We start from the raw sequence: 72,089 nt of genomic DNA on the forward strand, positions 1-72,089 counted from the left end.
GCACATTGTCTGCTTCCGTCTAGTCGCGACTGTTCTGATGCCGTCTTGTCGCACATTGTCTGCTTCCGTCTAGTCGCGACTGTTCTGTTGCCGTCTTGTCAAACTGCTTCTGCTTCCGTCTAGTCACACCTGTTCTGATGCCGTCTTGTCGCACATTGTCTACTTCCGTTTAGTCGCGACTGTTCTGATGCCGTCTTGTCGCACATTGTCTACTTCCGTCTAGTCACACCTGTTCCAATGCCGTCTTGTCGTACATTTTCTACTTCCGCCTCGTCGCACCTGTTCTTTTGCCGTCTTGTCGCACATTTTCTGCTAACGTCTACTCGCACCTGTTCTGATGCCGTCTTGTCGCACATCTTCTGCTTCCGTCTAGTCGCACCTGTTCTTTTGCCGTCTTGTCGCAGATTTTCTGCTAACATCTACTCGCACCTGTTCTTTTGCCGTCTTGTCGCACATTTTCTGCTTCCGTCTAGTTGCACCTGTTCTGTTGCCGTCTTGTCAAACTTCTGCTTCCGTCTTGTCACACCTGTTCTGTTGCGGTCTAATCGCACCTGTTCTGTTGCCGTCTTGTCGCACCTGACCTGATTCCGTTTTGTTGCACCTGTTCTTTTGCCGTCTTGTTGCACCTGACCTGATTCCGTCTAGTCTCAACTGAAGCAGTGGCTACGCCAAGTGAATTTGCTACTCAACTACTCGGGGAATCTCAATTTCAGTGATCACGTCGGTCGACACGCGACATTCGCGTGTCAAGATACTCGCCAAGGCGGCCAAACGACAACCAATTTACGTGTTTTTAGACTGAAGGAGGATCGTTCTTCATATGAAAGTGTAGTTTGTTGCTAGTTGACCCATATACTGAATCGAAATATAACCTCCGAATGAATGCGTATGCAAAGAACGAGTAAAAACAACGGTAAACACGAAATGACGGAAGAATTAAAGTGAGGTAATTTTTAAGATCATTGCACTCTTAATATGTGGCTGCGTGTAATAGTCCAGACCTATGCTGATTTCATAGAGCTAGCCTATTGAGAAACCATGCCGCATTTTAACATGAATGTCCCACTCAGACAAATTATACTAACTCCGAGACGACTAGTCTTTTGTTAAAACCATTAACGTCGAGAGCCATGCAAGATCAACAACAAGTACCATCTTCTAACGTCTTTTGGTATGACGCGGCCAGGGGATCGAATCCCCGACCTTCAGCTCTCCGGGCAGACGCTCTACCCACTAGACCACGTTGGCGGTCAGGAAGAATTAAGGTGAGATGAGGTGAGATGAAATGGTGTTTGACGTCGCTTTCCAGACTATTGCACATATTTTGTGTGGCTGCTTGTACTATTCCGGACTAATGTCCCTTTTATAGCCCACTGAGATACCAAGCCCCGGTTTAACATAGATATCCAGCACAGATACAGTAAACTACGGTTATAACGAACACGCTTATAACGAACTGACGGATATAACGAACTTCCTTTTTGGTCCCGACTACTTGCTGTAGTCATGCTGTATATGTACTTATAACGAACTACGGTTATAACGAACTAAAATGAGTAGTCCCTTTGAGTTCGTTATAACCGTAGTTTACTGTATATCATACTAACTCCGAGTCGACCAGTCCTTGCTACAACCCCTTAATGTAGACTCTGGAAAAATGGGCTTACCAAATAGTCAAGATTACTGTTTATATACACGTCACTGACTTCGGGGAAAATGCGAGTCCAACTGGTTTTATACCATGGTTCGACTCCGAATATAGTTGAAAATAGAGCATCCTAATGCCTTTTGATATACAGTAAACTACGGTTATAACGAACTCAAAGGGACTACTAATGTTAGTTCGTTATAACCGTAGTTCGTTATAAGTACATATACAGCATGACTACAGCCAGTAGTCGGGGCCAAAAAGTAAGTTCGTTATATCCGTCAGTTCGTTAGAAGCGTGTTCGTTATAACCGTAGTCTACTGTATAATGGCTACCAACAGCTTAAACTCACCTACCCAATGCTGATGTACTTGTCACATGGCCGGCGAATCCAAGAAGTGCAAAGAAAATGTTTTACAAAAGAATTACAATTGAGGTTTAAGTTAGAGCAGACTGCAATTGAGACTACAAGATTGCAGGATTTATCACTTAGACTGTGATGGAATGAGATTGGGTACCGCATTAGGTTGTCGGCATTTGACTGAAGGTGAACCGATCTGGTTCTTTGCTTGAGGAACGACACTTGTGTTTGTTGGAGTGAGTGAGTGAGTTGGGTTTAACGCCGCTTTTAACATTATTCCAGTCATATCGCGGCGTGTCAGCTTAATGTGGGAGGAAAGCCCGAAGTGATGCAGCTTTTAGACGTTTACCACTTCGGTGAAACCAACAAGCACGGGTCTGGTGCTGACAAACCTAGAAACATAATCGGGGCGAACCGGGATTCGAACCCACAAGATAGATTCTGGCATGCGCAAGGGACGCAACTCTGCACAGCGAATCGCGGCGCTTAAGACGACTGGGCCACCCGTGCCCCCTTGTGTTTGTTGGAAACACTTGTATCTAACATAAGATTAAATACGCCGAACTTTAAACAAGACAAATCAAGGTAATGGTGTGATTGTCCAATGTAGAGCCTCTGTACCAATATACAGTAAACTACGGTTATAACGAACTGACGGATATAACGAACTTCCTTTTTGGTCCCGACTACTTGCTGTAGTCATGTTGTATATGTACTTATATCGAACTACGGTTATAACGAACTAAAATTAGTATTCCCTTTGAGTTCGTTATAACCGTAGTTTACTGTACAGTAAACTACGGTTATAACGAACTGACGGATATATCGAACTTCCTTTTTGGTCCCGACTACTTGCTGTAGTCATGCTGTATATGTACTTATAACGAACTACGGTTATAACGAACTAACATTAGTAGTCCCTTTGAGTTCGTGATAACCGTAGTTTAATGTAGTCGTCATGTGCTGAGTGAGTAAGGGAGTTGGGGTCCAACGCCACCATTTACATTGTCGGTTATCCACATTCACCATGTTAGTGAGTGAGTGAGTTTGGTTTAACGCCGCTTTTAACAGTATTCCAGTTATATCACGGCGTGTCAGCTTAATGTGGGAGGAAAGCCCGAAATGATGCAGGTCTCAGACGTTTACCACTTCGGTGAAACCCACGAGCACGGGTATGGTGCTGACAAACCTAGAAACATAATTTGGGCGAACCGGGATTCGAACCCACAAACATAGGTTTCTGGCGTGCCCGAGGGACGCAACTCTGCACAGCGAATCGCGGCGCCTTAGACGACTGGGCCACCCGTGCCCCCTCACCATGTTAGTGTTTGGGTGAGGTGAAGTGAAACGGGACTAACGTCGCGTTGAAGATTAATATTGCATTAATGTACAGTAAACTACGGTTATAACAAACACGCTTATAACGAACTGACGGATATAACGAACTTCTTTTTTGGTCCCGACTACTTGCTGTAGTCATGCTGTATATGTACTTATAACGAACTACGGTTATAACGAACTAAAATTGGTAGTCCCTTTGAGTTCGTTATAACCGTAGTTTACTGTAGTGGCGTGCGCGCGTGCGTGAGCGTGTGTGTGCGCTGTTGTACTAGACTAATGCCAGTGTTATAGTACTATCCCTCTGAGATGCCATGCTGAAGTCTACAATGGGTACCCACTCAGACACTCAGCATAGTGACTTCGAGGCGACCAGTCCTTGTTTTATCCCCTCCCTGTATGCCGAGAATCAGGCAGGTTAACAACAAGTACTACCTTTTAACGTCTTTTGGTCTGACGCGGCCGGGGATCGAGCCCCGGACCTTCCGCTCTCCGGACGCTCTACCACTAGACAACGAAGGCGTTCTATTCTACCTCGGATCCCAATCTTTCCGAACTTACCTTTTCTACAGCCACTGATCCATCGTCATAGGGCTGGAATAAAAACAGTGGAGTAACTAGGCTCAATAAAAGTACATCCTTTCATATGATGATTGACGTAATAGCTTCTCAATAACATTGTTAATTGGACTCGAAATCGTGTCTTTCTTACAACCATTAATTTCAATTTAGAATTATTTAAATAGCAGTTCCTATCCAAAATAATCATTACTGATTTTTCCCTACTGACAGGGTAATATAATTTGTCATGTTGCTTTATAGAGCAAAAATGATACCACGAAAGCCCAGAAAGAAGATATTGGGCACATTTTAGCTAAAGACGGCCATTTGTTGTGTTTTTTAATTAATCAACCATTCTTATTGATGAAGTACTTGTGGGAGCAAAGATATAATGGAGTGTCAAACAGGCGATATTTGTACCCACTTGTCATGTTTGTGGAACTTACGTTTCCCCTGGCAATACTCGTTAACATAATAATTTGGTTTAATCACTCTTAGGCATGGTAAAGTGTTTTTAACCGCTGTGCCATCATATCTACCGGTGATTTATGCCTGGCAGACACGCGCATTGTATACCACAGCTGCCGCTGGTAACGTCATGCTGTTTCTCGTGCCGCACGTGTTGCACGTGCTTCCTCATATTTCACAAAAGGCGTTGCGAGTGTGCCGCCATTGACGCAATCACGCGCTAAAAAAACTACTTCCGGTCATAAGACCCCTCAACGTATTGTTGAAGAAAATAGCCCATTCTGCGAATACACCGCCAATGTGAGGGTCGCACGCCATCTGTCGGGCGTTTAAATTACGAGATATTCTCTCTTCTACTATGAACAAGATATCAGGGAAGACGTGGATAATGGAACGACTGTTGAGCACGTGTGGATAGGGGTATTTTTTGCTATTCCCTCAGGAATTTTAATTAGTAAATCGATCCCGCGTGTAGGTTACGTCATAATGTGGCTGCAACGCATCATCAGAAAATGTACATTCATCGTAGCCTCTAGATATTGAACGCATGAATGACGAGCACATGAAAACTCCATGTCTGGCAAAGTACTGGTTGTGATAGAAACTACCAAATCCACGATTTTAACATTTTTAACATCTGCACAGCCGATAAATCATATATAACATATAAACTGACGGGAAAAAGAAAGTATACACCCATTTTTGACGGTGGCTAAAGCTGAAACAAACAGACGATGGTCATGTTGTTTGTTTGTTGTTTAACGCCGCACTCAGCATTATTCCAGCTATATGACGGTGCTCTTTAAATAATCGAGTATGGACCAGACAATCCAGTGATTGATATCATGAGCATCGATCTACGCAACTGGCACACAATAACATGCGTGAACCAAGTCTGCGAGCCTGACCACCCGATCCTGTTAGTTACCTCTTATGACAAGCGTGGTTTGATGAAGATCAATTCTAACCCGGTGGTTTAAGGGTTTTATTTCGTTGATAGAGTGACATATGTACAGTGAAACAAATCGATATTGTTATGTTTATTTACAGGCCGCTGTCATATAGCTGGAATATTGCTGAGTGCGGCATTAAACAACAAACAAATTATCAATAACAAAATCAGTTGTTTCGTGGGAAAATAGCTACAGGATACGATTTAAGAAATGAGATTAAATATATAAAAAACATATAGTGGTACTGAGTTATTTCCAAGTCTACAAGAACTAGGGTCGCTTGTCTGTCATACAGACCCTGATACAAATATATCCAATACAGCTCATGCAAGTCTATAATGTTTGGCAAGTCTAGATTACTTCAGTATCAGGTAACTGAAAATGAAGAGAGTCTCTGGGCTCCTTTTTATTATATTTTTATTAGGATAATTTAACAACTGTTTTTTTCTGTAAGATATGTTCATTTCAGAGACTAGATGTCAGTCTATATGGTCGCGTGAGGACTGCGCGTGTCTCCTAATCACACCAGTGACGTGGTCCCAAGTTCTTCCATCTACCTGTGTATTTAGAGGCGAGCTCGTTGGTTGTCAACACCTCAAACCAGGTGAGATAAGTGGATTGAACCACCAACAAGCATCTGCACTAGTGGTAAACATTCTGAGGTTTGCATCATATAAAGAAAGACTCATCCCATAAATAATCTGATTAGCGTGCGTGACCCGAGCTAGACTTAGCTTGCGGAAATGTTAAAGGTATATATATGGAAAGGTAAGACTGATCCGCAGGGATGCAAGTTCTATATACTCCTGGATATTGACTTGCGTGTGGGGTTCGCAAGTCCAACTGGACGCTTGATTGCGATTGAGAGTCTCTTGATGTGCGTGTGTTTCCCGGCGGTGTTTAAAGTCGCTGCACGCCATGATGGCTGCGCATCTACAAAGCACGTGTATGCATTTAGATAAGACGTCATTTCACGCGTAATAAAGGTTCGACGAAGCACATACGTTGTTCACGGAACTCGTTACATACACCCGAGTGCAGTAAGGTATTACACGTTGGCTTTATCTTCCGTAATAACTTGAAACATGCCTTGAAGTTTGTTACCTGTGTTTATAGGCGTAACCAATGTGAAAATGGTGGAGCTATGTGTTTCAAATGTTGCTAAAAAGAATTTAGGGACATGTGCGTTGGAACGGTTCGTCCAGAATAACACTTGTAAAAGGTGGCCCACAAACCACTATTCAAGTTGGTTTCTTCTCGGGTTCGAATCTCTGAATCAGTCGTGTGGGTTTTACAAAGGTGGTTATGGGTGAAACCAGCGTCACATCTGTTTGTCGTCACCTCCCCCGTTCTCGTGGGTTTCACCATAGTGGTTAACGTCAGAGGTCTACATCACTTTCCTCCCAAAGTAAGCTGACACGCCCTGATATAACTGAAATTTTGCTCAAAATGGCGTTAAACCAAACTCACTCACTCACTCACTGAGACTTACATCACTTATAACTATGATATAACTGACAATACTGTTCCAAGAGGCATTAATCCAAACTTACTGACTCACACATCAGAGGTATACCTGACCCGTGAAGATCCGGGGTAGAAGAGGTCTTCAGCAACCCATACTTGCCGTAAAAGGCGACTATGCATGTCGTAAGAATCGACTAACGGGATCGGGTGGTCAAGCTCGCTGACTTGGTTGATGCATGTCATGGCATCCGAATTGCGTGGATCGATTCTTATGGTGTCAATTACTGGATTGTCTGGTCAAGACTTATTTACAGACCGCCGTCATATAGCTAGAATATTGCTGAATGCGGCGTTAAACAAAAAACAAACAGGTATATCTCCCCCTCCCGATGTCCTTGGGACTACAGTCTCTTTTCACCCAGGAGTCAATGGGTACCCGATAGAAAGTGACTGTTTAACCTTTCTGTGCCTAACAGGCTTCCATTGACTGGTTTCGCGGTTTAACGCTTTGAGCATCTGGCGCATTATGTATATACGTTTTATTGTATTAAAATCCTGTCATAAACATGATATATGAAAACTAGCCAAACGACAAAAAAACTACATAAAACACTAAGGCACGTGATTCATTATGCACACACTATGGCCACTTAGAGTATATCTGAGAACTGTCTATGGCGCCGTATTTTGCTATGCAGAGTTGTGTCCCTTGACCACGCCAGAAACCTATGATCGTGGGTTCGAATTCTAGTGCCCCCCGATTATGTTTCTCAGTTGCCAGCACCTTACCCGTTCTGGGCGCACGGGTGGCCCAGTCGTATAAGGCGCCGCAATTCGCTGTGCATAGTTGCGTCCCTTGGGCGAGCCAGAAACCTATGATTGTGGGTTCGAATCCCGGTTCGCCCCGATTATGTTTCTAGGTTTGTCAGCACCATACCCATGCTCGTGGGTTTCACAGAAGTGGTAAATGTCTGAGACCTACATCACTTCGGGCTTTCCTCCCACATTAAGCTGACACGCCGCGATATAACTGGAATAATGTTAAAAGCGGCGTTAAACACAACTCACTCACTTACCCGTTCTTGTGGGTTTCACCAAAATGGCAAACGCCAGAAGCCTACATCACTTCGGTCTTTATTCCCACAGTAAGCTGACTCTGTTCAAAGCGGCACTAAAACCAACTCACTCACTCATCTCAGAATTGTTAAATGTTCATTGCTAAAAGGGAGATTTACACCAGTCTAGTGTGTCCCAGATGATTAGCGTTTTATAGGGTGTACAGGAAAGTGGACTGGGTACTCGCTGCCGACTGCTACCAACACCACAAGAATCAGATAGCACATCTGTTTCATTATGACGCGCTTTATCTGCACTAAATAGCTTATCAATGATTTAAAGTCAATCACAGGGCCCAACCAGAACCATCCAGCAATATAGCTTAATGTCATGGAATGAGGGCGCATGAAATCGATTCGTGACGTCACTGCACGTGCTATGACGTCGATATCGATGTAAATCAAAGTTGAAATCTAAACCAGGCTGCAGATTGATTGATCGGTGCCAAGAGATGGCTCGCTTAATAGTACACTGCGAGGTGATCAAAAATGTTCAATAATGTTTCGGCGTATGATAGGTGATCGAGAATCTTAATCTATAATCAGTTATTAGGAGGAATAGCTATTGTGTTAATACACTCATGTTTATGGCACGTTTTTCGCGCCAGTTAATGAAGTTTTCTAGACTTTATGCCTCAAAGTGGCTAACTTGCTAGCTCAGAGGAATCTCAAATATGAATGATGGGACACGAGCCAGAAGGCCATCACGCAGATCCTCGCGGAATCTCGTTTTAACGAGACTTGCTGTCATTTCAGACTTAGCTGACATTGGAGTCGGTGATTGTATGTTGATCGGCAAAACAGATAAAGGAAATTACGGTCCCTTCCTTTTTGCTGTTGATTAATATCTGGATACCGGCCGATGATCGAAGGAAGACTTCTTGGAAAATGATTCCATGCCAAGTTTATGTCAAAATTCTTTCACGAGCGTCACCCATGCGTAAAACTCATGTGATGAAGTCCATTATACGCTTCCATACTATTTTATCCCCGAATTTAGTTTTCAACAAAGATTACAGATGCTATTTTCCTAAAGTGAATAAAATGTCATCGCATGCCTAATGCGTGATTGAGGAGGCTTTTCAAATCATTATGGATTATTCAAGATACGGGCACAAATTTCCCGCACCGAAATGAAGACAAATATTCAAGAATCGGAAAACAATATTTTTCTTGCGTTCAATGAATATTACAGTTTAAGACTTTCTCTTCAGCACATACACCCCGCTGAAGCCAATGATGTTATTAATAGAGACATGATCGGAGAATTTAAATAGCGTGTCTATGTTTAAACGGTTTGTTCAGCGCCTCAAGTTTCAAAGCCATTACTCGATATGACCGGTAGTTTAAATGGGATACATTCATTCCCAATTTACAAAACAGGTTTTACAAAGCATTTTTTCTAAACTAATCAGGACCATAATTTCAGCTTCATAGCACAGTATTTCGACCGTGTTCAAGACAAGCGTATCCGTTTAAGCCTCTATGCGACATGGGGTGAGTTTAAATTTGAAATATAGGAGGATGATTTAGCAATTATTTCACCAACCCACCAAAGAATTCACCAAAGAGCTGCAGAGCTTGGCCTTACACACCCCCTGGATCTATAGACCCCGGTAAGCATTGATTACCGCTGGGGTTAATGCTTTTACGGGATTCTATAACCGTCGTGATCAACAATGATTTGACCAAGAGAAAATATAATTGACCATTTGGCCTGACTGGCCTGTAGTAGTGGTATGACAAGTGATAGTGCGGTGACGGTAGTGTTGATGACGATGTGGCCGGTGGAAAGCAGTCTGTCACCATACAAAGGCGGAGATAACGAGACCAAGCACGCGGGGAGCACATTACATGTTGCCTTAATACCTGGCTAAACTGATGCTCTGGGGATGGGATTATACGGTTGGATTACAGTTTCCGCTTGTTGTCTTTATATCCCAACAATCACAATAGCGAGATCTCGCCAGTTTCTGCGAGAATCGGTAATGAAAGTCGGCTTTTAAGTCTGTCGATGTCAAGTGCTGTAAAATTTGAAATTCAAGCTCAAATTGAATTTCCGATGATTTGCATCAGACGCTATTCCTAACAGCCATTTAGCGACACTTCTTGAAATGTGGGTGAAAATAACAAATTTACATTCCAGTTTTGCATAAACACTACAATAAAAATGTCATTCCTTACAAACAGAGGCTAATGGATAACCGACGGTCGGGATTTTTATGGCGTATATGAAATAAACCATGTGGCTCTCAGCAAACTCTTCTGTTTTTAAAACATCCCAGCAAGATCTGATGTCAAACACGAGACGCTATTAACTACTGACAGGGTTTTATGGATAAAACGTCTTTATTACACTTGTAGCCACTTCTTGGTACATTTCCTAGTGCAGTTGTCAATTAAGTGATAAACTCAGAGCACGGGAGTCTGTTAGTACTGTTATGCGACCCTCGAAACTTAAAAAAAATGTCTAATCCACCAAAATGAAATTAAATTCTCAACCCTCTCAATGTCTTTTCCGTAATATGCCGCGGTGCTGATATATCAGATTTCACCTCAACGCACGCGCAAAGCTAGCGCATGCGTAAAAAAACACCTGTTCGATCGTGACAAGGGCGACAACTGTGGAAGTGCAAGTCGATTGATGTCTCGAGTTACAGTTGACATTGTCGTTGCTTATGTGGTGTGGAAGTAGTGTTTACAGACGTTCATGTTGGCATTCTCAGATACAAAACAAATTTCCTTGGTAATATCCTCTGCCTCCCTGAAAGAGTAACACTATACCGCTGCTAACACAGCAATTTCCTCCAGCTCCTAGAGAAAGCCTGGCCATCATAGAGCGAAAACAGAAACACTCTCTATTTCAACAGAGGAGGCCGAGCTGGGTACTATTATTGGCGAATAAAAATAGCATCCATTGAAATTCCAATATTGCTGGGTTTTTGTATCTAATTAATTTGATTTAGTTTTTAAACGAAACTGAAACTAATAAATCCGTCGACTAGATGTGTACACAGATTTAATCGAAGTCTTGGGACGATTGGTGGTATTTGAAAAACTGCCAAAAACGTGTTTCTGGCGTGAACGGTTCAACAGAGGTTCTTTTGGCACAAATATACAATTTCCTTGTAATATAACGAACTTTTTCAAAGACAGTTTATTGATGTTCCGACGAGAATATTAAGGTGAGCTATAGCGATTTCCACATGTTAGCTGGGATGAATGAAACGCTGATTTACAGAGGGCGGGTTCATTCAAGTGTATGGGGGTAAGGTGGTAAATCTTTACAGGCCAATAAATCATTAATCAATTAAGCATAGCCGTTTTCTAAAGAAAGCGCTACGACCTTTTCTACCCCATCCGCTCAAATCGGCCTCCCCACTGTCAGAATGCATATATCACACGCCAATGTGAACGCGCGTGCACTGCACGTGTAATTTGCGACGCCATTTAACTGAGTCAAATCAGCCACGCTAAAGATATCAGTTTGAATTATCCAGGCACGTGCATCCCCTTAGCAAGAGTTCAGATTGTCTGCATGAGATGTGTATATGTGCTGCATCTTTTAAACCAAGAACACTTGGCATGGTTCATTGAGCGTAACATATCATTCGGAATCAGCCATGTGATGTGTTTACTGATGACGTCAGAGAATCGTGTTGCAATGGGGCCTAGTTCGGGGGACGTGCCGCGAGGAACGAATGTAACACACTCTCAGAAAACACGACTTTGTTGATTGTTCTATATATAAATGTCACAATACTCCTGCGTGACCGATGCATAAAGCTTAAGGATAAGACGTCTTTTGAGTGTTCGGTTTCTGTACAATCAGGGGTGGATAACTCTCAACATATCACAATGGCATACCGATAAGTATGCATACGACACGCTCATCGTTGAATTACTTTTACAGTCAAACGATTGGGCATTAAGACGTCGCGTCTTCATCGTTATCATCATCGCGTCGAGCATCTTAAATTAACATTATGATGATAGTTATACATTTCGATTCCCGACATGGGTACAATGTGTACAATGTGTGAAGCCCATTTGTGGTGTCCCCCGCCGTGATATTGCTGGAATATTGCTAAAAGCGGCGTAAAACCATACTCACTCACTCACTCATATTAGTCCAAATAGTATAAACTCCAATTCAGTCAGTTGGCTATTTGTAACACGCAGGACACACGTGGAAGAAAAGCATAAAGAACGCACATGAAACACCTGCAGGATACACGTGCAGGCCGAGCAGTATACGCAGGATGCACGTGCAGGACATGCCGAAAACATGTGCAGGATGAGCAGGCTACATGTGTAGGAGACGCAGGAAACACGTGCAGGACACTCAACTATCAACTATCAATCTTTATTGTATGAAAGGCCATTGGCCCATATACACATACAGATAAACAATATCATTTACAGCTGTACAGCGCATTATATAATTATTGGATAACTAATATGATGCTTGACATGTAATAGAGGTATTGTAATAACAGTGGTAATAACCACAGTGGCAGTAGTAGTATAAAATACAAAAGGAATGGAATAGCATAGCACGACGTTCAATACAAAAGAATCTATCAGTAATATACTCATCATGTCATGACAATTTGACAATTTAAATGTATATGCATTTCTAGCAGAAACAAACAGACAAAAATGAAATGTAGATACTCCTGATCTAGATGCGAAAGTTTCAAAACAACTACTTTTTTCTGGACATATCGGATTCACTAAGTAATTTACTAAGCGCTCAGGAATGCTTGTCGTAAAAGGCGACTTACGGGATCGGGTGGTCAGGCTCGCTGACTTGGTTGAAACATGTCATCGATCCTAATTGCGTGGATCGATGCTCATGATATTAATCACTGGATTGTCTGGTCCAGACTCGATTATTTACAGACCGCCGTCATATAGCTGGAATATTGCTGAGTGCGGCGTAAAACAACAAACCAACCAACCAACACTCAGGAAACACGTGCAGGACACGCAGGAAACACGTGCAGGAAACGCGCACAGGACACGCAGGAAACACGTGTAGAACACGCAGGATGCACGTGCAGGACAAATCATGCAGGATTTGTACTTAATACGTACCTCAGGTTTCTCAAACGGATATTGAAGTTGAAAATAAAGAATTATGTAAGACATCGGTTTTTGCTTTTATTTTTTCAGTAACTATACATACGCCAGTTGTCGGGGATTGAATCTCGTGTAAACATGTTAACTATTCGCGGGGAGCGGGGAGGGGTCAACGAACGAGACCTCCCAATACACCCTGTAGGACGACCGCTCGTTCTCGCCCAGCCCTCGGGAAATAACGTTATTTCCCATAATACACAGCGAACGGAAGCCACACATCTGGTTAAGACTGGTCCGCACGAACAGCATGAAACACTAGAAGCGCTAGGTTAGCCATCAACAGACGTCAGGAACGGCTTTTAGGTAATAATCCATAACTAATCATAATTTCATTTGTTAGGATTCCCTGGAGATGAGTGTTACGATTAGAGTATTTCTGTTTCTATCAGGAGGACATTCCTCTACAGATAGCATGGCTTCCGCGCCGATACTCGACCACCGCGCATGCTCGTACAGTTTGACCTTCCTGTATGGCTTATCAAACGTTAAATGTCATTCCATAATACCCTTTAAATTCACTTAGCTCATCATCTCAAAACACGTAATGGCAGAGTTATATCTGTAAAATAATTGGATTCGTTGTCAGATTAAGAAAAGTGTAAAACGTTTAATTCAGTTAGTGGTTACTGTTCCGAGTAGTTGAACTTGCAACTTGATACGATATTTAACTCACGAGACCACACGCGACGCGATATTTAACTCACGATACCACACGCGACGCGATATTTAACTCACGATATCACGCGTGACTATATTTAACTTTCGTGAGTTAAATATCATGACGTGTGATATCATGAGTTAAATAACGTGACATGGCATGATATTCAACTCACGATACCACACGTCATGATATTTAACTCACGATAACACGTGTCATGGTATTTAACTCACGATACCACATGTCATGATATTTAACTCACGATAACACACGTCATGATATTTAACTCACGATAACACACGTCATGGTATTTAACTCGCGATAACACACGTCATGATATTTAACTCACGATACCACACGTCACGATATTTAAGTCACGATAACACACGTCATGATATTTAACTCACGATAACACACGTCATGATATTTAACTCACGATAACACACGTCATGGTATTTAACTCACGATAACACACGTCATGGTATTTAACTCGCGATAACACACGTCATGATATTTAACTCACGACACCACACGTGACTATATTTAACTCACAATACCACGCGTGACACGGTATTATCGAATAACACTATCGTCTAATGACGCTGCAATTCCCTGTCCCTTCAGCGTACAAGAACCCATGATCGTAGGTTCAAATCCCGATTACATTTCTGCTATACACGTGGTCATGGGTCTCACAAAAGAGGATAAACGTGTAAGACCCGCACCGCTTTGGGCTCACCTCCTACAAGTACATACGTCGTGTATATAAATGAAATACTGTTAAAAGTGCCGTTAATTCCGACTCTAGGATAGAGCAAGCAGTAATGCAGCTTCAACGCAAATTGTGGTGAGATGATATTGTGCAATAAGTCGAAGTTTAAATAATCCCATCCATCTAATATTAAAGTCGATTATGTTTTTAATATTTCAAATAATGCCATTCTGTAACCAAAGCTGATTCACATCCGGGTCATTTCGTGCGGAGCTCTGGGACCAGCGTTCACAGCCTCACCTGGCGAGGAATTGGCAAGATAATTTCTTTTTATTTTATTCGGTTAGAGAGTAATTTAATGCATACATGCATAAACTGTTGCACTTGATTGTATAATTAGTGAAATGCACGAGCTCACACAGCCTAAGGAAACATGTGATTGTGCATAATATCATCTTCCCGAGGCAAGGGAGTTAACTGACTATAAAAGTGCAGTTTCCACCCTTGCCAAACTAGGCTGGTATTTTCGAGTTACATTTAGGCTGGACGAACGAGTCTATGAATATTCCAATCAAAATCGCGCACCGAAATCGAAATCCGGTTCGTAGACTGTCGTGCAGATTTCGGTCGACTGCAGGATTTGCAAATCATGTGCACCGCTAACTCGTTGTCAACAGGTATTTTCCAAATCTTTTCATGTTTTTAATCAAGGTGCTCACGTGATTTGATGCATTTCGCGATGTAAGACTAGTTTTATCACAATACAGATTCTTGATTATCGATATCGCCTTGACTGGGCGCCGCCGGTTTTTTTAAGCAAATGCAAGTGGTACGAGAGGTGGAATCTGATTGGTCCACAGGAGAGGTATAGAAGGGACATAACTCGTAATGGCCACTGTGCTACGATCGAGCCCAGGAATTCGAGCCTAGTTCGGCAAGGGTGGAAAATGGACTTATAAAGTCAGTTAACTCTTATGCCTCGTGAAGATGGCAAAATATGGACACAGTCTTAAAAAAGACAATTTCGTTAAAAAGGTCACGATATCCGTAATATAAAACGTATATACATTAAGGGTATTCATATTGGTTTCTCAGTCGGTGACATGGACAGGCCAGTCGTTTAAGGCACCGCAATGCGCTGTGCAGAGTTGCCTCCCTTAGTCGTGAGTTCGAATCTCAAATTCGCCCTGGACATGTTTCTAGGTTTGTCAACATCATTCCCGTGCTCGTGGCTTTTACCAAAGTGGTAAACGTCCGAGACCTGCATCACTTTGAGCTTACCTCCCACACCAAGGGACGCCTTGATACAACTGGAATACTGTTCAAGGCGGCGTTAAACAAACTCACTCCTTCATCTCCCCGTCACAGGGTATGAACCAGCATCTACACAGATTTGAAAGAACGAACTGAAGACCCCACATTCACGAATAACTGTTAAGTTGACGACAACGGGTGTTCAAGATAAGCCTGCCAGATATCGCCAGTTCCACCAGTACCCAATGTCAAGGTCACGGTGCTGTTGGCGCTGAAAACATTTTTGATCGCCTACACATGGCTTTATCAGTATAGATAGATTCAATTATATTTTTGTTATTTTTTGTAAATTAAATTTAAATTTAAAATCTGATGGTTAGTTGAGTACAGAGCCGCTGCCGGCACAGGCATAAGTATTGAAAGACGAAAACACGAACACAGAAACGTGCTTCCAGCTTGTAGTTTATTTGGCAGTACGGTTCATTTGAAGTATATTTGCTTCTAAAGCCAAGAGAAAGATAAGGCGCGCGAGAAAATAACAATTTGTCTCAAATTTACACCCAATTACTCTCAAGTTTTCTTCGGGATGGGTTTCCAACTTTCGCTGGCATATTCTCCAATCTGTCCGCGCCGGTGAGTTGGCACTGCTTCCACATGTAGTTACGGAGAGAACCCAAGCCAGAGAGCCGACAGCTGATGACGAGGGGAGAGACGCGTTCCTTGTAACCGTACGTGAAGCCGTTTGTGTTGCAGCCGACGCCGCGGTCAGACATTGACGGACGACTCTGCATGTCATCACGTGGGACCACGCCCTGTCACGTGACCATGTGCGCTGTTTATTTTTGCAATTTATCTCCCTTGCGGGTTTGCCGGTTCATGCTTGATACATATGTTTTGTCATGTTTTCGTTCTTCTGGATGTTCTCATGTTGAGAGACGGGATGCTCTTGAGATGTATTCCCATGTTGAGAGATACCGATGTTCGTTAGATGTATTTTCCTGTTGAGAGACATGATTATTCTACAGAATGATGTATTCTCATGACGAGAGGCTTCTGTGTTCTTGTGGGCAATCTATGTTGTATTGAGAGACGGGGGCAGTTCTTAGGACATGTTATCACACTAACAGATGATGTTATAACAATTGTAAAGTTGTACGTTCATGTCGACAGACAGAGCAAATTAAATATGCTCCCGTGTTAGGAGACAGTTCTGAAGGAGTATTCTAATGATTGATAATGTGACTGTAAACCTTTCAGCGCAGCTTGGGTTGTATCCTCCCCGGGGAGCTGAGAATGAAAGTCGAGTGCAGCCTGATCCATTGACCGGGGAAATGATAATGTAGCGCTGTGAGCATGCATCACAAGGTGAATTCGGCGTATAGCGAATGAGTGAGTGAGTGAGTTGGGTTTAACGCCGCTTTTAACAGTATGCCAGTTATATCACGGCGTGTCAGCTTAATGTGGGAGGAAAGCCCGAAGTGATGCAGGTCTAAGACGTTTACTACTTCGGTGAAACCCACGAGCACGGTTATGGTGCTGACAAACCTAGAAACATAATCGGGGCGAACCGGGATTCGAACCCACAATCATAGGTTTCTGGCGTGCCCAAGGGACGCAACTCTGCACAGCGAATCGCGGCGCCTCAGACGACTGGGCCTCCCGTGCCCCCTGTATAACGAATGATCATTGTTATTATAACAGTAAAACTCTAGGGAAACGCATGCTGGAATTTGGGAAATCATTTTCAAGCGAAATGATAAAACTCAACGAAATTACTACTACAGTAGTAGTAGTAGTAGTAGTAGTAGTAGTAGTAGTAGTAGTAGTAGTAGTAGTAGTAGTAGTAGTAGTAGTGGTGGTGGTGGTGGTAGTAGTAGTAGTATTTGGTCACACATTTTCTTGAGTCTTCTTGATATCAGTTGAGAGACGTCGAGAAGCAGGAAACGTTCTTCAGACTATTTCTTTGTTTTGTTTTGTTTATGAAACAAAGAACGGAGAAACGTTGACCCGAAGCAGCCTGAAAGACGGAACCTAGTCAATGAACATACAATCGCTAACGAAATCAGACAGAACCAGCAACATAACAAAAACAGCTTGTAATAATGAAAAGAAAATACGCATCGAAGCCGTAAATCCACTTTTGTTTATTTTCTACAAAGTTCCCACAACCCAACCCTTCCGCTTGTGCCATACCCTACCTTCGACACAGTGGTTACCGTCGGGCCTGGAACGTTGCCAAACGCATAACACTGATCGTACACAAATATAATTAATTATTCTGTTTGATATTCTCTGACGTAAGTATTTAACGGACGCACACAGGTTCCTATCCCGTATAGAAAACGGCATGAGTAAAACCTCCTGCTCTGGCACGTGCCTCGGTAGCATCCTCTCTATTAGTCTTGATGACGTAAAACAAGACGAAAATAACGCTATTCTACAGCATCAGGTTTCCCGCCACAGTTGAAATACACGAAACCGTTCTATAAGGAACGCTACAGCGATCGTTTGGGATGTGAGAACGACTTTTAAACAGACTGTTTACAACCTCCATCAGTAGATCTTCCTTTCATCTTTTTCATACTTCTTCTACGCTCTTAGTTATATATAACAGCAATGGAGGAACATGTTTTAGTGTGTTTTGTCAGAAAAAACAGCGTTTACTTTATAGCTTCTTTTCGTCTGACACATTTTTGTTTTTAGTTGCGTTGATAGGGATGAACATCACCCTTAAATCTCCAGCGCGGATAGATAATCGATTCCATTACATGCTTATCTATTGCCCTTTAAATATTAAGGCTGATTAACACCCCTCGTCTACAAATAAACTGGTTTTGTGAGCGATGTGCGTAATTGGACCGCGGTCATGTTTTATGTACACCACCTTTACACAGAGACCACCAAAATTCTTGAGGCAATTTATTTTTTTTCAATGGTGCAAAAGGTTTAAACAGATTTCTAAAGTAACTGACTTGATTCCTTAGGTTTGGGATTTTTACAGATTAGAAAAGCGATGACCTCAGAGTATTTACTCACTCTAAAACTAAATTAGGCTCAATTCAGATTTCTTGATGCAATTTTAAAGGACAACTATCACCAGCCTTCTGGTGATATTCTCGTCTTCGGGGAACACAGCATCTTTAGAATCTGGAAAATCGAAAAGGTGATCGCAGTTTTTCCCCGTCAACCTGTGCGACTTAATTTATGACATGACATCGTGACGTCATCGGTGTGTGTGTGTGAATTAATCCACAGTTGTTAGTATAGGATAGCCATTGGAGGAGTGAGTGAGGGCAATATTTTAGCAATATCACAGGGACACCACAAATGGGCTTCACGCATTTTATCCATGTTGCTAAACAAAAAACGTGACTGATTATTAATATTTTGGTGAATATTTTATTAAATTGTTTGTTCAATCTTCCCTTCCAAAAAATATTCCCCCAAATATTCATTATCCCTATTGTTTCTGTTTGGTATAGAATAGAACATTGCCATTATCTTATCCTACCAGCAATATTGTAAGTCTATGTTAAACTATGGGAAATATGACAGTCGAAACGTTAAACTCGCTTTGTAAAACCGGGTCATGGTCAGCTAACCCCATGGTTGGTGAAATACATTTATCAAAACGCAAAATGTTCTCATCTCTTCTAATTCTGGCCAATCACGCTATCACATTTTCTGCAATTCGGACCGTGGAGATTATATTTACTAAAAAAACAATATGAAAGCAAAAAGCATCTCGTTCAGCTGGCGTCGGTCCCACGGGCCGGTCCAATATGGACTCTAACAAGGAGAACTGCTCTTAACGCTATTATGGCAGCCATTATGACCTATTTTTAATTTTTTTTTTATGAAATACAAACATTGTCTAACAGCGTAATAGACATTTTTTCAAAAATAAATATTGGATCCTCTGAGTTCAGGAAAATGACGTACCGTATTAAGATGTTTACAAAAACACATCCTAAATCGTATTTCAAATCTATTTCCTCATCAAAAGTAAATGTTCAAAATTAATTCAAACTGTAATCAATAAAAAGTAAATTGAATGCTGGTAGATTAGCATTTTACCTGGTAGTATATTAAACCGAATTTGTATTCTGACGCATGGTCTCGGGGTCGCCTCTTCGTTACGGGGGCCTATTCACCAGGCCCGGCGCATCTAACAACACTGCTGGCCAAACGAGCGGTAATTATGGGGAAAGTTTAGTTTTTAGATTTTAAAAAACCGAATTGATTTTATTGGCCAGCGGGACTGGGCTCCTTAGCGTCACGATAAACGACGCGCATTTTGTAACAGAAAACGTGACGCCTGCTCACGGGCTAAAGACGCGCTGGAAGAAATGTGACAAAAATGAAAACTCGCTGCTCTTAGCAAGGTGCGCGGTCAATTACTATATCATTAGTGGTGTCATCATTAGCAAGTAAATCTCGCCAGATTCATCGATTGGGGTCGGTATTGGCCCTTTTGTGGGCCATGTGTCACTTTAGACATTAATCAAGCAGTAAATTCTTGAAAAAGGGTTGTAGCCAATGTGTAAGTTCGATAACAGCGCTGGATTTACAATAGCCAAATGGTGTTCATAGAGGCGAGAGAAGTCGGCGTTGAACCGAGCTCTGCAGTAGACCTGTGCAGCAGTGACTGGCATGCCAGTCTCATTGGAACATGACATAATGCTGGAAACTGCCATTAAGGTACTCGCAGATGCCAACAAGCACGGCCACTGCGTTCTTAGGACAGCCTATAGGGGGCGCTGTGCAAGCACGTGGAGACCGCTCAGCACTCTCAATCACTTGCTGGAGAGCTCTGTTGTGGAGGAGTTTACCCATAAACGTCAGCCCCAGTTGTGATTTCGGACGCGCTGTTCACTTAGCTGTGTTCCATGTTCTCGCCAATAGCTATCATTCTCATGACGTCATAATGTGGAAATTGTTCGAATTTTTTTCCATATTAGTTCCATTTCTAATTTTTACAGCTCTACGTTGAACGATTTAAATTACGTTCTTCGTTTTTGTTGTAAAGGATTGCCCCTCTGTGAAGGGCTGATGTGTTGGACAACGCGGCAGATAGAAGTGGTTAGCAAGGAGAAGGAAGATGTCGTAGGTGGCGTAGTGTAGTAGTTGTGACGTTAATGGCGTTGCTGCGATGGTTGCATCACTGGTAGCGTTTATTGTGCAGGTCGTTGGGTTTGTGGTGATTAGATCTTGAGGTCGTCTTAAACTGGCCATATTAACGTGTCGTTGCCGAGGTCGTTGGTTTAGAGGTTGTAGCAGTAGGAGAAGGAGTAAATGGGGAAGGGAAGGAGGGGTGGTAGTAGTCGTAGATGTAGTATATATGACATAAGTAGTAGTAGTAGTACTTGAAGTAGTGTGTTTGTTGTTTAACGCCGCACTCGGCGGTCTCTAAATAAAATCGTCTAGACCAGAAAATCCAGGGATAGACAAATAATCGAGTCTAGATGAGACAATCCCGTTATTAACATCATGAGCATCAATGTACGCATTTGGGATACGACGACATGCATCAACAAAGTCAGTGAGCCTGACCATCTGATCCCGTTAATCGCCTCTTACGACAAGCATGGGTTGCTGACGACCAATTCTAACCCGGATCTTCACGTAGTAGTAGTAGTAGTAGTAGTAGTAGTAGTAGTAACTGTGGTAGAAAGAGTAGTTGTAGAAGTATCAGATGTAGCGTCATTAGTAGCACTATTAGTAGCCGCAGTAGAATAGAAGTAGTAGCAGAGATAGAAACTATCGTAGTAGTAATAGGGTAGCTGTAGTAGAAGTAGACGCTATAGCCGTAGCAGACGCAGAAGATATAGTAGTGTTTGCCGCTACAGTGATGACTGAAGTAGAAGCATTAATAGAATTAGTAGTAGCAGCTGTTGCAGCCATGAAAGACGTAGCAACAACGTTAAGGAGTGATACCAACAATACGTTGTAGTAACGGTAATAGTTTAAGTGTTTCTAACGGAACATAGTAGCAGCGATAGGGGCTCCCGTTATATTCAAGGATACTGTAATTGTTGTGATGTTAGAGGTCGACACTTTCCATACGAATCCCATCACGTGACCCTCTCAGAATCAGCATGTACGTGACCTTCATGTTGTTGTTTTTTTTACCCTAAAACGTTATAGTAGCATACATGGCTGCCTACTCTTGTTCCAAGTCGAGTTTTTAATTCAGTGATTGATATCTGCGAGCGCGTGTGCTGGCTTGAATGCATCTGGAATATTAACACAGCAAAACCAGCATGGGAGGCTGTCGCGTCATTTCCTTGAGCGTTTTAATGCCCGATCATTTGTGACATCGGCGACGATAGGGACACGAAGCAAATTGCCGCTATGAAAGTGGCCGGTGCAAGCTTAGACAATTAAACAGATAAAGTTTTCCCCAACGCGCTCATGGAGCAAATGTTCCACAAAATACTGAGAGAACTCGACACAAATCTGTGATTTATCCTCCCATCTCGCGCGATTTGCACGCGGGTTGAGCTAAACAACAATTACCGGTCGGTCGGCGACATTACTCGCCTCCCGTCAGGCCTAGTTCCCTCATCAATACCATCCACTTCTCCCTATCACGGCTAGGCAACACGGCTTGTAACAATGCCATTTCGTGGCTGTGTCGCACAGATTTCAAATTTTATTGTTGAAGTTTTTAAAACACTACGCGTGTGTTGTATTTCTCACTGTCAGCCTGACAACGTGGAACTGAAAGTGCCCCACAAAAGCACATCCGGGAACTGAAAGCTCATCACTGACAGGGCTAATCATGTGGTGGTCTTAGAGATGTGCTCGGGGAGAAACATGCCGCTGTTACAGACGTCCCCGAGAGACACGAGTTCTGGTTACTAGAGGATGAAGACTCGGAGTACCCGCTGCTGATGAGATGGCGTCCGGGATCTTTTTATGTTCTGCTTGTTGCAGGTTCTAACGTTTCTTGGCAGCTGAGGTCATACATTGTATATTTCACACTTTGACTATGTCATACATTGTATATTTCACACCTTGACTATGTCATGCTTTGTATATTTCACACGTTGGCTATGTCATACATAATTGTATATTTCACACCTTGACTATGTCATACATTGTATATTTCACACATTGGCTATGTCATACATTGTATATTTCACACGTTGGCTAAATTCTACTTAAATGGTTTGGGGAGGCCACAATAGCTTGCATAGCTAACACTATGACGTCATTGTACCTCGATGCTCACATTATTAACCACCAATTGTCTCCAGGCCCAATCACTCGCTCTTGCACTGCCGCTGTGTAAAGTTCCTTACTAGAGATCAAATCAGCAACACATCCTCTGTGAAGATCCGGTTAGATCGTAACAGGCGACTGTGATTGTCGTCAGAGGCGACTAACGGGATCGTGTGGTCAGGCTCGCTGACTTGGTTGACGCATGTCATCGTATCCCATCTGCGTATATCGTCAAAGATCGATGCTCATGATGTCAATAACTGGTTTGTCTCGTCAAGTCTCGATTATTAACAGACCGCCGTCAAATAGATAGAATATGTAGTCCGGTGTTAAAAAAACAAACAAAACAGTTTGACACATTCTCTCTTCAGGTAAATACAGTCTTTGGTCTTACTGTCTTACTTAGACCTGCATCACTGCGGACTTTCCTCTCAAATAAAGCTTAAATTCCATGATACAACTGAAAAACTGTTAAAACCGGCGTAAAAAAAACACACTCAGGTCCCGCTAGACACTTTTAAGATGTAAACGTTAGCGGAGTGTATCTAGAGTTAAGATTTATAGACATTTAGTGTATCAAATTAAAAGTCAAATGGCGGAGTATACGCCCCCAGTGAAAGTCATTCTCCAGGGCCTATCTTTTCCAAGAGATATACATTATAGAGCCATCTGATTAACTCACGCAGATAGCTCTCGCCCCCAAATATCTCACTTCTCTGTAAACTGCTTACCGTTATACGGCGTCTGCTTAATAGCACCCCTGCACTATGATGTTAATATTTCTAGAAGAATAAAAGCGGGATCTTGTTTTGATCGTCGGAGGGAACGAGTTGTTTAACTGGTCCTGGACACGAACATCCTCATCTTGAGTCTCGCTTCACCAGCCTCCGTTATCAAACACAAGATACGGCCATTGGAACACTATTCTGTCTTTGATTGCCATAGCGTAACAGCTGAAACCGTCAAAGAGAAATATGCGATTTCTTCATCGTCTACAGACGCTATTAAGACACCAACACCCATGGCAGTAATACCTATGTATTGGGTTATCGGCGAGGCCCCTCAAGGCTAGGTGGTCATCCATTACCGACCTGTAGCCAGTGAAACGTTTACTGTGCGCTACTCTGTTACTAAAACACATTTCCATCGCCTCAGATTACACAGAACGCAGACCAGCGTTGAATCTACTCTATTTCTCAACAGTGCGTGCTTCTTGTATATCTCAGGCGGTTATTTTAATGCTTAGTTTACAGGTCCGACGACCATGCATTCACTAACGTATAATGTTGGGAATAGTCTTCTTCACAAGTTGGGGATGATATTAATAGGAACATAACTCTGAGTCTCGCCCACCCAAAACGACTTTTGGGGGGATTTTATACTACTGATTCTTTATGTGGTGGGTCAGTTTAAACAAAATGTCAAAATTATATTTTTGTTTTTAAGTGTTAACTCACACAAGCAAGATGCCTCATTTTTTTTGCTGAAGTTTTTTTTTAAATACATGTAGGTCAGACTTATTAAGGTCAAAGCATCGAAATCAAATGTACCAATGCTGGATTAATCGAAATTATATTGATTTTTGCATATCTTTATGCTTGAGTGAGTGAGTGTTTATTCTTCGCTTTTGCCAGTACTGTGGGGACACCAAGGATAGTCTTCACACTTTGTACTCATGTAAGGATTCGAACTCGGGACTCCTACGTAAAAAGTAAACCAATTTTTTTAAATGTGAAATTCAACATGCGTCATACAGGGATCATATCGATTCTGCACATTGTTATCAATATACGTTACAACCATACCAATATACGTCAAAATCGTATCAATTTACGTCAATATCTCATCCAACTACGTCAATATCATGTCAATATACATCACAACCATATCCAAACACGTCACAACCACATCAATATACATCAGAATCATTATGTCAGTGATGTCAATATACGTTGGTATGTTATCAATATACGTCACAACCATATTAATATACGTAAATGCCATATCAATATACATCAAAATTGTACCAATTTACACAATGTCACGTCAAACTACGTCAATATGTCAATATACGTCACAACCATATCAAACTACGTCAATATCATATCAATATACGTCACGACCATATAAATATACGTCAGAATCAAATCAGTATATCAATGATGTCAATATACGTAGGTATGTTATCAATATATACGTCACAACCATATCAATATACGTCAGAATCAAATCAGTATGTCAGTGATATACGTAGGTATGTTATCAATATACGTCAGAATCAAATCAGTATGTCAGTGATATACGTAGGTATGTTATCAATATACGTCAGAATCATATCGATGTACATCCCTTAGTAGTTCCAGGTGCACTGATACTGGGTTCGAATCCCAGACTCGGCCCGATGATCAACCGTTGTTGGTTGTTGGGTAGATGCAGGTTTTCTTTGAATGAGCATTTTGTAAATGAAATATCAGATAGATTTTGCAGAAGGCGCTGGTGGATTTAGTAGTATTTTAAGTGATATTAGATGCATAGTTAAGGTGGATGATGATGTTAGTTCCAGTTTCAGATCTTTGTAGAGGGGCATTGCAACAGGAGGTGTACCTCATCTTCTATTGGTACATGCATATTCTTTCTGCTGATGGAGTGTTTGAGTATCTTCATCTCTCAATTTTGAGGTCGTGAGCACTGAGTCTTAGCCTTGTTCTAGTTCTAATGCGGTGGTTACTTTCAGATATGGTTTGATTTCGAATTTGTCTCCTATTCCCCCGCTGTGGTGGGGTAGCCAAGTGGTTAAAGTGTTGGCTCGTCACGCCCGAAGACCGGATTCGATTCCCCACATGGGTACAATGTGTGAAGCCTATTTCCCGGTGTCCCCCGCCGTGATATTGCTGGAATATTGCTAAAAGCGGCGAAAAACCAAACTCACCCATGCTATTTTCCCAAGGTGTCTGAGTTTATGCGGTGTAGAGACCCATGACCTCCGTGACCTTGAACCAAAAATAGCTCTCATAGACACAGTCTCGGTGTTGTGTTTATGATACAGACAACCGATAAACAACCCCGTACCAAACATCTCTCTTCAACAATGAAACCGACGAAAAACAAGCACGTTCGGGATTACTCGGCGGAAGATAAAGCGCTTGGAATGACGGATGTTTTCAAATGATTAAATATCTGTTGATTATTTCCACCTGCTGGTGCAAGTGTATCTTGCATTGATCTGACGAATGACATACGGGAAAATGGAGAAATATTGTATGTGAAATGAACTAAGAAATACACATTCGATCAATCAACCAGATCATAATGGTTATCCTGGAAAAATATGCAGCTAATACGATTGTGTATCGACATTTTGGTAACGAGAGAATAAATGTTGTAGTATATACAATTCAGCGCTGAGGAGCTCCCCGTCGCTCACGTTGCGGGTAACCACTCCACGTAACAAGACGTCGTTATGTCTTGATCAATGCTATAATGAGGCAGTAACCTTTGTTTCCCTCCACACTTGGTTAACGTAAGAAGATATATTCTCATCATCGACCCCCTCAGATGCCATAAGAAGCAATCAAATGATAAAAATGCTTCTTAAAAACTGTAATGCACGTTGAGCTCTGACGTCATCTGTGACGTCAAGTCTCGGAGTCACGCCCGTGTCGATGAAGGAATAGCTTGTATTGTTTTAGTCTACAGCATTAAATAATCAATGTTAGCACAATGAGAATGGGGCAATCGTATATTAAACATGGAGGGGGTGAACGGAGGGGGTAAATTGTATGGACATTTGCGTGGTCAAACGTTGAATCTAAAACCTTGACGAATAAAAACAATAAATGGATGTCAAATCGGTTCAAAGCGGTTCTGTTATTAATTACATAACGGTTGTGTAGTAGCAACAACAAATCCCCAATTGATTATGTGAATCAGAAATTTGTAGCATACGGATTTCGAAGTTGCTAGTTAAACAGGCGTACCAATTCGCTATGCAGAGTTACGTCCCTTATGTATGCTCGGATCCGATGATCACGCGATCCTCCCAGATTTATGATCTTTGGATTGCTTTGCTCTTACATTGAGCCGGACCCGTGAAGATCCGGGGTAGAATAGGTCTTCAGCTTGTCGTAAAAGGCGACTAACGGGATCGGGTGGTCAGGCTCGCTGACTTGGTTGATGCATGTCATCGACCCCAATTGCGTGGATTGATGTTCATGATGTAAATCACTGGATTGTCTGGTCCAGACTCGATTATTTACAGACCGCCGTCATATAGCTGGAATAATGCCGAGTGCGGCGTTAAACAACAAACCAACCAACCAACCAACATTAAGCCGACACACTGTGACATAAGTTATTTTCAAGCACGTTAAACCAGACCCAGTGGATACTAGGCTTTGATATAGGCTAGTGGACACCCTTGCCTCGGGGGGATGACCCGTGGGTGGCACCAAGGTCGTAAATGTCTAAGACCTGCATCACTACGGGCTTTCCTCCCACATCAAGCTTACACGCTATGGACCGCCTCCGTGGTCTAGTGATAGAGCGTCCGCCCGGAGAGCGGAAGGTCCGGGGTTCGATCCCCAGCCGCGTCATACCAAAAGACGTTAAAAGACTAGTTGTTACCCTGTCTGGCGCTCGGCATTAAGGGGCTAAAACAAGGACTGGTCGGCTCGGAGTCTCAGTGTGGTATCTCAGTGTGCTAGCACTATAAATCGGCATCAGTCCGGACTGGTACAATTAGCCACAAACACATACATACACGTGCATGCACGTCGCTATATAAGTGCAATAATCTTATTACGCGACGTTAAACCCCATTTCAATTCACCTTACCCGCTATGATATAACAGGAATACTGTTCAAACCGGCGTCACTCACTCACAATACGACGCTCCAGGCAAGACGAGAGCGGTGCACCGACAGTGAATCATCACATCTAGATATTTACTTGCAGGGAAATGTCAGTTTTTAGGACGAGCAAGTGTTCATTCAGATTTATTTTACTCAGAATTATGCATTTTTTGTAACCATAGCACCCACTGGCGTCTTCGACTGTATGTTCGTGCCGTCTGGGAGAAGTAATCTTTTCTTCATAAAAAAGATCTTCAACCTCTTTTAAATTTCATACAGCGTAGATACGATTCTATGGGATCGTCTTGGTGTCTAGTGCCACCATACGTGAAACTGCACTCCGACTTCAAAATATCTTAAATGATCAAAGAGTAATATTACAACGAGGGCTTTGAGCAGATCTTCCCAGATCAATGTTCCCGAAGTTGACTTTATGAAAGACCATTAATAGCTGTTAGGTAAATCCCCTCTCTCCCATCGACGTCGTCTGATGCCTCATCGTCTGTTGTTTATATGAGATCGCAACGTCAGTCTATTTACTTCAACAGCGCAATAACAAAACAAAAGATAATTACCCCCTCGTTTATGGCGGGAATGGGCGTTGTATGAGTTCGCGCCATTCTTACTCAATACTGCTAAGGTTTATGGCTGTTCGTCGCTAACGTCTTCAAACCATCTCGTTATACACTTTGCCTATGCAATCTGGCCGCAAAGAGACCGGTTCTGTATTTTCCTCTCATACGTTCACCTCGATGGGGCACTGACTATCCTAATTTCACGTAAAATTCTCGTGAGAACGAGATCCATCGTTCGCTGTGACGAGAATGACGGATAGCGATTGAGCGTCGCCATCCAATTGGCAAACGAGGTAAACAGGGGAGATTACTGCGGTAGGTAATGATGACGACCGCTATTTAATAGCTGCCATGAAACAAGACAGCTGCAATTATCGTTTTTAATCCTTTTCATTTCGATAAAACTGCCTCTTGGAGAAGGAAGAGGGTATTTGAGTTTATGCATCTCAATGTGAAAGGCTTTATAAACATGATTATTACCGCGTGGTAGAGTCACGGGTTAATGCTGGTGCACACAGTGAATGAGTGAATGCTATTTTACGGCGAATGTTCCAGCTGTATAAAGGGGATCTAATTAATGAGGGCCGGGTATAGGAGAGGTTGATAGCATGACTGACGGTCTGCCGCCGCCGGGGACTGAGCTGCCATCCAAAAGAAAGCGTATACACACGTGTACCATGGCTATTCAATGGTGATGTATTTGGTGAGGATATCATAGTTGTGTTTTGGACCTTAAATTTGTGTTTAGGCGACTGTTTTGCGCCTAGTAACGTTTTGGAAAAGTTTGTAATTTTTTGGTCAAATTAAATGTTCAAGTGTATACTTTCTTTTGCCCGACGGTTTATGTGAAACAATCATCTAGGTCACCCTGCTGTAACCACCCATCCCGATTTAATCTGTTCTCACTAACAGGGGGCGGTCGGGTAGCCTAGTGGTTAAAGCGTTCGCTCGTAACGCCGAAGACACGGGTTCGATTCCCGACATGGGTACAATGTGTGAAGCCGTTTTCTGATGTCCCCCGCCGTGACATTGCTGGAATATTGCTAAAAGTGGCGTAAAACCATACTCACTCACTCTCACTAACAGACATGGGCGCGGGGTACTTATTCGGCCCTGGAATCATCACGCGTTACGTCCGATATCAAAACCCTAAATTTACCAGTTCTGTTCGCAAGAACACTGTGGTGACGTCATCGGATATACTCTGGCAGTTATATGTGTTGTTTCATAAAAAAACACACTTTACATATAAATTTAAATCTTACTTTCACACCAGGTAATGTGTAACGTGACACCTCCATTTGAAGCTAGTTTGCCTGGCCGTTTATTATATATATTATTCATTCACATTTAATTGGTCCAACAAATGTATATTAAAGTTTCTTGGGGTAAAACATTACCAAAAAAAATGTTTATTCTCCAATTCCCACGCAAAACTATGATACCCGTATCAAATACATTACCATAGAATAACCATTTCTTCTTCTTTTTTATTTTAGCCAAATATGAACGCATACTTCCTCTTCCTCGGCAGTTTATTAATACAAGAATTCCATTTAAGTCACATATTGGAATCACCATTTTCTACCAAAATATTGACGACCACCAGTACAAAATTCGTAATCATACGGTTGACCACAGAATAATTAGCATTCGGCCCGAGGCACTGACCTTCATTAGTTGAATGTCCAGTGTGTTTAATTAGCAGTGATGGCGAGGACTCCAAGCTTTGTCCGCACAGCCGAGTCGGTGAGTATTGGGTTGGTGCGTTACTGATGACAGCACAGCCTCCCTTCAAGACACACAGAACGGTGAATGGATATTGAGGATTTCAGCTAAAGCTAGAGATTTCAGTTGATGTGTTCCTGATTGAAATTGTAATTTACTAAGCTCGGATCATGTACCGACCACGCTCCGAACACTGCAGCGAGCACTGGCGACCAAACCTGCCTTCAGCACCATTAAGGTTAAAGGGTTAAGTACATTGCCCACAAGCTGTCAATCACATGTTTCTAAAGCGTTATTGTTAAGCTCGTCCATCCAAAATATTTAACTCTTTAATGCATTTCTGGATGGTGGGGAATAATAGAAACCCATTTTATTAATATCTGTATGATCTGCGCTCCATTAGCACTCCCAGCTGGGCGAAGTATTACCGTTATTTTGCGTTACATAAAGCTCAATCTCCCTGGCCTAATGTTTGTACAGCCACGGCATCCTCGCGTGTCCCTCTTGGGGATATGTCGTCTTCTGTGGTTTTTATATTATTGGAATGTACAAGTACAGCCTTGTCTTCATTAGGTCATGTATGTTTGTGATGGCAATGGCAGGTCAGAAAGCCCCCAGTTACCCATGTTGGGGGCTTCCTGGGCGCACTTGGACCAGTGTGCTTTTATACAGGGATCTTCGTCGGAAACTACGAGTGGATTGCTTACATTCCTGGGTGCCGTTGTACAAAGCGATCTTAGCGCTAAGGTGATCGTAACCCCCATACCTTAACATAGACTTGCGACAGTCGTAGCGCTAAGGATGTTTTGTACAACAGTACCCTGGAATCCTAGGGACCAGTCTACATCGGCAGCCATCCGCTGGTTCCTTACGGTTTGGGCCGAATCTATACCGGAAGGACACGCAGGTTCCTTACTACAAACATGGGGTTCTTGGGCCGAATCTATACCGGAAGGACACGCAGGTTCCTTACGGCAAACATGGGGTTCTTGGGCCGAATCTGTACCGGAAGGACACGCAGGTTCCTTACGGCAAACATGGGGTTCTTGGGCCGAATCTATACCGGAAGGACACGCAGGTTCCTTACGGCAAACATGGGGTTCTTGGGCCGAATCTATACCGGAAGGAGACGCAGGTTCCTTACGACAAACATGGGGTTCTTGGGCCGAATCTATACCGGAAGGAGACGCAGGTTCCTTACGGCAAACATGGGGTTCTTAGGCCGAATCTATACCGGAAGGACACGCAGGTTCCTTACGGCAAAACATGGGGTTCTTGGGCCGAATCTGTCCTGGAAGGACACGCAGGTTCCTTATGAACAGACATAGAGTAATGCAAACGAAATTAAGATGGTGACACCTTTATTTGTGTTTTCGGCTATGTCCACCATCTAAAAACACGTGCCACGTATCCATCCGGGATACACAGTCACTGGTCTGCTGTTCTTCCTGTGGGGATTCCGGGAAAGATAATGATGTCAATCACTGGACTGTCTGGTCCAGATTGGATTATTTACAGACCGCCTTCATACAGCTTGAATATTGCTGGGTGCGGCGTTAAATAACACACAACAACTGAATTTTACTAAAAAACACCTTTATCACAAATGCCTCGGTCAAATCAAACTATACAATTTTGTCGAAATAAGTGTATAAAGTTCAGAGTAACAACTTTATCGCCAATTTGATCAGAAAATTACATGACTCTGTGGCTGACTACTAAACTCCGGTTTATTCACTCAGGTCTTGTGTTAATGTGAGCATGGTCGTGTACAGTAATACCTCTGCTTAGCGTGTTGACTCCCCAATCTCACGAGTTAATAAAACGAAACGGTGGAATTCATTCATTCAATTCTTCATGCGACCATTCTTTCATTCATCTAGCCAGCGTTTTATTCATTCATTCATTCACTCACTCATATATCAATCCACCCATTTATTCATTAACCATCCATCCATCGTCCACGCATCATTGTTCATTCATTCATTTATTTATGCGTTTTCATTCTTTCATTCATATATATATTCGTTCTTTTATTCATTCATCCATCCATCACCATTCATTCATTCATTCATTCATTCATTCTTTCTTTCTTTCATTCATTCTTTCATTCAGGCATTCATTTATTCGTTTTTCAATCATTCATCCATCCATCCACCCATCACCATTCATTCATTCTTTCTTTTATTCATTCATTCATTCATTCATTCATTCATATATGTATCATTCAATTAAGCTATTATTCCCGTGACGACTTTGCACAGTGGGCCTCTGTTCCCAGTGGATGAATCAGTACAGCCACTACCGGAGTTTCCAGCCAGCTCCGGCCCACAACTGTTTTCCACTCACTTACCAGTGACAATTAGGTTTAGACGGCCGCAGAAAGCAATTGATCGAGATGACTTTACGTCTAAAAAGGAGAAAATGATTTAAAGTCACTCTGAAGAAACCTATCCCCCCAAGGTATGTCGTGGCAGGTACACAGAAGTCGGAAAAACATGAGAGAGTCATTTTTTTTCTTATTATTACATTGTAACTCTCCACCATCACATTAATACAACATGAATTCTTCTCACTAAACTCATAAGTCAAAGTTGTGACATTTAGCCAATTTCTAATTTGTACGTGTTCCGAGATGGATTGAAACAGGACTATTTATCAAAGGGCCTCATCCCCCTCCCAAGACTCGGTATAGCACTAGTGGCAAAGCAGGGGAGATAATTACAGGTTTCAAAAAAGTGGGAATGTATTTGTTTTGGGGTCCCTTGGGTCACTTTGTAATGTGTCGGCCACATACATGACCTTCTCCACGGGACGGCCGCCAATGTCGCCGATGATATGCAAGGAATTGGGATAAACTCCTTAGATCTTGTATGGACGCTAATACAAGATTCCATCTTAAGCCGATCCTTCCCTCAGGGTGGAAACCTTCACAAAGCGATGCCGTGCATCTACAAAACACGCCCTCGCGCCCAAGCGCCCTCTATCGTCAGCGGCGCGCCAAATATCAATGACCAGGGGCCCGGACGTCAATAGCCATGGCCGCCATCTTCTCCAGAACCGAACAGACGATAATCTGAAGTGCCTCCATTGCCGTATGGCTCCTCTGGCTAAACGGTATAGGCAAACGGATGATTCATTTTAGAAGGTCAGGCAAATTATCTCGAATGATCTGATGAGGAAAATTACCCCCGGAGAAGCCGAGACGATCAATGCACATCGGCAGTTGTTGATAAATCACACTCGCTTGTCCATTTCACAGAGGCCAGCTTTCGGCCATCTTTCCAAATGTCTTGAGGGAGTCAGAGAGTCTCGGTCAAATTAAAGCAAAATATCCAATAAATCTAAAGTTTGTTTTCCATCCTATAGCTGTTGATGAGGGTTATATATTAACTCCCCTATCGCCTACTCTGCGAGTGATGGATTACTGTATCACTCCTATTGATCTGAGACACTAGCCGCTTTCGCTGATTTCCTCATCCGGGACGTCGCGATACATACACGCTTTCACCGTCGTGGATGCTGCTGCAGCTGTTTTCACTGGCCGGGCAGGGGAGGCAGACTGTTGAGATGCGTTGCGATTTTGATATCCATAGACCGGTGACAGAACTGGTCGGTGGAGACACTCTCTGCCGGTTATGTTCCTCATATATCATGTGAGCGTCACGATACCCAGTCGTATCTTTCCCTGCAGATTTAGCTTCAGCCACAGCATGGAGATGGTGAGACTGGGTTTACTGAGTACACAACGACATGATTAATTGCGCCGTACACTTATCATGTACAGTTAAACATAGGAAAAGCTCACGGTTACTTCTACCTCGCCTGCAATTCATTTCCCTCTTGACACGTGATCAGAAGGAAGTTGCACGCGAAACGCGAATGCAGCGGTGCATTCGAATAACGCCATTTTTATTTTGTTTTCCGAAACAGGGCATTCACGTCCATGTAGTATAACATACACGAATGAACTAAACAGGGTAGACTTTGATCTGCCAGGATCTCCTTCCGTGGGCGAGGTTGCTAGGCAACTAGGCCTGTTTAATGGAAATGAATGAAGGTTGCCCTTTCTTCACGCATGTGAGACGAATTAAAACAAGTTTTATATTCTTCTAGCAATTACGCCCCCTCGTCTTTTTCTTTGTACTTAGTGTGAGAAAATATGAAGATGGTGGGTTTTAAAGATCTCAGTCAGTAAATGTCCAGGGACGAGTTCTGGAGAACCGAGTCAGCCCAAATGTCCAGTGACGAGTTCCAGAGATCCCAATCTGACAAATGTTCGGTGACGAGTTCTGGAGAACCGAGTCAGCCCAAATGTCCAGTGACGAGTTCCAGAGATCCAAATCTGACAAATGTTCAGTGACGAGTTCTCGAGAACCGAGTCAGCCCAAATGTCCAGTGACGAGTTCCAGAGATCCCAATCTGACAAATGTTCAGTGACGAGTTCTCGAGAACCGAGTCAGCCCAAACTTCAAGTGACGAGAGCCAGAGATCCCAATCTGACAAATGTTCAGTAACGAGTTCTGGAGAACCGAGTCAGCGCAAATGTCCAGTGACGAGTTCCAGAGATCCAAATCTGACAAATGTTCAGTGACGAGTTCCAGAGACCCCAATCTGACAAATGTTCTCTGACGAGTTCTCCTCAGATTATTAGCAGTGAACTCTCAATAAAGTTCATTCTGTCCAGCCACTCTTAAATCCTCTGGCATATCTGACCATAACAGGGGCGGTCGGGTAGCCTAGTGGTTAAAAAGTTCGCTCGTCACGCCGAAGACCCGGGTTCGATTCCCGACGTGGGTACAATGTGTGAAGCCCATATTGGTGTCCCCCGCCGTGATATTGCTGGAATATTGCTAAAAGCGGCGTAAAACCATACTCACTCACTCTGTCCAAAACAGACTACACAGACGTATATTATACACAGAAGACCTTCTCCAACAACTCATAACCCATTCTTCGTGTTCCTTTGTGGTATGCTAAAGAAACGTGACTGTGCTTCATTAATATAATGCTGTTATATTCTTTTCTAACACACCTATTGGTGAGAAACCCATTTGAGATAACTGGTGTAAAAACAAGGGTGAGATCAAATTCCAGGTCCGTGATTGGCTACTCCATCGTGAGGACTACACTAATATTTAGTCCCAGAAATAAAATTATCTTATCAAAAAATATATATATCGACAAAAATATAACAAAATAAAATCCAAATCGAGCCTAAACAATCCTTAATTCCAGAGCCGTGGCACTCTAGACTTGCCAGATCATTCTAGATTTGAGTTGGACTCCTTTTGAAATTTTTTTCTCATGGGTCTGGGAGACAGACTAGGTGATGTCTTAAGTCAAATTATGACGGACTACTTTCTTTATTGTAATTCATTGATAAGTTTACTCGTTCTTCGGTCGAATTCACCTTCGTCTGTGTCGAAACGTTACAGTTTTAGAGTGTAAATAAATGTTCTTTGGTCTTGTCTATTTTGCATTATCATCATCGCCTTGATAATCCACGGATATGGCGGAAACATTCCTTGTGGAGGGTCGTACTCAGGTTGGGAAGTAAGCAGTAGGCGGGATGACGTCACAAATGACCGTCGTGTTATGTATAAATGCGCCACTGTGATCATGAGAATAGACAAAAGATGCATCGATTCGATGTTAAAATGGAGCGAGTTTAGGGTGTGTAAGAAACAGATTACTGCACTCGTGCCTGTCAGACATCATTTATTTTACAACTCGTTAGATTCCTTTTTGAAACAACTCGTTGCAAGATAAATGGTATCTGACAGACACTCGTGTAGTAATTTCTTGTTCTTTTTATTCTTATTATTATGGGGGAGGTGGGGGGGGGGGGGGGGGGGGGGGGGGGATGTATATTATTGTTGTTGGTGGTGGTTGTGGTGGTGCAGGTGGTGCTCCTGCTGTTGTATATTATGAATATTTCTTGTATATAAACTTTTGATATTGGTGTCATTGATAATGATAATATTTTCTTTGCGTTAGCGCGACAATCGGTAATAGTCTAGCTTCATAAGTGCAACGGGGCGGTCGGGTAGCCTAGTGGTTAAAGCGTTCGCTCGTCACGCCGAAGACCCGGGTTCGATTCCCGACATGGGTACAATGTGTGAAGCCCATTTCTGGTGTCCCCCGCCGTGATATTGCTGGAATATTGCTAAAAGCGGCGTAAAACCATACTCACTCACTCACTCATAAGTGCAACCTGTGCATGATCGGGTCTGATCAAGCCAAACCAGTTGATTACATAAAGAATCTCACCCGAGTGTCTTTTGACATCAAATATATCAACACAAGTCGATACAAATATAAAACGTCGATGCTTGCCGAGGAGTTTTAAACTTTTATCGACGAGCGGTGATATATTTGATATTAAAAAAACACAAGGGAGAGAGCCTATTTATCATCTGGCATGTTTCAGTTTGCAAAAGGTGATAACCAGTGTCTTGAGTGTAAATGATACAGCTAACCAGCATCAGCATCAGAAATTAGTGACATCATTTGAGTGTGACGCGATGGTAAACGATGACGTCACAATGGTCTGTATTGTTCTGCAATTATTTTGAAGCGATATCTCCTGTAGAAGCCAGGGCGCCGTTCCACAAAGCGATCTTAGCACTAAGTGGATCGTAACTCCCATACTTTAACATAGACTTACGACAGTCGTAGCGCTAAGATCGCTTTGTGGGACGGAATCCAGGGCGATAAATCACGACTTTAGTTCATTGACTTCCCAAGCCGTCGGGGAACGATGCCATACAAACTCCCAACTCACGAAGTCTGACCACCCGACCCCCAGTCTAGTCGGCTCTACGACAAGCAGTATATGCACCTGGGACAAGACCCGTAAAGATCCGGGTTAGAATAGGTCTTCAGCAACCCATACTTGCCGTAAAAGGCAACTACGCTTGTCGTAAGAGGCGACTAACAGGATCGGGTGGTCAGGCTCACTGACATGGTTGATACATGTCATCGATCCCAATTGCGTGGATTGATGCTCATGATATTAATCACTGGATTGTCTGGTCCAGACTCGATTATTTACAGACCGCCGTCACATAGCTGGAATATTGCTGAGTGCGGAGTTAAACAACAAAGCAACCTGGGATGGGTTCTGACCCAGAATCCTCACGTGAGTCTTAATGATAAGTATCGTCTGACAAAGGACCCTGACCTACATTTTCCAGCAAAACACGTCTACTCTTTCTGACGGGGACTAATACCATGACCCAAGAACCTTTCTAATTACAGGAACGGCAGTCTACCTCCCTTCCCGGTGTCCTCATAGATGCTAGGTAGGCCACTTCCGGCTACCCATCATACATCAGCCAAAATGGCCGCGAAGGAAAGCACAAGCGGTCATTGATCTGCCAATTCATGATGATCACGGCTTGTCGTAGTTTAGATGCTCGACTGCATGTCGTAAAATTAGCTGCGGGTTTGCGCGTGATAAATCATATTTGTGGTCGAATGCTGGCCATGTGCACGGGGCAGATGTTGCAGCAACGCGGATACATGCGCCGTATGTAGGTCAACGTTTCCACGTCTGGATGTTTCAAACAACATGTCTGAGAAACTAGTCAAAACACCAATTTGACTTAAAATAAACACATACACATATGCATTATAAATATTTATGCTACTTGTAAAATGGTTAATATAGGCCTTAGGCTTAGGTTACAAAAGCCATCATCTGAAATGAGTGAGTGAATGAGTTGGTTTTAAGGCCGCTTTTAACGGTATTCCAGTTATATCGCAGCGTGTCAGCTTAATGTGGGAGGAAAGCCCGAAGTGATGCAGGTCTCAGACGTTTACCACTTCGGTGAAACCCACGAGCACGGGTATGGTGCTGACAAACCTAGAAACATAATTGGGGTGAACCGGGATTCGAACCCACAATCATAGGTTTCTGGCGTGCCCAATTAATGATAATTGCTTGATTACATTTCAGTTTCAAATGATGACAAGATTGAATCTGTGTCTTGTTGGGAATACGTAAGAATTGGCTGGAATATAAAGGCACCTCAATACGTCAAAGAAATCACAAATACTTAAAAACATCTCATATGCTTTCGCACTTAAAATACACAGTCTATCATTCCTGGGATTTTATCGAACAAAAATATACATATTCTTCCCGAAAACCTTGAAAACATTAATAATGCTTCAAATTGTTTTTTAGAAAACAATATTTTGGCTCATAGTAATAATTAAAAATATATCTAGTCTCAATACAAAAAACCCAATATCAAATGGTCACTTAGGTGTGCCAGAAACCTATGATAGTGGGTTCGAATCCAGGTTCGCCCTGATCATATTTTTTGGTTTGTCGGCACCATACCCGTGGGTTTAACCAAAGTGGTAACCGTATAAGACCTGCATTACTTCGGGCTTTCCTCCCACATGGAGCTGGAGCGCCGTAATTTAACTGCATTACCATTCAAAGTGGCGTTAAACCTAAACTGACCAATACTATTGTGACGGAGGCGGACGCCCTGCCTGTGTCCCTTTAGAGCGTGATTAGTGACATCAAAGATAGCGATAGATTATCAAATGAACGCGAATGATATTAATCAATCTCTTAAAAGCGGCCTCATTCTAAATATCTCATTGTAGCCGCACAAGGCTTTCCGCTGCTGATGAAAATGATTGTAATTTTTCCCATAAATCACGGAGCGCATTTGCCTGTTGACGAGGAAGGTTTGATGGCATATTTCAGGCAAGGTTCCTTCAGGTAGTCGACTTTGGAGGACAATTCCAGACTTCGATCTCTAAGACATGCCTCGACTCCTTCCTAGTGAAATACGTACACCTTGTGATGAGGCTGTCGTTGTATCGGGCTACGGGGAAGGGGGACAGCGAAAGGGGCACACCTGGAAGATGAAGAGAGACGGGGAGCGTGATCTCCGACCATACGAGGCGAGTCTGGTTTTACTATCGCCCATCTCAGCAAGACCCTACATCTTTATATATCGTACGAGTGAGTGAGTTGGTTGGTTTTACCGCCGCTTTGAACTGTATTGCAGTTATATCACGGCGTGTCAGATTAATGTGGGAGGAAAGCCCGAAGTGATGCACAGCCTTATATAACGTGGTGGTAACATGACCGTTACATGAGATACACGTCGCTTAGTGTGCTCAATCGGGATAGACTGTCGTATCCCGGTATGCTTGAAACTGAGGACGATGGTTTGACATATTAGTTGGGTCATTGTACAAGCACATGCCACGATTCCAAATAGTTCGTTGAAGTATGATTTAGTGAGTTAGTGAGTATGATTTAGTGTGTTAGTGACGTATGATTTAGTGAGTTAGTGACGTATGATTTAGTGAGTTAGTGACGTATGATTTAGTGAGTTAGTGACATATGATTTAGTGAGTTAGTGACGTATGATTTAGTGAGTTAGTGACGTATGATTTAGTGAGTTAGTGACGTATCATTTAGTGAGTTAGTGACGTATCATTTAGTGAGTTAGTGACGTATCATTTAGTGAGTTAGTGGTGTATCATTTAGTGAGTTAGTGACGTATCATTTAGTGAGTTAGTGACGTATCATTTAGAGTATGTGTGACGTATGATTAAGTGAGTTAGTGCCGTATGATTAAGTGAGTTACTGGCGTATGATAATGTGAGTTAGTGACGTATCATTTAACGAGGTAGTGACGTATGATTTAGTTAGTGACGTATCATTTCGAGTGTTAGTGACGTCTCATTTAGCAAAGTAGTGACGTATCATGGAGTGAGTTAGTGCGGATCACTTAGTGCGTAAGTAACGTTTGATTTAGTGAGTTAGTGTTGAATGACTTGAAAGTATTGTTTCTTTGTTTGTTGTTTAACGCCGCACTCAGCAATATTCTAACTATATGAAGGCGGTATGTAAATGATCGAGTCAGGACCAGACAATCCAATGAGTGATATCATGAGCATCGATTAACGCAATTGCGTTACAATGACATGCACCAACCAAGTCAGCGAGCCTGACCACCCGATCCCGTTAGTCGCCTCTTACGACAAGCATAGTCGCCTCTAACGGGGAGCATGGGTTGCTGAAGACCTATTCTACCCCGGATCTTCACGAAGCCAGCCTCCTTCTCGAATCCAGAATAGTTTTGGAAGCTGACAGAAATTCGGTATTGACAAATAGATATCCACACCGTATTTGGCAAGTAGATTAGAAACGATTCAGGTCTAAAAACCATCGAAATCGCCCTCTTTTCGCTCTTAATAGGTACAGTCAGCATTCTAAAAAGTGGCCCTTTCAGAAACTTCTTCAACGATAAAGTCAGTCATGTTTATGAACACAACAAGGGCGGTAACTGTTAGTTCCAGTACAAAATATTCTGGAAGGCTCTACTCGCTGCCTCCAACGGCTGGTCAAATGTGGCCACGACAGCGCTTTCTATCACTGTCACAGTAGTTCAATCATTTGATACCGCTGACAATTACTACAAACACATTTCAGCAGGGTCTCCCTCCACTATTGTTTCTTACTCATAACAGTAGGCATTGTAATATCATATACCTGATCAGGTAATCATCGATATGTATCTGCTGTGATTGATCACCGAAGCAAAGTTTTTTTAGTCGATAATTGACATTTCTTGAGACACAAGTGATTGACGTCCTCAAAGATATATGTGCTATAAATAACATTATCACGTGATCATTTATCAGGTCGTGATGGAACCGGCCAGTACGATGTCTGAGCTATTCGCACCTGAGACAAGTCACGTGGCATCACAGATCAGATCTCGCGAGATCAAACGTTCTCGACCTAAATACGACTCGGACCTCGTGACAGCCAGAAATCCATTACAGGTGACACAAATAAGCCGACCCAGCAGTTAGTTCCGTTGTATACCAAACGATGGATAAAACAGGCTCGGGCTGTCCAAGACATGTTTCTTTATTCAGTTAATTTAATTTTCATAATTCACCTTCATAATTAAAGGCACAAATGTTCATCATATTTAAGGGTATATTGTTTGTTCGTTGTTTAAAGCCGCACTCAGTAATATTCCATCTATATGACGGCGGTGTATAAATAATCGAGTCTGGATCAGACAACCCGGTGATTGACATCATGAGCATCGATCTTTGATAATGGATACGATGACATACATCGACCAAGTCAGCGAGCCTGACCACCGATCCATTTAGCAGCCTCTTACGACAAGCATGGGTTGCTGAAAAACAATTCTAACCTGGATCTTCAAGGAGGAAGCATACATTAATAATTTTACGTCAAAAAATAGTCTTCATAAACACCCCAATCCTGCGAAAATATTAAAATTCATAAGCTCTTCAACACATTTAATTCGATTTATGATAATTTAAAATTTCCTAAATTCTTTGAAGTACATGCTGATAAAATATTATGGTTTTTTCTCAACCTAAAATGTTTTAAGCAAGTCCTGAGTACCACAATACACATTACTGAATTACGATGTTGACGGAATGGTATTACAATAAACTACGTTTATAACGAACACGCTTATAACGAAATAACGTATATAGCGATTGGTGGTATTGGATGTTTGGGCGTGTTGTTCTTACGTCTCGCAGTGTCTCAGATCAACCGGTATCGGCAGCGACCATGACGACGTCACATCCAACAGCACCAACGAAACAAAAAAAACCAGCTATTCGGACGTCATTTTGAGCTGACAATTATTACAGACAAGCGAAACATTGCTATCCATCCTCAAAGTGATTTTACGGCGCTTCACACAGTCTGTGCTCTGCGGGTTGCGAGCGACACGGAGGTCTGGGCTGAGCCGTTGCCCAAAGAACCACGCGCTGTGGTACATACACTCTTTACGTTGAAATCGCTCCGTCAGTGTTATCAATCCCATTAGCTGTTGATGGACATGTTATGATACAGTCTAATGCCGACCCTTATCAGTTGTGTATGTGATGGGAACAGAAACACTTCCGTATCATGGCCTTCACAACTTGACTGTTTCTGTCAGGCACAACAGAACTACACAACACAATATAACACAACACAACGCATGCTGTATTCGTCAAACATTAAGATTGTAGTGTGACTGACAATGATGTATTGTCTGTGTCCTGTAGATGGGAGATGGCCAGATGTAGTCTGTCTTACAGACCCTGATACAAAATTTAATATATTATCAAATACAGCCCATGCAAGTCTATAATGTTTGGCAAGTCTAGATTACTGCAGTATCAGTATCTGAAAATGAAGAGAGTCACTGGGCTCCCTTTTATTATATTTTTATTAAGATAACTGAACAACTGTTTTTTTCTGTACGATATGTTCATTTAAGAGACTAGATGTTAGAAACATGAATATGTACATACACCCGAAACACAAGTGTAAACACGTGTGGTGTCACCCTGAGCAGTTGACTTAGTTCAAATGTGCCACTTTTCACCCAGCAGGGACTGGGTACCCGATATGTGAGGTGGATGTAAAAAACAAAGCGCCCGTAGGCATTGCGTTGTATATTCCCCAGGGAGTCGAAAATGATAACTGGAATGAAAACGGATCCACTGGTCGGGGAACCAATAAAATCGCATTTGAGCAGATACTAGTACCTGGATACCTGCGGTATATAAATGTATACTATAGAAAAATACAGATTTTATCACATATTACAATTAATAATGATAAAAAAAGTGAGTGAGTATGGTTTGACGCCGCTGCTAACAATATTCCAGCAATATCACGGCGGGGGACACCAGAAATAGGCTTCACCCATTGTACCCATGTCGGGAATCGAACCCGGATCTCCGGCGTGACGAGCGAACGCTTTAACCACTGGGCTACCCCCACAGGAGAAAATGTGTCATGTGCATATTTTTGTGTTCAAGGGGAACCCGACCGCCCACACAATTAGGGCTTACCCCCCGAAACTGTTTCAAAACTGGTTACAGAATGCCCAGAAGAACCTCCATCTTGTGCCTCCGCAGCCGACTCTTCCTCCCTCCAGTATACAAACCAACCGAAGGGTCTTGCCCCAGGGGGAGGCAGAGAACCCATCCAAGAATATCTTGGACGTACCAACTCAAGTCCACACTTCTTGAGTGTGCGAAAGCAACAGGGTGGCCAACCATACCACGAATAAATGGCAGATTACTAAAGCAGCATAGGGACAAGGCCATGTCGATGTATGCATACCTGACAGAGCAGAACATTCACGACTGAAGTTGGATATGTGCCGTGGGTCCGATGAGCTAGCTGTCAACACTCGTCTGGTGCCTTTGCATCATTGCATGAATCCTCAGTTCCAACAGTAGCAGACTCGAAATTGATATTCTAACTATTCTCCCAAAATTACCTGATGTAGTTGTCACTGATGACTCACTCATAAGCTCACGGGATGAAATCTCTGATGTTTTTTAGGGCTTTTTCCAAGATTTTGAGTTTTCTCCCTCCTCTGATCTCTCCTCTGTCGATGGTCTTTCTGGTAATTCCATGTATATTTTGTTCCTGTCATGTTATAATCAAATCTGTGATTTTCCGATTGGAGCCCAATAAAGCAATTTAGCCGGTCGTTTCCACAGAGTCAACTTCACAGATTAAATGACATTGTTTCTGTTACTGTAAATGGGATCTGTTCTTTGCATGACATTAGCTGTTGCGCCATACAGTTTGCAATGACATTGAACCACAAAATGGTAATAAACAAAATCATCAAAGGAAAAACCGGTTCCAAATAAAACTGAAACTAGGGAAGATATATCCTGGCTAGAACTTTGCTTGAAATTACGTTCCTCAGGGCAATCAATGTCAAAACGCCAAAAATCAATTTGGAAAAAAATAAGAACAAAATACAAGACAACAAAATAGAAACTTCTAGATCTCTGAAGGCAAAGTTAAAGGTTTGGACAAAAATAAGAAGAAATTTGGACAAGAAAAATAATTTCATGAAACAAAACAAATTGTTCAAATTTGATGAAAAACTGTTTTACAGGCAATTACGTGCAGCCAATGGTAATGATGAGTAAAGACACACCATGGATTCCAGTGAAAGTTTTGAAAACAGTTGTGGTCTATACCTGGCAACTGTAACGTCGAGGAACCCTGGCTAGGTGAGGTCTATACCCGGCAACTGTAACGTCGAGGAACCCTGGCTAGGTGAGGTCTATACCCGGCAACTGTAACGTCGAGGAACCCTGGCTAGGTGAGGTCTATACCCGGCAACTGTAACGTCGAGGAACCCTGGCTAGGTGTGGTCTATACCCGGCATCTGTAACGTCGAGGCACCCTGGCTAGGTGAGGTCTATACCCGGCAACTGTAACGTCGAGGAACCCTGGCTAGGTGAGGTCTATACCCGGCAACTGTAACGTCGAGGAACCCTGGCTAGGTGTGGTCTATACCCGGCATCTGTAACGTTGAGGCACCCTGGCTAGGTGAGGTCTATACCCGGCAACTGTAACGTCGAGGAACCCTGGCTAGGTGAGGTCTATACCCGGCAACTGTAACGTCGAGGAACCCTGGCTAGGTGTGGTCTATACCCGGCATCTGTAACGTCGAGGAACCCTGGCTAGGTGAGGTCTATACCCGGCATCTGTAACGTCGAGGAACCCTGGCTAGGTGAGGTCTATACCCGGCATCTGTAACGTCGATGCACCCTGGCTAGGTGAGGTCTATACCCGGCAACTGTAACGTCGAGGAACCCTGGCTAGGTGAGGTCTATACCCGGCAACTGTAACGTCGAGGCACCCTGGCTAGGTGAGGTCTATACCCGGCAACTGTAACGTCGAGGAACCCTGGCTAGGTGAGGTCCATACCCGGCAACTGTAACGTCGAGGAACCCTGGCTAGGTGAGGTCTGTACCCGGCAACTGTAACGTCGAGGCACCCTGGCTAGGTGAGGTCTATACCCGGCAACTGTAACGTCGAGGAACCCTGGCTAGGTGAGGTCTATACCCGGCAACTGTAACGTCGAGGAAGCCTGGCCAGGTGAGGTCTATACCCGGCAACTGTAACGTCGAGGAACCCTGGCTAGGTGAGGTCTGTACCCGGCAACTGTAACGTCGAGGCACCCTGGCTGGTGAGGTCTATACCCGGCAACTGTAACGTCGAGGAACCCTGGTTAGGTGAGGTCTATACCCGGCAACTGTAACGTCGAGGAACCCTGGCTAGGTGAGGTCTATACCCGGCAACTGTAACGTCGAGGAACCCTGGCTAGGTGAGGTCTATACCCGGCAACTGTAACGTCGAGGAACCTTGGCTAGGTGAGGTCTATACCCGGCAACTGTAACGTCGAGGAACCCTGGCTAGGTGAGGTCCATACCCGGCAACTGTAACGTCGAGGAACCCTGGCTAGGTGAGGTCTGTACCCGGCAACTGTAACGTCGAGGAACCCTGGCTAGGTGAGGTGAAGGTGAAATGGGGTTTAACGTCGCGTCCAAGATTATTGCACTTATATAGCGACGTGCATGCACGTGTATGTGTGTGTGTGTGTGGCTGCTTGTACTAGTCCGGACTGATTCATAGTGCTAGCACACTGAAATACCATGCCGCAGTTTAACATGAATACCCCACTCAGACACAGTATACTGACTGTGAGCCGAGCAGTCCTTGTTTTAGCCCCTTAATGCCGAGCGCCAGACAGGGTAACAACAAGTACCGTCTTTTAACGTCTTTTGGTATGACGCGGCTGGGTCGAACCCCGCTCTCCGGGCGGACGCTCTTCCATTAGACCACTGAGGGGGTCACCCTGGTAAGAGGATTGCAATGATAAGGTACATGAAAAATAAGGTGACCATTGTTGTGTTTCATTACACATGATTGCCTGAAAAATGTAATTAAAAAAGTCCAAATCTAATATGGCGACAGGACCTGGTGGGATTCGAAATCGGTATTTGAAACTGTTTCCATGTATCCAAACACCGTTACTTCACTGTTGTAATTCTCTTGTGGATACAGGGATGTTCCGCCTTGGTTGTGCAAAGGTCGAAATACTGCAAATACTTCTCCCAAAGAAAGGTGATTTGACTGATCCCAAAAACTTCCTCCCTATTACTTGTCTGAACACACAATACAAACTATTTACAGGGTGTCTAACATATCTTGTGTCATCATAATGCGCTTCCAATGATATTATTTACATGGAGCAGAAAGGAGCCAGAAAGGGTTGCTGTGCTTGTAAGGATCAATTGCTGGTTTAAAAAAGTATCCTTGAAGAGGCCAAAACTTAGCACCGTAACCTCTCAATGTGCTGGATAGACTATAGACAAGCTCAAGATTCTGTTCCTCAAGAATGGATTTTGAAGTCACTGGAATGTATTGACCCCCCCCCCCCCCCCCCCCCCCCCCCAGCATCAAGTCTCTTTAATGAATTGCAGCTCAACTCAACTTGAGATGTATTCGCAGGGGCAGGTGGTGACTTTGGTAGCTGTTTCTATTTAAAGTGGAATATTTCAGGACGATTCTTTTATTTGCTGTTCTGTTTTTGCTTAGCATCGAGGTTATCATCCTGGACCTGCTCATCACAGATCCCCAACACCCCTAACTCACCTCATTTTACATGGATGACTTTGAACTTATTGCAAAGACTCCATTCTAAACAAACAGATTCTCGTTGTCGAGTCCTTTTCTAATGATATCAGTATGTCCTTTGCACTCAACAATTGCTACATTCTTCATCTGAAACGTGGCAAGGTAGAAGAGGGTGTATCAGTCAGTTTACTTGGGAAAGGAGTTATTGACCATCTCGTGGAAGGTCAGGCCTATACGCACTTAGGTATGCAGATTAGCGACAAACTCCAGAATGCCCATATCAAGGACAAATTTCGGTCAAAATAGAAATGTAGACTTAAGAAATTCTGGAGTTCAGAGCTGAACGCTCGCAATCAAGTCAAAGCCACAAATACTTATGCCGTACCATCCCTTTCGTAGTCTTTTGGTGTTGTTGATTGGACGAAACAAGACATTCAGAGTATTGACAAACTCACAGGAAGAATCATGTCAAAAAATAGATCCCATCACCCTCGCTCAATAGCTAATATTTATAGTTATAATGGAAAGGCGTGATTTGATTAACGTGGAGGCTCTTCATGAAAGAATTGTATTGTGCATTTTCGCACACATTTATTAGTCTGATGAGTCTCTTGTGAAGCATATCAAAGCTCGTGAAAACAAGGCATTCCACAGTTTCCTTAAACGAGCCAAGGATGTGGGACATAATCTCAAGGTCACTAGATTTTTTTATGGTTGTGTACTGCTGGAGGGTACAAAAATGAGTGTCAACCAAGCGAAGTGTCATATCAAATCGGCCCAGGCCCAAGGAGGGGCTAACTGAACGACCACTGCATCGAGTCTATGTGCAGTGTGTTGAGAAGATCAGCAACCCTGCAGAGTCATTCGCTTGGATGAAGTCGGCTGGCCTTAACAGTGAAACAGAAGGCTTTCTGTTTACTGCTCAAGACCAGTCACTTCCCACTCGAACCGTCTATGTGTGATTTTGTATCGAAATGTAAATATGAAATATAGATTATGCAATGAATTAAATAAGACCAGCCCAGGTTTGGCACAAACACACTATCTTAAGCGACATTATGGAGTTGTCGTTTCTTCATTTTGGGTTGTTTTTTTCATAACAGTGAGCTGAGATTTTGTCCAGTCACATTTCAAATTATAGCTATGGAAGGAATGTTTTCATTTTCTCACTGGTCACTTAACCATAATAACTGTACAAACGCCGTCAGCACATGGCGAGTCATGGCTCTAAATACATCAGGTTAAATTCAAAATATATACTCTTAAAAAAATATTCAGAACACTCGATTCTTTCACATGACTATGGCTAATCAGTCATGGCTGATTGTATTGCAAGACACATTCTTGTAATTGCGGGTGTTCTTTAACTTGTTTTGAGTAGTATATGATTTTACAGAGTGAATGTCACAATACGATTGCCCGTTAATATCTTCTTTGACATTTGATTTATGGTCAACTTGCATTGTGTCTCTTGTCTTGTAGGGCGGTCAGGTAGCCTAGTGGTTAAAGCGTTCGCTCGTCACGCCGAAGACCCGGGTTCGATTCCCGACATGGGTACAATGTGTGAAGCCCATTTATATTTCTGGTGTCCCCCGCCGTGACATTGCCTGAATTTTGCTAAAAGCGGCGTAAAACCATACTCACACACTCACTCTTGTCTTGTACAAATCTACATGGCCATGTAAATGTACTTACATATCGTAATTTGATAAACACTGCTGTGAGTGAGTGAGTGAGTATTGGTTTACGCCGCTTTTGGCAATATTCCAGCAATATCACGGCGGGGGACACCAGAAAGGTGTTTCTCACATTTTACCCATGTAGGGAAAAGAACCTGGGTCTTCGGCGTGACGGGCGAACGCTTTACCCCCCAGTTTACCTCACCGCCCCCATCTCTGTGACAATGGCGTTATCATAGTTGATATATGTACATGGGTAAACTATACAGGAAATACATCCCAGTTAGTTTCTCCACACAGTTCACGTTGACAACAATATGAAGCGCATATATGATTCTCTGTACATATGTTAAATCAGCTGTCATTCTAATATTGTATGTATATTTTAAGTATAGTTTTGTCAAATGTATATAAGTGGGAGGGTGGGTGGTTGAATTGTCTGAATGTCTTCCTTCAGTGATATTGCTGGAATATTGCTAAAAGCGGCGTAAAACCATACTCACTCTCTATTCATATACCTCACTCAATCCAGTTATGGTGATCATTGTTACGACATGTCTATCATGCAGAGGACGAGGGTGTAGTCTAGTGGATAAGGCGTTCGCTCGACACACCGACGATCCGAGTTCGATTCCCAGCGTGTGGAGGTCATTATTTGGGTTCCCATTCGTGATCTTGGATGAATATTCCTCAAAGCGGCGAGTTGGCTTTTCTGGCCCAGTCGTCAAGGCGCCGCAATTAGCTGTGCAGAGTTGCGTCCCTTGGGCACACCAGAAACCTGTGATCGTGTGTTCGAATCTCGGTTCACCCCGATTACGTTTCAAGTTCGTTATGACTTTCCCCATGCTCGTGGGTTTGACCAAAGAGGTAAACGTCTGAGACTTGCATCACTTTAAGCTTTCCTCCCACATTAAACTGACACGCTGGTAAAGCTAAAATACTGTTCAAACCTCACTCACCTAAAGCGACGGCAAACCAAATTCAGTCAGGGGCATTCGTCAGACCAACAGCTCTATCTTGAACAACAGATGCGAAATGCGCATCTGCGCAGGTTTTCAGTCGATGTCTAGACGCTGTGTTTAATGACCTTGAGAAACACTGAGATGTTGTGGCTCTTTAATTAAGGAGACCGGCTAGATGAACTAAACCAACAATCTGGGTCAGCCGACGAGTGAATTGTTGTTTTAATTCCCTGTTTCAAAAACATATTGATTTCTAAGACGTACAGCCGAGAGGCGGTGTTTGAAGGCTTCCATGAGGTCCTAGAAGGATTACGTCCGACATTGGATGTCACGTGGTATTGAAGATTTGGGCGTTGAGGGTCGGTGTGTGTTGTGCCGGAAGTTGGGTGTCACGTGGTATTGTAGATTTGGGCGTTAGTGAGGGTCGGTGTGTGTTGCGCCGGAAGTTGGGTGTCACGTGGTATTGAAGATTTGGGCGTTAGTGAGGGTCGGTGTGTGTAGTGCCGGAAGTTGGGTGTCACGTGGTATTGTAGATTTGGGCGTTGTGAGGGTTGGGGTGTGTAGCGCCGGAAGTTTGGTGTCACGTGGTATTGTAGATTTGGGCGTTGGTGTGTGTAGCGCCGGAAGTTGGGTGTCACGTGGTATTGTAGATTTGGGCGTTGGTGTGTGTAGCGCCGGAAGTTGGGTGTCACGTGGTATTGTAGATTTGGGCGTCGGTGTGTGTTGCGCCGGAAGTTGGGTGTCACGTGGTATTGTAGATTTGGGCGTTTGTGAGGGTTGGTGTGTGTAGCGCCGGAAGTTGGGTGTCACGTGGTATTGTAGATTTGGGCGTTTGTGAGGGTTGGGGTGTGTAGCGCCGGAAGTTGGGTGTCACGTGGTATTGTAGATTTGGGCGTTGGTGTGTGTAGCGCCGGAAGTTGGGTGTCACGTGGTATTGTAGATTTGGGCGTTGGTGTGTGTAGCGCCGGAAGTTGGGTGTCACGTGGTATTGTAGATTTGGGCGTCGGTGTGTGTTGCGCCGGAAGTTGGGTGTCACGTGGTATTGTAGATTTGGGCGTTTGTGAGGGTTGGTGTGTGTAGCGCCGGAAGTTGGGTGTCACGTGGTATTGTAGATTTGGGCGTTTGTGAGGGTTGGGGTGTGTAGCGCCGGAAGTTGGGTGTCACGTGGTATTGTAGATTTGGGCGTTAGTGAGGGTCGGTGGGTGTCACGTGATGTGGACTCGGTCCTTGGTGACCTTATCAGTACAACTGTAACGTAAGATCTGTGTGAATAACGACTTACCCCTTTTTTACACTAATGTCCGTCCCATCCAGAGTATCATAGATCCCACATGCGATTAGCTGTGTACCACTTCCAAAACCCTGCACACCATACACCTACACTCAACATCTAAACACTATACACCCTACGACCCGCACCAAACATCCCACTGCCAAACCGTTGCCCAATTTGTACCCTTACCTCCACACCCCACATCGCTCATCCCACACCCCACATTTCTCACCCTACGCCAAACGCCCAACGGCCCATTAGCGTACCCCTCGACACGACACCCCACATCCCACGCTCCACTCTCCACACCCCACACTCCACGCACCACTCTCCACACCCCACACTCCACGCCTAGCATTCCTCACCCCACACTCCACTCTCCACACCCCACTCTCCACACCCCACTCTCCACACCCCACTTTCCACTCTCCACAACCCACACTCCACACCCCACACCCCACGCTCCACACCCCACTTTCCACACCCCACTCTCCACACCCCACTTTCCACTCTCCACACCCCACACTCCACACTCCACTCTCCACACCCCACTTTCCACTCTCCACACCCCACACTCCACACTCAACACCCCACACCCCACGCTCCACACCCCACGACCCACACTCCACGCCCCACACTCCACACCCCACACCCCACGCTCCACACCCCACGCTCCACACCCCACGACCCACACCCACAACCCTCACCCCACACTCCACACTCCACGCTCCACACTCCGCACCCAATGCTCCACACCCCACGACCCACACCCATATTCCTCACCCCAGACCCCGCACCCATCCATTAGCGTACCCCTACCTCGCCACGTCACATTTCCATATCCCAAATTCTGCTCCCAATACACATATTCACATATTTACTCCAATACGCCCCCGCTCACCCTCACTAAGGACGTTCCCCAGCCAATCCCCACCTGGCCTACTGAGAGGTGGATGTCTCACTGCTCACGGAGGATGCTCTAATTGTCCGCCATTGCCCGTGTTTCTCTCTTCCCACTGACGTCAATGGCCGCAGTATGCGCTTAGGTCGTCTCGCTAACTTTGATGAGCATTTTTTTTTCTGTGTCCGAATCCCCCCGAGAGTGCTGGACAAGCAAGCTGTGATACCCTACACCGCTTTCATGCCTCTTTTGATGGAGAACTCATGTCGTTTTGCTGCTCCAACGCTACCTCAGATGCACGCGCCACGTGCGACCTGAACATAATGTGGAAGGTCAAGGTCAACTCCCTCCGTTGTAATTGAGCGTCATAAAATTCGTTCTAACCCTTTTTCAGAATCACAGCTCAAGGAAATTCGGTTACCGATTTCACCGAAAACTAATCCCTCTAAAGCGTTTACAATGGCTTACGCGACGAGGCTCCAATACCAAAATAATTTGATTTTCTGCTGAAATCGCTCCGCGGGAAGGCGCACGCTTAAGTAATGTCAAAAGCGGCGAATAAAATGAAATTGAATTTGATATCGTTAGCCAGGTGGCCATGCATTCCCACTTTGTGATTATAATACGAGTAAAACCTTAAAAAAACACGCTCTAACCGCTTATTATCGTTCTAAACAGCCACAGAGACCGCTGTGTGTCACATATGAAATGGAAAATAAAATGGAGGGGGATTCAAGTGTTTTGAAGCGATACGGCTGATTTTCTAGCAGGACGTTAAAAAGTGCAAATTGTAACAGATTAAAACTGCCCGGGGTGAGACGGCCATATTGGATTACGGACGGACCGGTGGGGGCAATGGCGTGTCCTCCATTAGATCCGAGTCTCCGTTTCTCCAACTTTCACCACTGCTTTCATCTCATTGTTTTATCTGAACGCGCGGTGTCGAACGGAACACGGAAACTGATGAACGTAAAAATGTCAAGATCTTATATCTAATTAATACCATAGTTTCGTTTCATTTTATTCTTTACCGGAAATCATGCTCCCAAGTTAAACACCCATAATCCGGTGACATGGCAATTTTCTACTCGGTTTAGAAAAAGCAGTGACGAAGAAATGTGACAGCTGTTTATGAACGTCGCTGTTCCTGTATCAAGTTAGGAAAGTGAACATGAATCCCAGTAGGCCATGCATCGTAGGCACCAATACAACATGTTGGTTGGTTGGTTGGTTGTTTTACGCCGCACTCGGCAATATTCCAGCTATATGACGGCGGTCTGTAAATAATCGAGTCTGGACCAGACAATCCAATGATCCCACGCAATTGGGATCGATGACATGCATCAACCAAGTCAGCGAGCCTGACCACCCGATCCCGTTAGTCGCCTTTTACGACAAGCATAGTCGCCTTTTACGGCACGCATGGGTTGCTGAAGACCTATTATGTATTGTGGCCAATATCATGTACGATACTCCAAGCAGTACAACACTGGGTCGTATAGAACAACTGACTACCTCTGTGGTCTAGTGGATAGAGCGTCTGCCCGGACAGCGGAAGGTCGGGGTTCGATCCCCGACGCGTCATACCAAAAACGTTCAAAGATGGTACTTGTTGTTACCCTGCCTGAGCCCAGCATAAAGGGGATAATTCGGTCGGAGACTTATTCATGTTAAACTGCGAAACTGTATCTCAATGGGCTAGCACTATGAAACCGGCATTAGTCCGGGCTAGTACAAGGAGACACACATGAATGCTGCTATAAAATTACTATGATCTTGAACATATAAGAATACCGTGTTGAGTGGGGTGTGAGAGTGATAGTGGGCGAGTGGGTGTGTGAATGAGTGAGTGTGTGAGTGGATGATTGAGTGGGTGGGAGAGAGAGAGTGAGAGCGATAGAGGGCGAGTGGGTGTGTGAATGAGTGAGTGTGTGAGTGAGTGAGTGTGTGAGTGGATGAGTGAGTGGGTGGGAGAGAGAGTGAGAGCGAGAGTGGGCATGTGGGTGTGTGAGTGTGCTGTGCGAATGAGTGTGTTGTGCCAATGAGTGAGTGCGAGAGTGGGTTGTGTGAATGAGTGAGTGGGTGAGTGGGTGGGAGAGAGAGTGTGGGTGAGGGAGTGAATGAGTGAGTGTGTTGTGTGAATGAGTGAGTGGGTGAGAGCGAGAGTGGGTGAGTGGGTGAGAGCGAGAGTGGGTGAGTGGGTGAGTGGGTGTGTGAGTGTTTTGTACGAATGAGTGATAGGGTGAGTGAGTGAGAGCGAGAGTGGGCGAGTGAGTGAGTGTGTTGTGCGAATGAGTGGGAGTGCGAGACTGAGGCGAGCAGGTGAACAACAAGAACTCATCTACAGTGAACCCCCGTGTGTCCCTACTGTAAAATTACACCGACATTTTCGACTGCACGAAATGGCGGGGACAGAGAGTTAGTTACATCAGTAACATATATCCTCAACAGTGATTGACCGAATTAATCCGTTTCCGTCGTAATGGTGTAAGCATACTTTATATTTGAAACGACACCAGGCCACATGAATGCTCTGAAATTACAATTTCCGTTTTTGTCGCAAAACGACTTTTATATCTCTGAAATTCATCGCGAATCTGAATTTTTGACAACTTCCGGCCTGCGCAGTGATAAGAATCAATGGCAGTTGAAGGGGTGGGTGATTATAATGACTACACACGTAAGTTGTCCGCGCAGTTCACAAGATGTCGACCGACTAACACATTGAGAACAATCGGTGTTAGACTTCAAAGCGCTGTCGACAGTAGCGGGTCAATGTTGGTGTTGGCCTGTGAGAAAACCGCGAGGAACAGGTGCACGGGTCAACATAGATGACAATAGTCAAAATGGCCGCCATGTTGCGCTTAATGGTCAGGAATTGTGTCGCTTACAGTTTCTGAGCGCTGCAATACTCACATTAATGGAGCACTTTAATATGTCATCATCTTCTAATCACGAAATGAATCTAATCCTTTTTCCATGTTTGCCTGTGTAATCGCGTTGCTTTTTACAGCAACTTTGTTTGAACATATTGCCTAGAGCCTTCAGTCCCGACTACAAATTGATGTAACTATTTGACGCAGCGACATCGGGAGGAGTTCGATTTTACGCCATCTTTTACTACAGTTCATATCCACGGGCTAGGCAGCATGGTCCGCGACTGCGACTACGACTTAGAAATTGACAAATCTCATCACAGTTAGCTTGCAAAAACATCGGATCGACCAGTGACATTATTCGTTTTCATCCAGCAACCCCGCCGGCGGTAGCAAAGGCTTCATAACGACAACACTGCAGGATCGCCGGCCTGCACTACCATGTACGTCAAGTTCCGTCGCTTTTCGCATTAGAATCCCCTATACTAGTTATCGAATATGCTGAATAAATATCAAAATAATTACCGGCAGATAGGCGAGCATTTCCTTGGTAAATTGGGGGTCAATTTAACGGTAGCTCGTTACCTCATGGCTCTAGGCAATATTAGCAGTGGTTTTGCAGTGTTTGTCAGAGAACGGAAAATATGTTGGAGCGATGACATCCCGATACAAGCCCGTAGTCACTATTATTGGGATTTTTAAACATCTGATCTGCACAAAATTGCTTTCGACACACTTAATTTCCAGATGGATTTTGCATGCGGATTCCAATTCGGACCTATTTAACATAGATTCGTCTGTAGACACGGCGAGAGCAGCTTCCGGCCTTCATTACATATATGCCTGAAAATAAAGATTTAAATTGTACGTCGACTTTATGTAGATTACCAATACGGACCCGTTAGCTCGCTAGGATTTTTTGTGCTTTGTTTGAGTGTAAGTTAAGTGTGTTGAATTGGTTGATGCGAGGCTAATAAGGCAGTCTGATGAAGCCACACGCGTTGACTCTTTTATTCCGCTAACGCCGCAATTGTCACAGTCTGTCTGTTGCACAGGTGGGTGGTGAGGTAAAACGGAGTTTAGCGTCTCGTTTAAGCTTATTGCAATTTAAAGGCCAGGCAAAAAAAAGTAAACTTGAAAATTGGATTGAAAAAAATGTACAAACATTATCAAAACGTTACCAGGCGGAAAACACTACAAAGTTTAGGACCAAAGTGCAATTTGATACCGTATCAAATACATCACTATCGAATTACATCACTGGATTGTCTGGTCCAGACTCGATTATTTAAAGACCGCCGTCATATAGCTGGAATATTGCTTAGTGCGCGTTCAACAACAAACAAACAAAACACTATCGAATTACAATTTGTTGTTTGTTTCAGTTTTAGCTACCATCAAACAAGGCCCCCCACTTTATATAGCTACGCGTATGCATGTATGCATGCGTGTATGTATGCATGCGTGTATGTATGCATGTCTCTCTCCCTCCATCTTTGAACGTACAGTAAACTACGGTTATAACGAACTCATTTTAGTTCGTTATAACCGTAGTTCGTTATAAGTACATATACAGCATGACTACAGCAAGTAGTCGGGACCAAAAAGTAAGTTCGTTATATCCGTCAGTTCGTTATAAGCGTGTTCGTTATAACCGTAGTTTACTGTATTTTGTTATGATGCGACAAGGGATCGACCCACCGACCTTCCGTTACACGATCAACAGCTCAGAACCTACTGGGCGACTCAACACAACCTATACACTCTCTCTAAACCGCCTTTATATTTCCAATTGCTGAGGCTATTTCTCGATATCGTTAAATGTTTGAAGCTGTTTTGTCTGCAAGCAGAGCTAGCCATTCCGATTCGACAAAGCAGCGTTGTGTTTGAGGTGAGGGGAGGGGGGGAGGGTGACATTTCAGCAGCGTTCTTTGTGAGCAGATTACAGAGGAGCAGGGAAAGATATCTGGGTTCGAATCCTTGCCTCAGGGTCTGCACTGCCTTATAATTTCCCCGTCTGAGACCAGTTGGATCGCTTGGGATTAAAACTGGCGTGGATACATATCCCCCGTAATTATCAATCCAAATTTGGGCTGAAAGAAAAACGACGCGGGGCTGGAGGAGAGATGTTGTATGAGGGCTCAGCTGCACATGCCGCTAGCGACGTCCCCGACGTCCCCTGTGCGATGGGGTGTTGGAGAAAAACACGAGATAAAACACAAGGAAGACTTTGAGCTTGGCGAGATACTCACTCGCAGAGGTTAAACATACATAAATAGCGCGGTCAATATAATCCCCATTACAAGGGCTGGTGTTCTCTCCACCTGAGCAGAGTAGAATGAGAACATCTTAAAGAATGTTCAATCAGAACCTACCGTCAGACCCCAGATAGAACCCCTCCAGCGCCTCTCGGTGATGTCTGTCCCCACAGCGTCATCATACAATACCCGAGAGAGAGGCTCACATTGAAGATGAACAATGGCCGTTTCATACAACAAGACTGGGTTCTGTCTCAGGTGTATCTACTGTAATACATAGATTTGGTGGTCGCGCTTTCTATTAGTCTGACCAGTTAACATACACAGCGAGATTATCTGCACTGCTTTAGGTTCATTGGTCACACTGTCGTTTACTTCCGGGTCATGCATTTATGATGAAGTCTGGTGCGTCAAGTTCACGAAGCGATGTGGTCTTACACATGTAGGGGGCCCGGATAGCCCTGTTATATAAGGCGCCTCAATTCACTCTGCATGCCAGAAACCTATTACCATGGGTTCGAATCTCGGTCCGACCCTTTTATGTTTCTTTCTAGGTTTGTCAGCACCATACCCGTGCTCGTGGGTGTCACCAAAGACTTTAGTCACTGTGGTAAACGTCTAAGGCCTGCATCACTTCGGGCTTTCCTCCCCTGGATGCTGGCACACCGCGATATAGCTGGAATAGTGTTCGAAGCGCGCTAAATCCAACTCACTCACTCACTACACATGAACGATCGCACTGTGTCTCACAGTGTGAAAAGTCTAAAAAATTACTGCTAAACCCAGATAGACATGCTACAGATAAAAGGCATTGCAGCATTAGGGGCGGTGGGGTAGCTTAGTGGTTAAAGCTCTCGCTTATCACGCTGAAAGCCCGAGTTCGATTCCCTACATGGGTAAATGTGTGAAGACCCTTTCTGGTGTCACCCGCCGTGATATTGCTGCTAAAAGTGGCGTGAAACCATACTCACTCACGGGGCGGTCGGGTAGCCCAGTGGTTAAAGCGTTCGCTCGTCACGCCGAAGACCCGGGTTCGACTCCCGACATGGGCACAATGTGTGAAGCCCATTTCTGGTGTCCCCCGCCGTGATATTGCTGGAATATTGCTAAAAGCGGCGTAAAACCATACTCACTCACACACAGCAGCTTGAAGGGACGGAAACGGGTTGCCATCGGTGACGTTTTACTGTCATATGTCGAATAACTGAATAAGTTTACCGGAAGCTTGTTATGAGTGAGTGATTAAGGTTTTATGCCGCTTTATTCCGGCGTTTCCTCGGCTTCCCATATTTTATCTTTGTGGGGAATCGACCCGGGCTTTCGGTGTGACGAGCGAACGCTTTCACCCCGAGGCTATCCCATCACCCTATACTGGTTATGACATAGACTAACAGCTAGTCTCCGAAATGAATTTTTTTTTTTTTAAACATATTGTTGTATTATCTTAAGTAATAAAAGGAGCCGAGAGACTCTTTTCATTTTGAAATTCATCTGGGTCTGTATGACGGACTATAGGTATGAAAGTTTGAGCTAGCGAGTTGGGCCATCAACATTGGGAGTAGTTATTTGTAGTAGTAGTAGTAGTAGTAGTAGTAGTAGTAGTAGTAGTAGTAGTAGTAGTGAGATAGGTGTTGCTTTGAGAGCAACCCCTAACCGTATGGGCCATCAACATTGGGAGTAGTTATTTGTAGTAGTAGTAGTAGTAGTAGTAGTAGTAGTAGTAGTAGTGAGATAGGTGTTGCTTTGAGAGCAACCCCTACCCGTATGGGCCATCAACATTGGGAGTAGTTATTTGTAGTAGTAGTAGTAGTAGTAGTAGTAGTAGTAGTAGTAGTGAGATAGGTGTTGCTTTGAGAGCAACCCCTAACCGTATGGGCCATCAACATTGGGAGTAGTTATTTGTAGTAGTAGTAGTAGTAGTAGTAGTAGTAGTAGTAGTAGTAGTAGTGAGATAGGTGTTGCTTTGAGAGCAACCCCTAACCGTATGGGCCATCAACATTGGGAGTAGTTATTTGTAGTAGTAGTAGTAGTAGTAGTAGTAGTAGTAGTAGTAGTAGTGAGATAGGTGTTGCTTTGAGAGCAACCCCTACCCGTATGGGCCATCAACATTGGGAGTAGTTATTTGTAGTAGTAGTAGTAGTAGTAGTAGTAGTAGTAGTAGTAGTAGTGAGATAGGTGTTGCTTTGAGAGCAACCCCTAACCGTATGGGCCATCAACATTGTGAGTAGTAATTTGTAGTAGTAGTAGTAATAGTAGTAGTAGTAGTAGTAGTAGTGGTAGTAGTAGTAGTAGTAGTAGTAGTAGTAGTGTGATAGGTGTTGCTTTGAGAGCAACCCCTACCCGTATAAACACCAACCCCACCCCACCCCAACTTCACCCCGCGCGTGCTCAGCCGAGAGCGCTGAACAATAAAGCGAGACACCTTTACAAACATCTCCCTCGGTCGTGACAATCATGTGCTAAATGACTTTGCAAGCTTGCTGTGAGACGATGGTGCTAGTGGATATACCACAATAAAAATGGCCCCTATCTTGCACTGGCCATTACAGAACAACAACCCGTTACGTCACTGAGACATAAGTACATTACGCCATACGGGGTCCCCTCGGGCCAAATCCTTTGAGATGTTTTGGTTAGTTTGGTGGTAGGGGGGAGCCATTGCGAGGGGAGTCGCGGGAGGGGCACTCCTGCGTAAACTTAAACCGACGTCATGACGTCGCGCAACAATTCCAAATAAGCGCATCCCGCGGAGGGATTTGATGCTGTGAGTCTCGCCCCATAAACGAGTCTATTTCACTATCAAATTAAATTTCGGAGCCCCTTTGAATGACACGTCCGACAGACTCCTTGCTATTTTGGGTTTAATTTATTTACTTTTTTAACTCCGGGACACACTGGTGGGAAGTTGTGATTTTTTCTGAAGCAGCTTAGCGTTACTAATGACGTGTAGAAGCCACGTGGTCTCCCCCACCCCTCCCTGGTATCTGTTTGTGATCGGAATGTTTATCAAGCCCTGTCTGGAGATCAGCAAATGACGATATTGTTCCATCTGCTCTCCGAGGAAACAAGTCCCCCGATCTGTTTCGATGAAATTACGGGGATATTTTTAGAACATCTTGTTCCTCATCAACATCAGAGATCGTTAACCTCTGTGATGCTGTTGGGCAACAGCGTAGGACCAAGTCCACCCACTGACTCACTCACTCATTCACCCGCTTGACACATTGAACTCACACCTTATTAAATGGCTGGTCGCATTTCCACACAAAAACTCCTACGATCGCATCGTGGGATTTCGTGTATCGTAAACAATCCAAATATTGCACGTCTGGTTGTGTTTAATTAACTCGTAATTCAACAAAACGGTGGTCTTGTTTCTCTTACTTCGTTGAGCAAAAGGTCACGTGATATAAACATGATTGATATGATCTGACGATACATAAAGAAAGGCGTTCAGAATCGCCTCCCGCGACCACATCCATCTAATTATCTTCTAAACATAGACTTTCAGTAAAAAAAGAGGGATGTTTAAATCTTTAGCGATGTGATCTCGTGTGAATATTATAACATCAGAAAGCCGAGCGTCAGGCCTATTTCCTGTAACTGGAAAGAAAGTGACAGTTAATCAAAGCCCAGTAATTCCCCTCCAGGTCTGGCTGTGTTCGAACCAGTGTGAGTCGCCTTTGTACTATATTACATTCCTACAAAGTAGTAATAATTTGATTATACGCTTTCGTGCCCGTGTATATGTGTACCTAAGAGATTTTGACATCCGCAGATCGATGCCAGGGTTTACAACCGAGTCTAACTCGCTCCCCGTAGGAACACTTGTGACAAGAGGCGATCTAGGCAAGGCAATTTGGACATCGCCGCTAGCGATAGCGTGACGCACACGCAAACAACTACTCCACTTGGTAAATAAAATGAATCAGTTTCCTTCTTCCTAAAGTCTATAAGTCCATGGTCGTGTGTTAACTTGGATAGTCTATGTCTGTGTGAAACAAGCCAGTCTCAACCCTCGGCGCGAGATCGCACGTGCAGCTTAGGCGAGTTGGCCTTGTTTGATCAACTGAACTTGGTACTGGGCAAGTTTGGTCGTCGATCTTCCCGGGGACCTTAATTGTCGGTGGATCTTAATTAACTCAGTTCACACACACACATATATATATGGCCTGTCACTGCTTGGTATACGTGTTGATAACGCTGGTTCAGGTTGGTTGGTTGGTTGGTTGTTTAACGCCGCACTCAGGAATATTCCAGCTATATGACGGCGATCTGTAAATAATCGTTTCTAGACCAGACAATCCAGTGATTAATATCATGAGCATCGATCTACGCAATTGGGATCGATGACATGCATCAACCAAGTCAGCGAGCCTGACCACCCGATCCCGTTAGTCGCCTCATACGACAAGCCTTGTCACCTTTTACGGCAAGCATGGGTTGCTGAAGACCTGTTCTACCCCGGATCTTCACGGGTCGCTGGTTCAGGCTCTGATTTGACTGTCACGTGGAAGCAGCTGTAACAATGAAGCACTGGTGATGAAGTCCGGTTCTGACGCAGCACCACAGCTGTTTCCCAACGTCAATCGTGGAACCACTGACTTAGTGATAGACTTATGGAATGCTTTAAGGGACATTGTCGCCATATCCCGTTTTCGCGATCGCGACGTTTTAGTGAACAGTACAGATTCACGCCAGAACTGGGTATATGGCAAAACTAAGATATCATATTATATTGGACCTAAATGCCATGATGCCATTTTCCGGAATAATATTATATTTGTCAAAAGTAGAATATGCGAGAACGGAATATTGGACTCAAATGCCATGACGTCCCATTATCCGAATTTATAAAATTAATATATATATTTTAAAAGTAGAAAATGTTAAATTTTTAAAAAAGATTGGATTTACTTGAAATGCAACAGTCACATTCTCACATTCTTGGGTTCAGCCTTCGAAAAACATGAAAATTCATTGTGAGGACGAGATATTAAGGTGGTCTCCCACACACTTCACTTTTAACCGAAGGCTGAGATCGCGAAATCGTGACAGCACAACAAATGTCCCTCACGGTTTTCCATACAACCATCCTTTCAGAGACTTTGTTCAACCTGCTGGAAGTCAAGTCTAGCAAGTGATGATGTCGTGGTTGTTGACGTTGACTGTCTGACAGTCACACATAGGTGCCGCGACATCGCCATCGGTACACAGCCTATTGTGCCACTGTCAATTAAACAATTACTCTTGCATCATGGGTAATGCCAAGCGGTGCCTTTAAATCAAGAAACACTGAAACTTGTCATGGGTGCAACACTGTGACCAATGACACGTGTTGATAAACATAGCATTGAACCTCGTTGTTGCATTATCACCTGGTTCGGATCACGTTCGGAAATTGTTTCTTTTGTCGACAAGACAAATGTACAGTTAACCGTTCGATGTGTTTGTTTGTCTGTTTGTTGTTTAACGCCGAACACAAACAAACAGTTAACTGTTTAACACATCAAACAGGTAACTGATGCGTTTGACTCGACCTTCTGGCAATCATCTTAAAACTTGCCCCACCTGGAAGGACACCATTTACATCCTCAAGGTCGTCATGCTCTGAATGAAAAGGGACAAGAAAATAGTTTATCTTGGCCAAATAGCACGCGAGTTACCTTATCTTCCTTCCGTTGACTTGAATACCGATGCGACGTTAACCACCCACTCCGTTGACTTGACCCCTAATAGCGGTTATACCCCCTAGGTTTGGTTCCTAACATTGATAAAACGACGCACGCTTTGCCCTTTGTGGCCTGATAGTGTTTCAGTATTCCTTGCAGCGACAAATGTGGGTTGGGTTTAATGCTGCTTTGAAAAGTATTTAAGTTACTTGTCTGTTTAATGTGGGAGGAAATCCCGAAGTGATGAAGGTCTTAGACGTTTACCACCCTCGTGAAACCTACGAGTAGGGTATGGTGCTGACAACCCTAGAAACATAATCAGTGCGAACCGGGATTCGAACCCATGATCGTAGGTTTCTGACGTGCCCCCAAGGAACGCAACTCTGCGCAGCGAGTTGCCGCACATTTGACAGCCTGGTTCCCTGGGTACGCTGCGTTGGAAAGCGCCAGCGCAGCATACCCAGGGAACCAGGCTGCATATTTGACGACTGGGCCCTCGTGCCCCACATATGAACGAACCGACAGACAAGTAAGTGTGAGAGGCAGACAGGTAGACGAGAGCAGGCGGTACACTGGTGGTCATTGCAACAATGTCCGAGGCGACTTATAAATGAGGTACAATAAAGGTTAAAGGTCTCCCGGCCATTCTCTCACGAGAAGTGATAATTGGCGGGAATGTCACTTACATCAATTGGCTGAGGATCGCACTGACCCCGCGCCTGAAGAGAGGGCAGCTTGATTGGTGTTCCCCGGGGGTCGGTAAACTCGCACCGCCAGGGAAGTCCGTGATTTCTTTGTTTTTTTCTGAGACTGTTGAGATATTTCCCGGGGAGAGATGATGACAATATCAATTAACTGTCGCGTTAACTCTATAGACTGGCACCAATGGCGTCAGTTAGGGTCACAGAATCACGAGTGTGCCTCAATGCAATGTACAACACTTAAATACGAGGAGCGGTGGGTAGCTTAATGGTAAAAGCGTTCGCCGAAGGCTCAGGTTCGATTCCCATGTGAAACTCGCGCATGGTGTCCTTCCGCCACGATATTTGTGGAATATTGCTAAAATATTAATCATGCCCCCCCTTGAACACAAACATATGCACATGACACATATTTTCCTGTGGGGTAGCCTAGTGGTTAAAGCGTTCGCTCGTCACGCCGATGCTCCGGGTTCGATTCTCCACATGGGTACAATGTGTGAAGACTATTTCTGGTGTCCTCCGCCGTGATATTGCTGGAATATTGCTAAAAGCGGCGTAAAACTACTCACTCACTCACTCTCCTGGAGTTCATGTTTTCAGGAAATGTTCAGAAACAGTATACACGGACTAGGGACCGCATACACCTGAGCAAACTTCAGTGTTTGTCCTGAATATCTAGCAATGTACACCGTGGGGAACCCGGGCTAGAACGTTTCCCGAGTAGTGTCCCTTTGAAGGAAAAAACATCATGATTCATGACGAAGCCAAACGCGTTGCCAATGTAGCAGAACAATGATGAGTTGTGAAGCCACCCCATACCATTACACTTCCACCAAAAAACTGACAACGTTGTGTCACGCAAGCAACGCTAACACGTTGTCTTTGACGCCTTTAAACCCTTGCATGGGGAGGTCTGTTAGCCTAGTAGTTAAAGCGTTCACTCGTCACGCCGAAAACCCGGGTTCGATTCCCGACATGGATACAATGTGTGACGCCCATTTCTGGTGTCCCCCGGAATATTGCTAAAAGCGGCGTAAAACCATACTCACTCACTACACCCTTGCACGACCATTAGAGGTATCTAGATGAAACTTGGACTCATCCTTGAACAGTATACTGCCCTAGTCTTGTCTTCTGAACCTTAGATGCTGTCTACACCAAGCTAGGCGTGCCTGACGGTGACGTGGAAGCACAATTGGGCGTGACCCGTGAAGATCTTGTGTAGAATGGGTCTTCAGCAACCTATGCTTGCCGTAAAAGGCGACGATGCTTGTGGTAACGGCGACTAACGGGATCGGGTGGTCAAGCTCGCTGACTAGGTTGATGCATGGCATCGTATCCCAATTGCGTGGATCGATGCTCATGATATCAATCACTGGATTGTCTGGTCCAGACTCGATTATTTACAGACCGCCGTCATATATCTGGAATATTGCTGAGTGCGGCGTTAAACAACGAATGAGTGCGTGCGTGTGCCCCCACTCAGACAGTATACTGACTCCGAGCTGACCTGTCCTTGTTTTAGCCCCTTAATGTCGAGCGCCAGGCAGAAAACAAGAGGTACCATCTTTTAACGTCGTTTTGGTACGGCGCGACCGGAGATAGAACCTCTGACCTTCCGTTCTCCGGGCAGACGCTCTATCCACTCCACTACGGAGACGGTCTGTATATCTACGTAGAGACATCGGGTTAATACGAACGAATGTGAATTGTCATGAAAATCAATAACATTTGTCCTTATCCTGATTTGTGGACGAGATGAAAAATGCAACGCAGTCTTCTCTGACAAAGCGTTTCCGGTTCCGGCGGAAGTCGGCTTTCAGAGTTTCGTTTATAAGCTGACACGTGTTATACACCAAATGAAAATATATTTTGAAACCATATATCGGGAATTCAGGGGAATTTCAATCCTATACAGCGGCTCTGCTTTATGACAATGGAGAAATCAGTTCTAGATAAAACTCCCAACAGCGCTGTTTCGACTGCACACAAGAACCAGACAGCCCCGTCACTGTACGGTGATTAAGTTGAGGTAAATTGTATGCAAACAACCAATTTTGTCAGAAAGGATTTATGATCAATTCTAAAACTCCCAAAATACGCCATGCCACTCTTGTTTTTGCCATAAAATAGGGATATCGTTATTATATAGGTTATTGATCGTTTGAAATGTACTTTCTTCTGTGACCAGGCAAATGCTCGGATAGAGGACGTCAATTCAAACCACGACATGTTTGGCAGAATTATGGTTTATATTTTGTGCGGTACGACCCAGGTTTTCCATCAGCAACTATTTAATTCCTTTATTGATGTTTGCATACTCGCTCCCTACCATCTTTACTATAAATCTGCATACATGCTGATCCAGGCCTCGCGTTAAACTATGGAAAACCATGACATCGCTCAGTCTAATGGCTAATTCACGTTATGCCTGTAAACCATCAAAATGAATAATTAGTAAACAGTACGTCGAAATCGTAAATAAATTTCGAAAATTACTAAATTATTACCTCTGAATAATGTCTTGAAAGAAAAGGAGCTCGTATAGAATCCTTGCATTAACCCGGAGTTGCTGAGAATATTTTAGGGGTGACCTTTGCTCCCTAACATCAGGGCTTGCCTTGGGAACTTCGAAACTATCAATAAACTAAACATTAGCTGATTGATTCAGTGTTTCTGTTCCATTAGCGAGTGTTTTTCGGATCAATTTGGAATCGACCGTCTGAAATCATGGTCTCTACTCGGTTTTAACGTTCACCCTATGAGCTACGGAAAGTCAGACCCAGTTTACTTGCTAAGTAACCAGTTGGCTTTGTCTTGACTCGATTCGTTTCCGGGAAACGATAATTCCGATCCTATATTTGAATTAACCGAGAATTGAATTAGGCTAAACCATAGGGATTAGTACACAAACCTTGGACGTGATTCCAGGGGAGACAAACACGCTTTAATGGAAAATATATTAGATGAATTCGTCCTGCATGTTCAGCCATACTGACCACGTCTTATTTTACATACACCATCAGCGACCAGTCGCCATTTTGTTTCTTCACAATGGCGGCCGATGGATCGCCGTTCACCTACACCGTTCAATCAATATTAATTTAAAGGCTTCATTGACCGGGTTGGGTAGAAATTGAATGATGAAGCACATGGAAGGGCCAGGGGTTTAAAGGAAATCCTCTTTAGGGCTCCAAGACCCTATGTGTACCGCCACTTCAAGGAAATGAGGGTCTCTCCACCAAGCAAAGGCTTGGTCTTAACGAAATTGGATGAAAGTTTTGCCGACAGAGAAGTAGTTAATTAAAGCAGGGGACTGCCTCTTGGAAAAATGACTTCTCTCTGCGACTTTCAGGTTCTTCTGGAGAAACAGAGGAGAATGTGATTTTTGTAAGCCAGGTCTGAGTGTGTGTGATTAGCTTCTGTCCCAGATGGAAAGGCATAATGCCATCTACGTGGAAAAACAACTCATCGATTGAAGGAAAGCGATAACAGCACTCCGACCAAATGGAATATTGGAGCTAAATACAAATTTTAACATAGCCCTTGGGTTCAAGAATAAGCATTTTCCAATTTTCTAATAAAAACTCGAAGATATCAAATTTCTCTGTGTCGGTCTGTGATGCTGCAGAGAGCCTGAGTTGATTGTCCGTGTTTCCTGGAACTGCCTGCAATCTATTGTTGGGGGGACAAATTCAATTCATTTATTGCTCGCCGCCAGTACTGAGGGAAACACCGGCTTACAGCGCCTGCCAAGGAAATCACTTTCTTTAATATCATCTGGAAAGAAAAGTTGATCATCAACAGCAATCTTGTGTCGTTCAAAATTAAAATGTAAAACTGTTATTTTTGAATGATTGTCGACACCTATACGCACGCTATATCGAGGTGTTGATTAAACAAGGGTTCGTTTTATCAAGGTCATTGACAAAGGGCAGGCATTTAATGTCTTATGGCTGGATACAAAACAAGACGCCACTTAAAACATACCTTTTGTAGCAATGTCTGGGTAATGCCTTTGTTGCTTTTCCTAAGGTCACGAGACAACAACAACAACCAAATATGGAGACCACAAAAATTCCTGTGTTTCGCATATTATCGCCTGATCCCCGAGATACGAATGGTACACATATTTTCTTATACTGAATGTCAACGTTATAATCTAATACTCTTAATTATCACAATATTCGGTACCATGTACTTATTGTATAATGACACAAACGACTTAGTATAGATGTTTTCGGCTACGATGCAGGCATAATGCTGGCTTCATTGTTGACGTATTGTCGGCTTCAATGTTAACGTAATGTTGGCTTCAAAATAGACGTAATGTCGGCTTCAATGTAGACGTAATATCGGCTTCAATATAGACGTAATGTCGGCTTCAATATAGACGTAATGTCGGCTTCAATATAGACGTAATGTCGGCTTCAACGTAGGCGTAATGTCGGCTTCAATGTTGACGTAATATCAGCTTCAATGTTGACGTATTGTCGGCTTCAACGTAGGCGTAATGTCGGCTTCAATGTTGACGTAATGTCAGCTTTAATATAGACGTAATGTCAGCTTCAATATAGACATAATGTCGGCTTCAATGTAGACGTAATGTCGGCTTCAATATAGAGGTAATGTTTGCTTCAATGTAGACGTAATGTCGGCTTCAATGTAGACGTAATATCGGCTTCACTATAGACGTAATGTCAGCTTCAATGTTGACGTAATGTCGGCTTAAATGTAGACGTAATATCGGCTTCAATTTGGACGTAATGTCGGCTTCAACGTAGACGTAATGTCGTAATGTTGCGTAATGATGGTTCAATAAGGACGTTGCTTTGGCGTGTAGCCGAAGCATTCGTTGATTATTGTTCCTAATGGTCAATTTGTCACGGTTTTAAGTGAGTTAAATGTTAACGTCGTATCGGCGTTATTCCAACCATATAGCAACCAGGATCGCGGTAACGAGAACTCAGAACACAAACACTGGGCGTCTTCATCGGTGTCGTCACGCTTTTGAACTCTAAAAGTGCTTCCGAAAATGCTGTTACCGGTTAAAGAATTGGTTCTATACTCCCCTTAACCGAAAGAAGTGCACCAACAAGCTCAACGTGTATAAATGAGTCTATGGTTGTCGTTATTCAGCAGTTATCAGTGAATATCCAGCGTTTATTACCCAGACTGGAACATGTCCAGATTTCTGTTCCTGAAAATGCTTGCGGTCGGGGGATGCTATTAATTCATACACTGATTCAAAATGAAAATTGAATCAACCATGAATTTCCTAACCGGCGACAATATTTTTTCATGCTTGATTTAAATTGTTGACACTTTAAAGGGGGGCATGACAACACCGAGATAGCTTCATGCTTGGTCGACTGCCATTATCTGAATGCTGACCGATCTTGCACCGGAAGCTATTAGTCAGTGATCAAACACGTATATCTGCAATGATGGCGGTAAATATCCCCGAGGTGGCTGCCAGTCTACTGTATCTCATCTGTGCCGGTTTAATTCATGAGAGTAAATATTACGATTTGGCACCCAGAGCTATCTCGGCGAAATGAACAGCGATCTTGAACCGGCGACGCCATTATTCGCAACCCATGAAGATATAAATTACTCAGTTTATGGCATACGATGCTCACTAGAGTTTTCTAGATTGTAAATTTAATGCCGTATTAGCAGTTTCGGAACATTATCTGCATGTGATTCAAGAATACTGTTGAAGGATAGTTTATTTTCATCGCTCTCCTCATAAAAGTCTGGTGAAAGTTAAGAAAGTTTAAAGAACTTCCGATGGCGTAAACATGTATATTATAAGATACTTGTTGAGAGTCCTCGAATCACAGCTCCTGGTGAGTACATTAAAGTTGAGACATTGTAATAAAAATAAAAGCGAAAAAACCCTTTCCATTGCCACAAGAAATCTGTGCTGGCATTTTAATTTCTTTTACGCAATACTACGATAAAGTAATTGAAAAATAAATAAAATATTGTTTTACACAGGCACGCAACCGCCCTTCTTCATCGGGTACATGATATAAAGTTCTAAATTTGGTCAGTCATGAAAAAATTACATTAACAACGTAACAAGGCCAATATATACCTAACACTCTGACTTATATCATCTACTTGTTGTCTCAAAATGACGAGCCTGACACGGACCAAGGCGAAACAGGGGACTGTCACTTGGTCTTGGCTCCGAAACTGATTTAATACACAGCAGTGACGACATTGTCTCCGTTCCTTTAAAATAATGGAGTTACGAGGATATTCCCCTACTTAAAACACATCCCTACTTTTACACTTTAACGAAAAATTGTCCTGTGGAAAATATTTGGAAAATAAACCAGAATTATTTTAAGCCTGTATTTATTCTGTGAGACGCCCTTGCGTGATGCACGAGGAACACGTTCTCTGCCGCTGTTGCACGTGCACAAAACTCCGTCGCGAGCTGATATTTACGATGCAAGGTACACGGCTCTTCATAGTTTCGTGGGGTCCCAAAGTAGCATTTTATTCATCGCTTGCACGGTGTAAATACATTCTTATATTAGAAGGAAGGATTATAGGAAATTTAGAAAGGTTAATGTCATACCTTTAAATATGAACACAGTTGCAGTAACCAGCTGTAATACAACATTATATACATGTTATTTTTTACGCTTTTAAGAATTATACGAGGGGGTGGGCGACTCGCCCCCATCATGTTTAAGGAATGGAGAGTTAGTCGGACATTTAATTCCCCTGTAGATGGGATACCACTTCTCTCCACCGCTCTCTCGTACCAGACAGGACAGTAAATGCGCTGTTTACGAACCTACTGCCGCTGTTACTCATTAAGTTTGTCGAATTCACTTGATTGTTTTCTCAGTGAGAGGTTGACGAAGATTTATTCTAACCCGGATCCCCCGTGTGAATGTATGGTAATTAATACAACACAATTCTTGGTTAGTGGAACACGATTTGAAAACGATCTAGACATCGCCCTAACAGGGCCCCAAACACGAACTGAGCTAATCCTGAACAAAGCCTCGGCAAGATTTGTAGATGAAATGAGGACCGTAACACTGACTGAACACGATGTTAAGATGGCCTTAAGACTGTCTGAACATGATCTGACACGATCTGAACACGGCTCCAACACAGTCTTGACGCAACCCGATTCACGGACACGGTACCAGAACAATATGAAAACGGTCTGCAAAGGATTTAATCACCGTCTGGACAGGGTCTGAAAACTTTCTGAACACGGTCTTCAAACAGCTTGAACGCTGTTTGAACAAGGCCAGAACATAATCTCAACGCTGTTTTTAAAGCTGTTTGAACAAGGCCAGAACATAATCTGAACGATGTTAGAACAAGGCCAGAACACAATCTGAACGATGTTAGAACAAGGCCAGAACACAATCTGAACGCTGTTTGAACAAGGCCAGAACACAATCTGAACGATGTTAGAACAAGGCCAGAATACAATCTAAAAAAACGCTGTGTCCCCGTGATATTGCTGGAATATTGCTAAAAGCGGCGTAAAACCATACTCACTAACTCACTCACTCACTCACTCACTCAAACATCTTGAACGCTGTTTGAACAAGGCCAGAACAGACTCGTTTGCCCCTGAGAACACATGCCTACAACCCAAGCAGTGTAGCAGAGTTAATTCCACCACTATCTTCGAGTACGAATTAAAGATTCACACGCTCCCTGTCACTAACATAAACCTCTAACGCCATAACACGTAGTATGCCCCGAACTATCACATGCATAGTCCCTGTTCGTGTAAGTATGCGCTAAACCTACTGACACATGCACCCAGTTCACATGGGTACACACCTCACGCACGCATGCGCCCATCTCTGATATAACCTTCTCTGTCTAACCTCACATGCTGTCCACTTCCGGCCCAGTGAATACACCTAATCCAGGAAGCTCGAAACCCAATTCTTTCCATCTACAGAAAACCACTTTCTCTATTTCCCGGCAGACGCCGGCATTAGGCCTGCAAATGAGGTCTCTTTTCATGCATTCAGAAGGAAGGATTCTGTGCATGCCTCCCCCCTCCACTCTCCTTATGTCTGATGGTATACAAATATATTACAGTGAGTTTAATGGCCGTGCGCCTTAGTACATTGTGTTACAGTAAAGCCAGTTGTCTTGAAAACATCATATCCTTTCTTATCGCCATTCTTTTGGGACTTGGTGAATTGATAAAAAAAAAACCAAAGCTCGGATTACTTGTTTCTTACGTTAAAGACCTTTTTATTGTTCATAAGCCAAGAACATCACTATTGAATTAAGTTGAAAGCTGTTTTTTGGATAAGGTGTTTTAGCCATAAATTTAGTTGCGGAGTATCTGTCTTCGAGACAGAGATCTTTATAGAATTAGGCCCATCTGTCTACTGCTGCCAAATATGGTTGTCACCTTCAAATGTTAGGTTTAGTTAACCCGGTCCCGAGATACTTGTAATGCTTGATAACGTGCTAAAAAGACCTTGAATTAACACGCTCAAGGTCATCTATTCCAGATAACCTGCCCAATATCCTCTGTGATTCGACATGCCAGAGTTTCTTTGGCAATGCTACCTAAACATTTTCTGTTGAAATGTGTTTTTTTCTATATGCCATAAAGTCTGCCAGACATTACTGTAAACGTTTCTTATATAAAAACAATACCGTAGCTATTCATGTGCAAATCACAACACTTTTCATAGGCAGAGGCATATTATACATGTAATGCGAACATATAATATATCAGAGTGAGTGAGTGAGTTGGGTTTAACGCCGCTTTTAACAGTATTCCAGTTATATCGCGGCGTATAATATATCATAACGCGTATATTCACGAACAAAAGCATTTCATGTGGGCATACCATTACATGTACTCATTAACAAAGGCATATGATATATATTTATGGCATATTATTACACATATATTGATGAACAAAGGCATAATTATTATGATATTTTATTCACAAGCCTGGGGATTATTATAACATATATTCACGACAAAGGCATGGCATAACACATGCATTCACGACCAAAGGCATATCATAACACATATATTCCCGAGCAAAGCTTCCCATGCATGCCTATGCTTCATAGTGGTGACAGTAAGTGTTTGTTAAAATATACTATAAGACATCCCACAGCAGAGATGCATCGACATGCATTTCACTGGTTCCTCTGTGCTGTCGTCGATCTAGGTCGCCCCAGG

This window comes from Haliotis rufescens, unplaced genomic scaffold (genome assembly GCF_023055435.1).
Source record: "Haliotis rufescens isolate VD_foot unplaced genomic scaffold, xgHalRufe1.0.p SCAF_15, whole genome shotgun sequence".
NCBI lineage: Eukaryota > Metazoa > Mollusca > Gastropoda > Lepetellida > Haliotidae > Haliotis > Haliotis rufescens.